General features: G+C 40.8%; 5 protein-coding genes across 5 annotated transcripts; 4 read left to right on the top strand and 1 right to left on the bottom strand.

Annotated features, from left to right (window-relative positions):
* Positions 1 to 13,137: 13,137 nt before the first annotated feature.
* LOC308094416 (cAMP-dependent protein kinase catalytic subunit beta) lies at positions 13,138 to 23,861 on the top strand. Its single transcript, XM_080441061.1, has 10 exons — positions 13,138 to 13,482; positions 18,376 to 18,437; positions 18,538 to 18,666; positions 18,854 to 18,952; positions 19,054 to 19,136; positions 19,429 to 19,555; positions 19,645 to 19,740; positions 20,256 to 20,378; positions 20,584 to 20,748; positions 22,162 to 23,861. The coding sequence occupies exons 1-10, from the start codon at positions 13,437 to 13,439 to the stop codon at positions 22,285 to 22,287; spliced, it is 1,056 nt and encodes a 351-aa protein (XP_080297187.1). The 5' UTR covers positions 13,138 to 13,436; the 3' UTR covers positions 22,288 to 23,861.
* Positions 23,862 to 24,386: 525 nt separating this feature from the next.
* LOC308094420 (exosome complex component RRP41-like) lies at positions 24,387 to 26,917 on the top strand. The gene is made up of 3 exons (XM_080441065.1): positions 24,387 to 24,588; positions 25,645 to 25,851; positions 26,412 to 26,917. The coding sequence occupies exons 1-3, from the start codon at positions 24,418 to 24,420 to the stop codon at positions 26,763 to 26,765; spliced, it is 732 nt and encodes a 243-aa protein (XP_080297191.1). The 5' UTR covers positions 24,387 to 24,417; the 3' UTR covers positions 26,766 to 26,917.
* Positions 26,918 to 27,679: 762 nt separating this feature from the next.
* LOC308094410 (glycosylphosphatidylinositol anchor attachment 1 protein-like) lies at positions 27,680 to 38,010 on the top strand. Its single transcript, XM_080441055.1, has 13 exons — positions 27,680 to 27,779; positions 28,304 to 28,412; positions 28,964 to 29,143; positions 29,701 to 29,812; positions 30,373 to 30,520; positions 30,816 to 30,917; positions 32,229 to 32,425; positions 32,607 to 32,803; positions 33,833 to 33,986; positions 34,291 to 34,359; positions 34,499 to 34,695; positions 35,158 to 35,328; positions 36,026 to 38,010. The coding sequence occupies exons 2-13, from the start codon at positions 28,339 to 28,341 to the stop codon at positions 36,267 to 36,269; spliced, it is 1,845 nt and encodes a 614-aa protein (XP_080297181.1). The 5' UTR covers positions 27,680 to 27,779; positions 28,304 to 28,338; the 3' UTR covers positions 36,270 to 38,010.
* Positions 38,011 to 44,410: 6,400 nt separating this feature from the next.
* Positions 44,411 to 49,237, bottom strand: sharpin (SHANK-associated RH domain interacting protein). The gene is made up of 9 exons (XM_080441059.1): positions 48,696 to 49,237; positions 47,653 to 47,827; positions 47,460 to 47,552; positions 47,234 to 47,375; positions 47,035 to 47,125; positions 46,654 to 46,939; positions 45,562 to 45,662; positions 45,352 to 45,462; positions 44,411 to 45,252 (listed from the first exon to the last, which is right to left on the bottom strand). Exons 1-9 carry the CDS (start codon positions 48,975 to 48,977, stop codon positions 45,202 to 45,204), a joined length of 1,332 nt encoding a protein of 443 aa, XP_080297185.1. The 5' UTR covers positions 48,978 to 49,237; the 3' UTR covers positions 44,411 to 45,201.
* A 1,465-nt stretch (positions 49,238 to 50,702) lies between these two features.
* Positions 50,703 to 60,671, top strand: LOC308093475 (alanine aminotransferase 1-like; the record flags this gene model as incomplete). Its single annotated transcript, XM_080439811.1, has 18 exons — positions 50,703 to 50,946; positions 51,174 to 51,263; positions 51,387 to 51,495; positions 51,748 to 51,881; positions 52,027 to 52,270; positions 52,361 to 52,440; positions 52,553 to 52,689; positions 53,013 to 53,187; positions 53,363 to 53,518; positions 53,635 to 53,747; positions 54,024 to 54,104; positions 55,256 to 55,343; positions 57,615 to 57,701; positions 59,154 to 59,629; positions 59,800 to 59,974; positions 60,083 to 60,238; positions 60,364 to 60,476; positions 60,665 to 60,671. The coding sequence occupies exons 1-18, from the start codon at positions 50,842 to 50,844 to the stop codon at positions 60,669 to 60,671; spliced, it is 2,526 nt and encodes an 841-aa protein (XP_080295937.1). The 5' UTR covers positions 50,703 to 50,841.
* Positions 60,672 to 60,948: the final 277 nt, after the last annotated feature.

Raw genomic sequence — 60,948 nt, forward strand, 5'->3', positions numbered from 1 at the left:
TCCAAAAATAGGAACGCCAGGGTTAATGTGGTTAACAAACATGTTTAATGAAATTGTTAAGAAAATGTCCCCTCATTTCTCTCTCTCTCTCTCTTTTTTTTTTTTACACAAATAGAACCCTGCATATATTTGTCTATTAGAGACTGTTGGCTCACACAGTTTTCAAATGCTTCCACCTAAACATGTACAGTATGTAGCATTCAGAGATTGTGGAGTAGTTGTCTGGCTTGAGAGACTATGCATAAGTCCTTGCGCCACATAGGTCAAACAGTCCTACAGCATATTCTGCAACACGTCCCATCTATATGTTTATGGGATTTTGGTTGTTGAGTTATGATACAAGAAGAAAACAATAAGAATCAGGTTAGTATAGTAGTTTGCCCTTTTCTTGTGGCAGAATAGAAATAACTATGTAGTAGCCTATAGAAATGAATACATGGTCCCTTTGTTTCTAATACCGAGCTTACATCACAGGCATGTATTATGCAGTAAGCCTATATAGCTATATATTCATAGCCCACATTGCGTAGTTTATTAGCATAATCAAACATTGTTGTCTGAAATGCAGCCGTCACATTGGTGTATTTCTTGTACCTGCCATGTGTTGATGTTATCACTTCTGTTGAGACAGAGTTATTGCCACACAATTCACTGGGGGACATCAACGCCACTGTTCTCTATGCAAAACAGGGGAAAGCTCACTGCTGCTTCATATCTGTAACTCAGTCAATTGCCACTTCAGAGTGGATATGGGATTTCTACGGCAACAAAATGTAGGCCGATGTCATATTGTCAAATGTATCAGTTGATATCCATATACTGCAATGCTGTGCATACTTGAATTTAACATAATGTGATTAGGGTTCAATGAAGAAAAGTCATGTTGTAAGGAGAGATGCTGATATCCAACCTGTCATCTTAATTTAATCATGTTTCCTGCATGCACAATGGAAATGCAAACAGACACACAATGTGAAAGGGGATCTTATTTTTCCAACGAGAAATGAAAATATTAATCTTTTGATTGCAGTTACAGTAACTATTTCATAATAAAATGTTCATGTCAATCAAGCGCTGTTTTCAAAGGCGTATATCAAGGAAAAAGGCGCAGGCCTTGAATGCGTCCAGCAGAATACTAAATAATTTCATTTTAAGAAACATTCTCTTATCTTTAAAGTGAGTGAATCATTAAAGAAAGAACCAAATCCATTTATGTTGGGTGCAGGAAAACTAGAGTGCTTTTACTCAATGTTATTGACTTGCCCACATAAACATCAAGGAAATGAACAACAATTCTGCACATGACTGTGGCCTCTCCAATGTAAGATTAAAATCAAATAAATGGTGCTATTTTGTTTTGCTTGCCGTGAAATCAGTTTATGTTTAACAGTTAAGAGTGTGTGTGTGTGTGTGTGTGTGTGTGTGTGTGTGTGTGTGTGTGTGTGTGTGTGTGTGTGTGTGTGTGTGTGTGTGTGTGCGTGCGTGCGTGCGTGCGTGCGTGCGTGCGTGCGTGCGTGCGTGCGTGCGTGCGTGTGTCTGTCTGTGTGACTTGTGTGTCAGAGAGGGATAGATAGTGAGTGTTTGGGGGGGAGAGATAAATTTGGGTAAAAGGGGTGGAATTGATTTCTTGCCAAAAAGTTCAAATAGAAGACTATTTTTACATTGTTCACAGTGACTGAATGCTCCGTGTGAGGCATTAGTTATGCTGACTGCAGGGTCATAAATAATATTTTACTGCAGCGATGAGATGTGTGTGTCCGTTAGCCTGACATCTGGGTTTTAATTCTCAGAGAGAAAAAAATCCCATATCTGCATGATCCTACTAACACAAGCCATCTGAAGAGAATACAGATGAGAGATCGTCTCTCTTTCCTTGCTAAACCTCCTCAAACATCCCTGCAAGGCAACACACAGTAACCTTGGTTGATTAAACATTCCTTTCTGGTCGGCACTCAGAAAGCCTCGCTTTGAGCATGTGCCTATAGCACATACGGTATGCACTGTGCAGCACCTTAAAAAGTGCTGGACTGTGAAAAGAGATTTGAAATTAAATATTTTAATAGTAGAGTAGATTCTATGTGTGTCAGTGGCTGGTGTGGTCCATGTATGTGGATTGATACGTATGCATATGATGGTGATGTATGTGCATCTGCAAATCAATATGACTTCATTGCACGATCATGGGCTCTGTGGGACTTATTATCATCACTCATTTTAATGAGGTAGCAAGTGATAGGGCAACAAGATCACTAAGAGAGTAATGTTCCACTGGGAGAGTGCAAACAGCGCCACCAGATGGTCTTGGCTGAGGATGAGCGGAATACCAAACAGCCACGGCTCACACGTCGAGGCACTGAAAGAACAGTAGCATGTTAATGCCTGATTTATACTTTGTCATACGACTGTGTCTCGTTTTCCACTTGAAGATCAGTTATTTGTGGTAGGCCTAAGCGGCACCATCGCAAGTAGAAACTAGGCTTAAACATGTGTCTCAAAATAGAGCTGAGAGGTTCACTGAAGACCAAAAAAAAAAAAAGAAAGAAAGAAAGAAAAGAAATTCAAAGTATTTCAAAATGGAACTAGAACTATGAAACACACATCACACTTTATGTTTCCATGAACGTTATGTGCGTGCTATAGAAAGCTTATTTATTTTGGGGCCACTGGTTGCTCAACGGAAAGAGTAAAGTGTGCAGGGATATATGGAGTCAGGGGCCAGGGGCCAGGGCGTGGCTGTTCCAGCTTGAATAAACTTCATTAGTGCTGACAGCATTTCATACTGTGGACCCTACAGTACCGGGGATAGAACACAAAGGTCAGGCATAGCTATAGTTTTACATAACAGCCATAACACATGGAGATGGTGGAATCTGTACAATAAATGTTTCTATTGTCAATAGATCAACCATTCCCTCAGTGCCTCAAGCCTTGGCCGAAATTGGCCGTGAACAAAGACAATATCAGTTTTCTGATTAGAGTTTTTGAATTATTTCTCTTAACCACGACGGTAACAAGGAGAGCTAGGCAGTGACTTCTTTTTTTAATTAAATAAAAATCCTGGACATATAGGAAGCAAAGGTGCCCTTGAAATAGAAACAAAAATAGATGAACTCAGAATAACCACAATGAAGACAGACATCATGCAGAACACAAAGGTACTGAAGAGGAGGTAAGCACTCCTGGAATCTGCTGTATGAAGTAATAGGTATTAGGTAATGAAGCTCCTTTTCCTCATCACTGCTCTTATTCTGTTTAATAGCCTTTTCCCTGCCCCACACTGCTGCACAACGCCAGCATCTCGCTTCCTCATGCCAAAGGCAAGAGCATGATTTAAAATTATATAAACGATTTACCTCTGATATTCTGTATGGTATTCAGATCCACACATAGTCACGTCTTATTTCAGCAGACGAAAGGCAGCAACTGTCAGATTGCAGTGGAACAGAGGCAGTGGTAGTTTTATTTGCCTGGAACTTCACCGCCAGACTCCGCCATCCCGGCGCCTATGAATGGTTCCTCCGCTATGCAGAAAATCAGAATATTCACAGCAAAATGTTGGTTGAATTCTGTGTGGATTTAAGAGCAAGGAGCAGATATGGTTTAATGGAACAATGCAACAGTCACACTTTTGGCTCCATGATCATGGACTAGATAGTTACTGATGGACAAATACTGGAAAGATCACTATAGGCCAAGCCCTAGAGTCTAGACCTTTATCAGGACTAAATTAAAAGAGCAGGTGGTTGACTAAGCAACTGATTACACACCACTGAAAATAAATGCATAGGATTAACTCTAGATTAACCTGATAGGATAGCCTAGCATTATCTTGGCAGTCATTTTCAATTTACGACTACTTCTGGAACTTTCACACAATCCAGCCAACAAACCACTTAACTTCTATCCAAATCTAATTGAATTGTACATTTTAGATCCCATAGAGTCTCTGTTAGTAGCACTTACTTATCCACACGGATAAGTACTGCACAAGTACACTTAGGACTGGATAATATCGCTAGTATGAGTCATCTGATTCGGAAGCTTTTTTTTCTAACCAAGCAAGAGCCTAGCTAAAAAGAAAGGATGGATGGTAGAGGTGGGGTGGTTCGGGGTGCGGTGTGGGGGGGGGGGGGGGCTGGGGGGGGGTTGTAGATGGAAGACTTCAAACAGATTGATGAAATGTATCATCATCAAAGTGAATGTTCTCCCCTAGGGGGCTCATCCTTGCTTTCTGCAGACATTATAAGTGCTCTGAAAGCTGCTGTCTGTGAAAGTGACAAGAGATGCCCAGGTCATGCGGTTTGATCTGAGATATTATCATCACAAAGCTCCTATGATGTCCCCTACTGCTGCTGCTGGTCAGAGCGTAAACTGTGATTTATACTTAGATGCACGCTGGTGACGCACACCAAAACATAGCCAATGTACAAGGTCACAGCGCGTCGCAACCGGGCATACTTGTGAGCTTGTAGATCAGCTATTTTTGGTGCTTAAAGGGATATTTCACTTTAAAAAAAACTTTGGGTCATTTTATCGTCCACTCAGGCTTTTGTGAGCCCCCCAGACAGTTTTTAAGTTGCTTGATTCAGTATTTAGATATTTGATATTCATTTTATCAGACACGCCCCCTTCCTATACAACCCCATTATAACTTCAAACTCAATTTTTAACATGTTAGATTCATCAAAAACACCCGTCCCTGGTTCTACAGACTCATGCTGCCCTCCTAATACGCGAGGGGGCTGTTTTTTCGATTACTTTTTTCATTTATTTTATACATTTTTTTATTGTATTAATTTCTTTTCATTTTCGGAAAGAAATATTAAAAATAAATGAAAAAAGTTATCGAAAAAACACGGGGGCTCAAAAAAGCCTGAGTAGACGATAAAATGACCCTTTTATGTAGAGGGAGCTGCTGCTCCTACACTGTACCTGCTCTGTCATCCTGGTGATCGTATCTCAGTCAATGAGGTAAAAAATCAAAGCGTCAACCAGGACAGCAATGTGAAACACAAAGTACGTCTGCTCTCTGATCTGATCTCACTGACCTGTGTGTCCTTCCCAAACACCTACAGAGCCAACCAATGGTTAAGCAACCCTTTGCATATCACACACATAGGCTATATACACACACATGTGTGCACACATACAATGAGGACAACTCTCCTACCCGGATACTACCGTCAGGAGAAGGCGTGCTCTACTCAAGGGGATCTTGAGGAGTAGTCTCTTGGGATTAACTGGGTGCAGATTCTTGATAATACATATAATAAAGGAACATCCGCACTCTCTTCAGTTATATTCTTGATTTATTTTTTAAGGGTGAACAGCCGCAGCAAACAGGTCTATCTAGAGAAACGGACGCGTTTCGGCACACATACACACACATCATTTAACTAACTACTATCAGCTAATATTTACCCCAGTGACAAATGAAGAAGTGCATTAGCAATGGTAAGAGGCTTGAACTCTGAGAAGGGAGATAAGGACTCATAACAGGCAAAACATAGTCTAGACTATGTGGTTCTGTTGTGAGCAACTGAATCAAACCTTCAGCTGAACTATCTGACTGCAGTATATGAGCTCACTGGTGGTGGTGAGACTCTTTTATCTAAAACCATGCATGAGTCATGACAAGTCACTTGTCATTGCAGCATTATACGGCCCGGGCCAAGTATCATAAACGAATATGACCAGTGTCATGTCATATATCTAGGCTGGCATTACATGGGATTTATAAACACGACAGTTCAGGTTTAATATTAACGCAGGTCGTTTACCATGGTGTTTGCATTGGTTTGAAGGATTTATGTCGAGACTACTCCCTGTCCACTGCCCAGTGTTCGTGCAAATGGGGCTTATGTCGCGCCCAGAAGTGGAAAGATGGGGTATGGAAACACTTGAGAGGAGTGATGTAACACTCCGTAGAGATGGGGTGAGGGAGGCCGATATTTAAAGGAGCTTATTGAGGCTGTAGCTTTCACTCTGGCTTTGATTGTCTTTCCTTTGATCTGGTTGGGGCTGCCATGTTGTGCAGTGTTATCCTACCATAATCTGCCTCTGTCTCCAAAAATGCTGCAGTAGGGAAGACAGACTGTGTGTCGGTGCCTAGATTTGTGAAGTATTTTCACATCTCACATTAAGTATGTGTGACCTTCGATGTGCGAAAGGGACCATTTATTTAATTAAAAAACATCTTTCAGTCCGTACCATAAAAGATAAATAATGTATGTTTTGAAGTGCAATGAATGAACACAACTCTTGCAAGGGCAAACCTGAATGCAATTAGCTGTATTTTGTCAGTCAGACTCTAACCAAGGAGTATAGGCCTATTGAAAATGGAGAGGTCACACATAACACGTTCTAGGCACTGAGAGGCCAATTGGAGCCAGAAGTTAGATGGGAATGCATTTAAGTCAATATGAGCCGAGCATATGTATAAACACTTTCTTTGAATTATGGGTACCGTTGACTTTTGTCGGTCCAGGAAAATAAAATAATACATAGGCTATCACATGTTTCTGAGTTCTTGTTTTTCACTGTGTGCACTATGTAATTTCATTGAGGTGTCTAAAGTGCACAGTTGACTGTCACTTTTCAGTTAGCTCCATGTAGCGGACCAAAGCTATCATGGGAAGAAAGCTATGACTTTTTTATATCAGGAGATGGTGCTAGAGTCAAAGTAATGATAATCCCTGATTATAGCGTGTTACAGGTGTTCACAGGCTGTCACTAATTGACAGTCTCACGCTGAAAGCCTATGAATGGTAAATGGTGCACTTATAACAGCACTTTTATGCAAAACACTTTACAGTGTGCATTACATTCACACATTTCACACACACCGTCTGGCAGATGAAACCATGCAAAGCAACCTACTCATAAAGGGAAGTTAGAGGTTAGTGGTGCCGAGGCGCGGAGGTTGAGGGTTCGAATTCACTGTGGTGCATCTGGCTTTATCGAGCATCTAAAACCAACACAATTGGCTCGTGTTTGGGGGATGGAAGCCGGGCGGGGAGGTTGATATTTGTCACTGCACGTATTCTTACAAGCTGGGGTGGCACCTGTCAGCGGGGAGTGTTGCGCGGGAGGAGTAGGTGGAAGGCTCTATGTCCTCCCGGTGGAGGCTCCCCTCACTGGCAGGTGAGTCAGTAGGATTCAACAGCGGTGACAACACACAAAATGTGTGTGGGGAGGAATCAATTGGCATAACGACTAAATTGGGGAGAAAAGGGTGTAAAAAAAGAAAGAAAAAATAGGTAAATATGAACTACTATAGTGGTGAACTTCAAAGCAACACCATGCATCTATCCCAAATTAGCTGCTTGTGCAACTGTCACTTTGAGACCATCCTCTGTTGGCAAAAATACATTATCTTGTGGTTGTGAAATTACAGGCATTTATGTTGTAGTGCTGCACTCAGCCTGCCAAAGGACAAAACAGCTGGGAGTTTGCCCACATCAAGCCACAATGGAGACCTGGCTCTGTTGAAGAGACCGAATAGACACAAACCCTTATGGTTTTCAGATCAACATTCCCAGACACACATACGTATACACTATATGATACCTCTGGATGCCCATAGAGCACCAGTCTGAAGCTCCCTCAGAGGAGGAGGGCACCGAGCTGCAAATCCCTGGATCAACTGCCTGGAACTCACAAGGGGTATATTACAAAAATGGGGCTGAGTGAAGCTTTAAGGAACTTGGATCATAACAGATCCAAAGGCGAGCTCTGCAGTGCATACCGATACCTCATTGTTCCCAGATTGCACAAGATCATATTTTTCTTTTGCTGTCTCACAGACCTAAAATGTCTTAATTCAATTAATTGGGTGTTGACCTTACTGTTTTTTCTTTCTCCTGTGTACATCGATGGTTGAAATACTATAGTTAATTTACAAAATTACCAAAATGTGACACAACCAGACAGTACTATAGGCTTATGTAACAGGTCATCTGATCCTCTTGACTAGGGGCCAAAGAATATAGTCACTGGAACTATGGGTGAGCTGTCATCCGTGTTGACACACACTTGGAAAACCTTTTGCAGCATACTCATGATTTGTATCACCTGCATGTCATTAGACCACAAGGTAGCGTTTGCTAGCTTTAGCAGTGTGAGCGATAACATAGCCAAGAATCACATCACACACATCTGATCAGTCCATAGCTGAAGAGGGGAGTAGAGCAAAAGATCACTGACTGCGTTTTTTGATCTTAATTACATAAACAAATGCGTGATTAAGAGTTGCTGTTGTATCAGGGCTCCGCGCCAGCTGTTTGAGGCAGGGAGACACAGCTGTATACATGTGTCTTTGCGCAAGAAATCAAATGTCCCATTGTGCTCATCTGGAGTGAATTAGGCTGAAGGAGGGAAGGAGGGGGGCCTACAGGCTTTGATATACAGAGGAGGAAATGGGTAATGTCCTGGAACCGCATGCAACATCCTAATAGGAGCTGGTGATTGATAATGAAGACATTGCCAGATCATCGCTCTGCTGCAACCATCCACTTCTTCTCTCTCTTTAATCACCTCACAACCTTGGATTAGTGCGAGCATTGGGGTTTGATTGAAATGTGCATCCTTCATCAGCAACACTATGGCCACCAAGACACTTTGCCATAGACCACAAACTGCTGTGCAAAGCCTTCCCTTGCTTTCTAAATAAAAACAACACAAAAGGGATTTGTGGACAATATGATGAGGGCCCAGCGGTAGTGGCCTCAAGAGAAGCAAGCGTGCACAGGAGTTGCCAGGTTGAATCCTCGGACCGATAAAGAGGTCTGTGTGGATGCGAGATGAAGAAGATTGGAAGCTTGAGAGTTACTGGTGTCATGATCCACCCAATCCCGCCCCCTATAAATTCAGCTGATATCCCTTGAGGAAAGCACTTAACCCCCAACTGCTCCAGAGGGGTTGGTCAGCAGCCAACAGAAGAAATGTGCGGTTATACTAGCCACCCCGTGTGAATGTGTAGAAGCTTCTTTCTAGATTCCATACACCCCCCCCCCCACCCCAACAGGAATAACTAGTACATGTTTAAACTATATTAGCCATTGCTTAGCATTATTATTATTATTTGTATATAGATGTAGATGAATGAATGCATTGTAAATGATGCAGCATGTGGCATGGTTACAGTAGCCTACTTCCTACACAGGCTTACGTCTTAACAGACTAAAATGAAAGCGAGAAAGTATGCAGGTTTTCATTCATTCATTTCAGGGCATCAATCATTCCCTTTGAAGCGTAGCCGACCTTGCTGCAAAGAACATACGAAAGTCAATATGGACAGCAGCTGGTCATTTGGGATGAACATGACATAGTATGTCAGACATGCTGTAGTGTTTACTGGAGAAAAGGGAAGAATGAGGCAAAATGACTGAAAACAGATTAAGTTCACATTCAGAATCCCAAATGTCTCTCCCACACATTTGAATGAAAAAGAAAATATATAGACCTTTTCACACTTAACAGCATAAACATTCTAAATGGGTCCAAGTTTATTTCCTGTCTATGACATTCCCAAACACAAGGCTACAGTAAATAAACTTGGATCCAAGCTGTTCCCTAGCAACTCAATTCCACATGGTCTACTGCATGTGCCATATTTTTCTTCTCTGAACAATTATGAAAATTAGTTTACATTTTTTATAACCCTACCACATTGTTAGACAATATTTGCACTATTTGTCTCTTTGGTGGATATCACCTGCAATTGCCATTTGAATTTCCAGCAATCACCACATGGACTCGGATTTCTAATTGAAACAACGCAAAACGGAAAGCAACTTACCAGGATAATGAATCTCTGACCAACCGATATTCAATGGACTGAATTACCACGGAAACGGAAACAAAAAAACAATCACAGAACGTCACGGGTTCTGGGAAGTTTCATATGATGGAAGGTTCTGGGTTGAGGTGGTCGCTGGTCAGAGAAGTCAGGTCTATGCAAAGTTTTTGCCACATACACTCCTACACAGCGCATTGCTGCCCCCTAGTGTGAATGCAGTGATATAGCACACTGATCATCTTTGACTGATCTGGCCAGGTTGAGGAGGTTTCTATCAGTGGTGGTAAAAGTACTCACATTTCTTACTTAAGTAAAAGTATCAATACCACAGTGTAGAATTACTCCGTTACAAGTACAAGTCTGGTAATCAGAATGTACTTTAGTAAAAGTACAAAAGTATTGGCATTAAAATATACTTAAAGTACCAAAAGTAAAAGTACTCATTATGAAGAATTATTCAAGTTTTCAAAATGTATAAACATCTTTAGTTTTGAAAATACTCCAGTAAAGTAAGAATACCTCAAAATTGTACTTGTACTTAAATACTTTCCACCACTGTCTATATCCCTGAATGTGCAAACTGTATATTTCTTGGTAATATTTTATGTTATTTTATTGTTACACTGTTGATGAAGCTTTAAGTAGGCCTACAAGAATTTTACTACCTATAATTATGCTATACTGTCTTGTAGCTATGTATAAAAAATACAAATAAACCTCCAACCCTTGAAATCCCTTTTGTCCCATTGTCCCTTTTATGCCCCTACATGGAGATTTTTGTATGTCTGAACTTGCCCCTTATATGTCCATTTATGGAGTTCTGTGTCAGGCATGCCCAAATATGGAGTCTAGGCCAGTCTATGACGTCATATTGATGACATCAGTATACTCCATATATGGGGATTTGCGGTTCTTTCGATATTTTTGGGAGATCTGCTGATCCGACCAACTTCCCACTTGGCACATCACACCCTTGGGCCCTATACGCACGCCGAGGGGTGGTCCCCCCATATACTGTATATAGGCTTACGACTGATTTATTATGAATTTTCACAACATTTCTAAACTTTAGATGGTTGCTGCATAGTGCCACCATCAGGATTATTAGTTCAAAATCCAGTTGAGCAGGTTTGGCGTAGGACCATCCCACAGTAGGCCTTATGTTCAAGTTTTTTTTTTTCATGCATGGGAGATGCGCTTTTCATGAGTCATTAGTAAGTGTACCCAATAATCAATGAACAAATCAACACCTCCCACAGTGAACCAATGTTATCATAGCTATGCCACTGTGAAGATGATACTTACACTAGAGCCTAGACTGGGTTCATTCATTCACTCAATACAGTGTTGATAATTTATCATTAATACAAGACCACAATGGAAACAAGCCCTTAGGGATTTTTGTGCAATCCTTTTAGCATCAGTGTATAATCGTACCACTGTACTGTTTGCAAACTGCTAATAAAGCATTCTATCAATCAATCAAAACATTATTTAAAAACATTGGGTCACACTTCACAATAGCCAGTAAATGCATACACCTAATTAACGCTTGACATGAATTCATCATTAATTCCTAATTCCTGTTAATGAATGGTGAAGTCACTGTCTTAACCTTAGTTAAGTTAATATAGCATTAGTTAAGAGCACTTGGTGGGCTTGTAGATCTGCTTTTTTCGGTGGCTTCTATGCTCATCATATGCGGGTAGGAGTAGCGATGGAGAGTCGGTCTCTGGTGGTGTTGTGTTCCAAAACATCCATGTGGTGCATGGCTGCAAGGGTCATCAATATGTCCATACACAGACAAATGTGTCTGTGGCAAGACTTGTCCTTCTGTGGCAAATTTTAGATAATATTGCAATGTTCTTATTTTGATCATAAGACCCAATTACTAAATGTCAGTCTCCAGGTTTTCTTGAGAATAGGTATGACACAAGTACCTTTTATTTTGAAGGACCCAAATAACTTTGAGTGTGTACAAATGGAACCAAATGAACCCGTAGGGTCCCTTTGGTTCCATTTGTACACACTCAGAGTTACAGACCTGTAATGGTCCAAATACATTTCAACCCACTTTGAGGACCACAGCACTAGTACTAGTATACATTTAGTTTCTTGTATGTCCATGGCAAAAATAGAATTATGACAAAAATGTCCACCACAAGCCGGCATGGCGATGACTGACGAGGGTCACCCAAGTTGAACTGGCTCACTGGATAGGCCTGGTTGGTTCCAGTGGGACCATCATCATTAGTGAATCATTACTTAAGCCTCAATTAATTATTATAATTAATTGATAATGACTTAACATTATATGTTTTAGTTAATAATTAATTGAACACTGCATGACACAATGCTGCTCTGTGTTACAGTTGAGTTACCTATGTTGCCTTCCCATTCCAACCATATGAATTTGACAGTTCATAAATAATAATAAAAAGGGAATAATGATTATGATAATAATAATAACAATAATAATAATAATAATAATAATAATAATAATAATAATAATAATAATAATAATAATAATAATAATAATAATAACAACAATAATAATAATAATTACCTATAGGCTACTGACAGGTAGGCCTACAATTTGTTTTTGTCATTTGATTATATCAACTCGATTACATGTAGTCAGTTTACCCAACCCTGTACAAGTTACCAAAACCACCATTTCAAGCTTTAAAAGAATGTTGTGGGAGTGAAAAGCTCATATCAGACCGTGTGGGTTCAATCTCACAACAACACGGAAGCTGCTCAAGTTTGTTTTGAAGGCAGACAGACAGACAGACAGACAGGCTGGGGCCAATCCAAATACTAAAGGGCCAATCCAAATAATACTAAAGGGCCAATCCAAATAATACTATAGGGCCAATCCAAATAGTTAGGGACAATCCACATACTATAGTGTGTAGCAGGGCCAATTCAAATACTTTACAGCCAACCCAGAGACTGTGGGATCCATCCGCAGACTGCAGTGTAGTGCAGTGGGTCTCAACCTTTTCAGGCCGCGACCCCCCAAAATAATCATTATTGAACTGGGGACCCCCCAAAATAATCATATTTGAACTGCAATTTCTTCCTCTTTCTTATTCTATTTGAAAATGTGTCCAATGCTTGACCAGTTTTTATAGTATAGTTTGTTGACTTTTGATGCATTAATGGTCTGTATGTTTAGATATTAAAAAGGTCTTAAAAGTCCTTAAAATATCCCTTTACTGTCATCTGCCCCCCCTGAGGGGTCCCGAACCACAGGTTGAGTACCACTGGTGTAGCGTCAATCCATAGATAGCGGCCGCGGATGCACAAGTCACCGCTAGCTGAGCTCAGCTCCATGCCAACCAGATAGACAGGAATTAGTAAAGTACTAGGATAGAGAGAGAGAAGAGACCGGAGATCATTGTGAACGAGAGAGAGGGGGCGGCTGGAGAAGGGATTTAAAATTCATCTTTCACATTTTGGGCCCGCCTTGTTGTTTCATTTGACCCGATTTCCAGCCAGAAGAAACGAAGTGGGGTTAAAAAAAAGAAAGAAAAGAAAGCTTGGGAACAGAACACACACACCAACATCAGCTAGTAGTTTGTAGCTTATACCGCGCCATCTCTCGCATCAGCCTGCGCCGTGTCTTCATACCATGGGAAACGCTGCCACCGCCAAGAAAGGCAACGAGATAGAGAGCGGTGAGTTGGGACGTTGGTGATAATACTGCCTTTTATTCAACCGTTTGGCCTTTTTTACACACATAAAAGAGCTATGGTTGCTGTAGCTAGCTACTTGCTACTGGGCTGTTAAAGCCCCCCCCCCCGTGCCCAGTCCCCCTCCCCCTGGTTAGACTCATTTATCTATATACTTCGTAGTCGCTCGACAAAAATGACCAGCTGGGAAGAAAAGTGTCGCCGTTACGGCGACACTTTTCTTCCCAGCTGGTCATTTTTGTCGAGCGACGAACTAACGATTTAAAAGGCAGCCCCCCCCACACACACACACAGTCATTGCACAAGTTTTGTAAACATTGCCCGTTTGGGTGCTATTATAAGTGCCCGCAGGCGTCTAAAAAAGCGATTTAATCAATTAAATATCCCGGGGTAGCAAATACAGTAGTGTGTTTTGGACGGAAACAGATGGAAACATGTAAAGGCCTAGTTGTTAACGTTAGCTGCACTGTTATAGATCTAAGATAACGGTCATATCATATGAAACATTGTCAAGAAGTGTGCATTATTGCCACAGTGTGTGTGGGGAGCATTGGCCGCTATAAGGAGATGCAAACTGGACAAGCAAGATGCTGACACATTCACACTCTGCACTGGCTGTTGTATAATATGGAGAAGGACGGTTGAATTGCAAATGGCATCAAGTTTGTTGACCAGTTAGCATGCTAGTGTTAGCCATGGGGGGATTAGCCCACATCAGGGCCCTGTCAGTCCCGTTGCCTCCCAGATGATAGCAGCGTTCCTGGCCTGTACACACACGCACACAGTGTTAGCCGAGGCGTGTGCTTTATCCCTGTAGAAAGGCTAAACATCTCTAGGTTAATATGGGCGAGCCTGCAAGACAGTAATCTGCTGTCATTTGGTGGCTGAGCAAATAAGAGCACTGTGGTCCCAAGTCTCAGTTAAAAAATGTGATGTGGTGGCATGTTACGACTGAAGCTTATTTATTGAGCACTGCTATCAGAACACAGACTTAGCAACGATACAGATTGCCCTGATATACAACTAAACCATACGTTTCTAATATGGTGGTATGTGCTTCTGCTCCAGACATCATCAGCATGTTATTCTCGGCTAGATAAACAAAGCTTTCCCTCAGTGCAGCATAGTGCCCAAATATGGTGAAGAAATGACAAATGCCCTTTTTCCATTCATAAAACCAGGCCCTACCACACACACACACACACACACACACACACACACACACACACACACACACACACACACACACACACACACACACACACACACACACACACACACACACACACACGTTCAAGGTTGCTTTATTGTTACATCTTGGGTACATAAGAGTAAAACTTATTTTTGTTCTGCTTCCTTCAGACAATGCAGCAGCATATAGGTAATAACAATAATAATACAATTGTAAAGATAAAAAAAAGTAAGAGTGCAAAAAATAGATCATCAGCGCATGTACACGTGCATATGATCTTGGTATATTATATACACCAACAGCATTTTTTCAGTAGCTGCCACATTACTTTCTATTCAATCTTGCTGTATATGAAGATCCGTAAAGGCACACTCTTGCTCATTGTGTGTCATTGACTGGAGCAGCTTGTCGTCAGACCTTCGTCAGAGGATAAGGGGCATTACAAGCTTTGAAAGGATTGACGTAACTAGCCCTAGGCCAGAGTCAATCTGCGATGGGACACTTTGACATGCAGCTGATAGTCAATGAACAACCAATGTAATAAATCAGAAATATTTTCATACACCTAGATAATGGCTAAACAAAAGTGGACAAACGGCTTACTGAATTAACTGAACTGATCTCTGTATATGTACAAAATAAATGAAGAATTCCAACCAATTTAGATGGTTGCATTTTCTGTCTGCGGTGGAACATTTCCTGGCACAAATAATAAAGCAGACAACTGTCTGTGGCCAGCAGTGCACCCAAGTTGTTTAAAGCAGTTGTCATTTTATGATGCTGTGAATACGTCCCTCTAAGATTTATTGAGTTATTGAGAGGGAGACCAGGCACACTGCACATTGCCAGCCAGAGACGCTCCGGGAGGCTGGGAAGATCAGATCAGCAATGGCTATCAACTTCTGAGTGTGTTAAAACCATTTAAGCTGACACCATGCCCTGAGCAGGAGATTTGTCTGGAGCAGCTCTCGCAAGACAACCTGGTTACCTATATAGCTCTGTTCCTGTGTCTGCTATCAGCAACCCTAACCTCCTCTCCAATGTCCCGTGGTACTAGCACACTATATTTGTCAACAAGAATGACAATGGTTGTTTGCTGGCTCTCAAAATGTTGTTTGTGTTTGCTACGGTCCACAATTTGGCAACACTTTTTCTGTTCTATAACAAGTTATTGAGGAAAAACAATGTACGTGACTTCAATATTGGTATCAAATTATCAATTTAGTTAGTAGATGTGAAAATCATTCTCCTGCCTTGATCACAATGTAATTTCAGTAGAGCAAAGTCACGTCCACTTATTTAGATTTTCAAGTCAGCAGTCTGGCATTTCTGTCCAGGGTTCTCACTGGCATTATATTAAACTGCTTCATTTGTCCTTTCAGGAACAATGGTCTGGGCAAACCATACTAGCAGTTATTTTTAACATCTGTGACAGCGTGCATGCCTGCATGGCATTGTTTTCACCTTGTGAGTCTGTGTGTGTTTCATCATGGCAAAATATTGACCTGAAGTGAAGACGCCTATTGTAGGACTTTCAGTACTTTGTCAGGTTTTGTCTGTCTCTCTGTGGAAACAACTTGTCAGATGATGTGATTCAATCAGGGGGGGGGGGGGGGGGCAGAAGTAGGGGCTAAACAGATACCGGCTAGCTGATAACATAATTTACATTAGCATTGCGACAACATGCTAACAAGCTTCCCTGGACATTTGTCAGTGAACATAGCGCCAGAAAAAATGGGGAGTATCTACTATTTGAGCAGTACCTCGTCACAATTTTTTTGACCCATGGTGGGTTTCATGGCTGAACCCACCCCACACATGATGGTTCACCCATGAGAACTATCACCGATTTGTATGCCACAGGGTTAGCAAAGAGAGCTATGACATGCATGTACTAGGTCCCCATCAGGGAATTGAACCATGGACATTGCAGATATGTGTTCAGCATTCTTACAAGAAGAGCCACGAAAGCACTCTGAAAGTTTTAAGACTGAATAGCCTAATAATGCATAACCCTTCAGGATGGGTTTCACACACATTTGAGACAGATAGGCTAGAGGACTTGGCATGAGACAGTACAGTGTTTTTTTCCACCCCTGAGTCCTCAGTATCTCCTCAATCTGAACTGAACTGAATTTGTGTCACATGGTTCGAGCCGTGGCATTTTCACATATCTGTTCTGTCAATCTTTTTGCTGATACTGCTCTCACATAGGGCTGTCACAATCATGAAAGTTTAGTTGATGATTAATTACCATACAAATAATTGTGATTAACAATTTAATTGTCTCTTTCAGTTCATTTCATGCCACTATTACCCCAATGAAGAAGAGCCATTTAATTAGCGTTTAACATTGGAACATAGTCAACATACTGTATACATTTGCACAAGGTAGATTTAACATACTGTAAATAACTTAAATATACAAAGTCTATTACTGACATATACATACAGTACAAATAAATGACTGACAATGACAGGCAAAGATAGTTAACTTAAACGATGTATTTCTCTATGGTCAAAACAAGCCATGACCTTGTCATCCACAATCGCAGCCAATCATGCTTCTCAGTGGCTAGGAACATTAACATGACTGACTAACCCTCAAGTCAAACCTCAACCGGTGGAAAACGCAGTTTTAGAAAAACACTTTTTATACAGATGAATGGAAAGGATTCTAATGATGATTAGGCAATTATGTAATAATTATGACAGGCCTACTCTCACCACAGCGGTACGTCAACGCTACTTGTGTCTTTTATTTCTTGTGAGCTTTCTTCACTACATATGCTTCATGTCTGTTGATCTGATGTCACTTGTTGAGTACATAAAATCTCTCTCTGTCTCTCTCTCCGTTTTTTCATCCCATCCATGTGGGTGAATGTTCCTGCAAATCCGTGGTGAACTATAGAGACTTTTGGTATGCTTATCTTTCCAAACGATGACCAAAATGACAGAACCGAAGTGTTCTCATTGTGATAACTTGTTAGATAAGCTTGCTGTGTTTTGTGCTTTGCTACGTAATAATGCACCCATGTTTTTGTCGTCCACATTCTGTCATTCTGGATATCTGCTGTCTGCTGTGTTTTCCATGTAATGTTGGTTTGTCCTTGATCATCATCATTTAAATACTCTTGAGTTCCATAGCCTTCCCTAAATTGGTATTACAGTACAGAAAGTGATGCACAAGAACTTGGAGAGACTTCTCCTGTGCAAGCTCCCTTTTATAAGAAAAAAGGGAAAATATGCTGTCTCTTTGCATCATTTCTTACTAGTCTGCCTGTCTTGGTTGTTGTTGTTTTGAGTTATTTTGTGTTGTGTCTAAGCATTAGAAACAAAATATGTAATATTTTAACATCCAGTTTGGTGTTGTATACATATGGGATTTAGACCCCCCCCCCCAACTCCCTTTATAGTATTCCTATATATTTATATACAGTATCTATTCCCATATTGGTCTTTTGTGCCCAGTTCCATTTTTTTTTACAATCTAGGTACAATCGTGTCATTTGCCAAAAATAACTTGAGTTCCAAGTGAAAACATTTTTTTCCAGTTATTTTCGGCAAGCGACATAGTTGTGCAACAAAGTATAAGTTAGCCTTGGATGCCAGTATCTGTATGCTAATTGTCTCTCTCTCTCTCTCTCTCTCTCTCTCTCTCTCTCTCTGTCTGTCCACCCTTTCAGTGAAAGAGTTTCTAGCCAAAGCCAAAGAAGACTTCTTACGGAAATGGGAATGTCCACAACAGGTGAGTGTGACAGAGGACCTTGTAGTTAGAAGTTCACCTTTTGGTGCAGTTGTCCTTGAAGTAGGCCAACTTCCTGTGTTCTTGCCTCAACTTTCCACAGAGCACAACGTGCCTAGATGACTTTGAGAGATTAAAGACACTGGGCACTGGCTCCTTTGGAAGAGTCATGCTGGTGAAACACAAAGCCACAGAGCAGTACTTTGCCATGAAAATACTGGACAAGCAAAAGGTCAGTGATGATGGGACGTGTGTGTGTGAATCAGTGTCTGTACGTTTGGACTATATAAACATGAGGTGAATTGGCATTGGCTAAAATGAAAAACGGTTAATCCAAAAAGAAAACACCTGTGCTGTTTGCCAGTATGATTGACGTTTTCCCAAGAATGCAATTAGCTGATTAATCCTCTCTGTCTTAGGTGGTGAAACTCAAACAAATAGAACACACACTAAACGAGAAAAGAATATTGTCGGCAGTGAGCTTCCCCTTTCTCGTCAGACTTGATTATTCGTTCAAGGTAGGGGAACCATTACATTCTTCATTGGTATAGAAAACATCCTTTACTAAGTTATCAGCTAAATTTTGGTTTCCTGTTTACTTTTTTTGTTGATTTTATAGGACAATTCCAATTTGTACATGGTAATGGAGTATGTTCCAGGAGGAGAGATGTTCTCACATTTAAGAAGAATTGGAAGGTTCAGGTCGGTTCAATCGCGGCATCTTTCTTATTATACATCAAAAGGTTTATTCACCTTATGCTTTTGCGTTTATATTAGCAACCTGTCTTGTTGTTTAAACGCATGAAGCACAGTCTACATACACAAGCAATATAAATGGATAAAAACTGGCATTTTCTTTAGGGCCGATGTTGCTCAGTTAATTTGTCCTTTACTGGTACTTTATTCTATGCCAGTGTACTTAGTGGTTGGTTGTTTAAGATGTCTTTGTTCAGTTTTTTTCACCAAATGTGAACACAACATTTCTCCTCTCCAGTGAACCACACGCACGTTTTTATGCTGCCCAGATAGTGCTGACTTTTGAGTACCTCCATTCGCTAGACCTAATCTACAGAGATCTGAAGCCAGAGAACCTCCTCATCGATAACCATGGCTACATTCAGGTGTGCTATGAATCAATGAAAGAATTATTTTACTGCAGCTGGGCTTTCAACTCTTTGCCTATACAGTCTGTTTTCTCCTTGGGCCCTAGGTGACAGACTTTGGATTTGCCAAGAGGGTAAAAGGCAGGACCTGGACACTGTGTGGAACACCAGAGTACCTGGCTCCAGAAATCATTCTCAGCAAAGTATGTACAATGTCTACTCTCACCTGTAGTCAAATGATGTTGATCAGACAGATCATGTGAAATTCCATTTATGCTTCAAGTTAATTCTGTAACTCAATAACCAATATACTCTGATGGGGTTATATAACTTCTAACCTGAAAAAACTGGGGCTGCAGCTTGTAACTGGAGCAGTGGAGCGTGGATCTGTAATGTTACCAGAGCTTGGAACGTCTGGGTTTCTCCCACAAACACGGGGGTCAGAAACTGAGATGTCGTTGAGAAAATATTAGCTCCATTGTCGGCTGTCCGTTAGAATGTGGAGCTCCCATTGCTAGCGTATTGCTGTAAACAAGCAATCCATACGGGTTGTCAAAATAACTCGCCTACCCAGGGCTTTGTCAGCTGTACAGTAGGGTGCAGTGGTCAGGACATGAGGAAGCTACGGGGGGAAATGGAGTATAATATTTAGATTTCTATTTAATGTGCAGTGCTTTGTGATGTCATGCTGATCGGATTATGTTATTTATTTTTGTAGGGCTATAATAAAGCTGTGGACTGGTGGGCTCTGGGAGTCCTTATTTATGAGATGGCAGCTGGCTACCCTCCATTCTTTGCAGATCAACCCATTCAGATCTACGAGAAGATTGTGTCTGGAAAGGTAAGTAATACAACCTTTTTTTTATATTGCCACACTATCATCTGATTGGAGAGAGGCTTTTTCATAACGTTGTTTACAAAAAAAAATTGACATGTAATTGTCATTGAACTATGAAACATGCTGTCTGATGTACAAAATGTTCCCTGGTCAGAAATGGCATTTAAATGCAACATTTTAAATTAAATAATCCTTTGGCCCTCGCCAGGTACGATTCCCCTCGCACTTCAGCTCAGACTTGAAAGACCTGTTGAGAAACCTACTGCAGGTGGACCTGACCAAACGCTATGGTAACTTGAAGAATGGCGTTAACGACATCAAGGGCCACAAGTGGTTTGCCACAACAGACTGGATCGCTATCTACGAGAGGAAGGCAAGACGATACACTATATACTGTACACCAACATATTTCTGCTATCACAGTCTAACCACTATGAAACTAAAGTAATTAGAGCCCCGCTTGAAATGTGGGAGCCATGGTAATTGCTGTACACTCTGTCCATGTCCGTCCATCCTCAAATTTGTGACCACTCGAAGAACTCAATCAGTGTAGAGAATTAAATATTCGGTTGACCGAAATATTAATGAATATATAGGAAAATTGTTCCTAAATCAATTCAAGTCATCCATTTAAAATCCACTGCAAACACATGAATATCAATACTGTACATTTGTTCAACATTATCACTTTTTAACTGTAACTGTAGCGATATTTTTGTTGTTAAAATAATTGTTAAATATATATATATATATATTCCCATAGTAATCATTGCTATAGATAGTGTTTGTTCAGTAACAGGGATCTCCCTATGTCTCCAGCTTTTTAGTAAACAGAGAATTCAGGTCAGGATACCAATTTCATTTAATCAATAGAGAGAACTCGTACAAGATGCAGAATAAACTAGCAAAATTGGAAGTAATTAAACAAAACATTAGCTGAAACATTTTTAATTGGAACACTACAAAATTTAAGCTGATGAATGGGTTCTCGCTCCTGATTGGATGACATTGGTGAACCACCTGAACATGTATTTTCTTTGTGCTGGAGAGTTTTGACTTTTTAACAAATCAAAAAATATCACTTACTTTACTTACTTTAACGTATTCTTTGCAGTTAAAAAGAACGGAGCCATTAATGTTTTAAGCCTTGTAACAAAGAAACGTTTATTGAATGTTCACATTTCTCACATTGTGAATCCCTTGCGTTCGTGTTAATTTTGTATCACACACCAACTGGTTTATTTCTTTTATTTCTTGTGAAAACGTGTATATGCTTTAACAGCATATTGTGAAAACAGGTCCTCTGGGTGTTAGACTGTTATCTGAGGCAGTTGATCAGGCTTGCTTTATACTTTGCATGCTTGTATTTTTTTTGCATACTGTACGGATCAGTCATGCACAGCTGACCAGTTAGACTTGTTTTTCTTTTTGACCTGGAAATCACCCAGCAGCCTCTGTAGCGCACACTCACCGTGATGAGTATGATTTAATTGTGGTATCGATTACTGAAAATGGGTATTTATTTATCTTTGATGGGTTGATCTTTTAGAAAGATAGGATTGGCCAGGTGCCTTTTGGCTGTTTTCGGAGTATGACACTGGTGCTAAGTACTAAGTATAACTCTGGCATTAGCATGCACAGTTTTTATTGTGAAAGCGAAAAATGGGATCTTAAATGCCTATGTTGTTTGAATCCCACTAAGACTTTTCACTGTAATGATTACATTTGTCAAGCACGTTCCTTTCAGTGCCTTATTTTTCTTGTCTCTTTTGGGGATTTTTTGCAGGTGGAAGCACCATTCATACCAAAGTGCAGAGGTCAAGGGGACACCAGCAACTTTGATGACTACGAAGAGGAGGAGGTCCGTGTTTCCGTAACGGAAAAATGTGCGAAGGAGTTTGCAGAGTTTTAGGACATGAGAATGTGGATGTATCAGGGCTAAAACACACAAAATAAGGGGATCTTTGCACTCTTCTAAAGACTTGGGATGGAGCAGAGACCGTCATCGTTCTAATCTACCACGTAGTTCCTTCATTCCACAAGGCTGAATGAGGTCGCCATGATCCTTGGGTGCCGATAACCCCCCTCACTCACCTGCATATTAAAGCAGACACATCACTTTGTTTTCTTTTGGTTGTTTTTTTATCCACTTTTTCTTTCCTTTTCTTTTTTTTTCTTTTTTACTTTGAAGCAGTTCTAGTCTTGGATGTTGTACTCCCTTTTACAATGTGATATTTTTTCAATTTATGAGGAAAAACTTGAGACAATGGCCAATATTAATCCACACGTAACAGATTTGTCCGTGGCAGTATGACACACAATTGTGTGGGTTATAGGGTATTGCCTCTAGTTGTCAACAATGTATATTTATGGTCTGTTACAAATCCAAGATGGGAGAAAACCTTACTCTCATCTCTGGATCTCGTGAAGTTTGGCCAGCTTTCAGAAGTAGTATTTGTCATATGTGCATAGCTGTTACTTTTGTAAGACATTTGAACATGGTGAGTGTTCAAAGCATGACCAAATAGAAAACATTCGGTGACAGAAGACGAGAGGTCCTGTTTCTCTTCTTTGCTTTTGCCTTAGAGAGGCATGTCCTCAAACCCCACAAAGCATCAATTCATGCTCTTCTTGGTATTCTGACCCAGTCACAGCAAGCCATTTCAGAAAATGGAAAACCTTGTTACTGATGGTAAAATGCAAATCTAGTTGTTCGATCCGTTTGGATCTCTTTAGTTAAATGTACATTTGTCATTTAATATCTCACCATTATTTGCTGTCTAACATTATATTCACTTTATCCCTAGATTACAGGTCTGCTTATAAAGACCATTTGATAAAAGTTGGTGGAGCAATCGCCTCCAGGATATGGGAAAGAGTGAAGTAAAGCCTGATTTATACTTAGTTGCGCAAGCAGATCTACAAACTCACAACGTATTAAGTGTCACAGTGCGACGTGAGCTTGTAGATCAGCTATTTTAGGTGTGCAATACCTGCGTTTAACTGTATAACTCAAATGTAAAATCCTTGAGGATTTTTCTAGGGTGTAATGTAAAAATGATCAGTTAAATGTGTATAGTGTTGTGGCTTGTGCCTCAACGTTGTTTGTGAAACCTTAAAGAAGTACAAACTTTATAATATGCATTAATGCAAAAGGTGTTTTTAAATCTCCTGAAACAGGATGACAAAACAGCAATTTTTCAAATTTTTCCCTATTGGCATTCCTAAACTATTTAAACTACCATGTTTGTTTCATTCTTATGAAAGAATGTAGAGTTGCAACTGATGGGTATGCAGATTTGAACGGCTTGATTTCCAAGGTACATATTTTTCCTCACAATACACTGGCTAAAACCAAGACTGCTCGTTTGTATCACATGTAACCCAGTCATTGTCCAGCTCATTACATTATACGTATATGCATTGTTTCATATGTGTTTTTATTTATACACATTAGAGATGCTAATAAATTTTATTTTTAAAAGTGTCAAAGTTGTCATTTTCCTTCAGGTGGAATTAATTGGACCTTTAGCACATGGGTAGAGCTCGATGCCTTGTCAGGGCATGCATGCCATGAAGTCAACCAGCCAGATTAGGAATTAGCCTACTTTCAACAGTAGTACAGTTTACCACAGACATCCGCAAATCACAATTTTGTGTAATAATTTATTGAATGCATGGTGGAAAAACAGTATACTAGGTGTTTAATGTTGAATATATTTAAAATATATGATCTAAACTCTACCACATATTTTTACTATTAAGACAAAATGAGATGAGCTGCTACTTTTTAGCCTGGTAAACCCTCCCTCCGGAAATCTCATTTCCATTTGATTTCAGGAGTCAAATGGAAATGAGATTTCCGGAGGGAGGGTTTACCAGGCTAGCTAATTTTATCACTTCTTGGACAATGGCCTTGACTTTGGTCACCACTAGATGGCCACACAGATTCTTTTCCCCCCTCTTGACTCAGTGGGTGGGCTTATGGGTAATGTAGTTTAACAACACACGTGTGCTGCTACTCGCCCTGATATCCACAAATATGGCAGGCCTTGAATTGCTGTCCGATCAGGGATACCGTCTAGATGGAAGAAAAGCCACTGAACTTAGAAAAGTACAAGCTCGTATGGGTGTATTTGCCCAGGCTGACGGCTCTGCGTACATAGAGCAGGGCAACACCAAAGTCCTTGCTGTTGTGTATGGTCCCCATGAAGTAAGTGGTCTTAATGCTAATAGCTAGCTAGCTAAAAGCTGAAAGATGCGTTAAAATGAATGAAGCCTAATTATAGCTAATTACAGTTGCAACAGTGATATATTTTACAATAGATATTAGTTATCGTTTGTCAATTGTTGCGTATGCATTGTCCAGGTCTATGTGGTAAATACAAACTTCACTTACGAACAAGACCTGTGAGAGTCCCAAGTTGACTCCCAGTAAAGATAACCAACTTAAGCTTCAAGACATATCTTATGCTGTCAAGTTTTGCTTGGTTATATAAGTAGTAAGTACATTTGGTACTGAAAGATGTGCTTGCTAACACACCAACTAATATAGTCTTATTACTTTGAACCATTAATAAATACAAAATAATACATATAGCCATGTTCCCTCTGTACATGAAGAGTCTGTAGCATTTCTACTTCATTATCCCTTTCTCTCCTAGAGAAACAAACATTTTCAAATTAAGTATTTTTCTAGTCATAGGGTTCAAGTCCAAGTCAGACTAGTGTTGATGTCTTGTATATTATTGTATGTCTTTAAATGTCTCGAGGAATTGCATGCACAGGACCACAATGAAAACAAGCCCTTATAGGGCCTTTGTGTTATCTTTTTTAGCACCACTGTATAATGTACCACTGTATTGATTGATTGATTGAATACTTTATTAGCAGTTTGCAAACAAAATCACAGGAAAGACAGTACAGTTCAATACAAGGTCTGCTAAGAGGATTTTAAACCCAAGAAAGCCTAGGCCCTATGGCTTGTTTCTATTGGGGTCCTTTGTATTCAATTTATCGAAAAAAGCAGAACCAACTGAGCTAAACGGCCTCAGCTGTGTAGTTTGCAAACTGTTAATAAAGTATTTATTCATTCATTCAATCAATCAATCAAAAAACTCAAGTAGCAATTCATTTAATTTTGGCTAATCTAATGCTACTACAAAGATGAAGGGGGAGAAATTGTATACAAAACTGTAATTAATCCTGTATAGATTTATTGATACTGCACAATGTACATAGATATTCTCGTTTTCTGTCACCCCTATAGATGCGAGGTTCACGCAGCCGGACACTTTATGACAGAGCTGTTATCAACTGTCAATACAGCATGGCCACATTCAGTACAGCCGAGAGGAAGAGGAGACCTCATGGGGACCGCAAGTCCACAGAGATGAGTCTTCACCTAAAGCAGACGTTTGAGGCGGCTGTGATGACCCAGCTCTATCCCCGTTCTCAAATAGACATCTATGTTAAGGTTAATTACTAACACTAATGGAACGCTAAATACACCCATTTTCGTGGGTTGTGAGTGAATATCCCTTAACTTTTTGTTTCCTAAATGTTGTCATTAATTATTATTATTATTTTTATTTATTTTTTAAAGATTACAAATTCAAATATCTTTCAAAAAGAATTTCATGAATTAAATAAAAACAATCAAAGAAATTCCCTAAATTAGAAGACCTATGTTTAAGAAGAAGAACATATGAAAATAGCAGATCTACAAGCTCACAACGCGTCACTTCACGCCGGGTTGTGAGCTTGCAGATCTGCTATCTTCACTAGTTTGGGTCCCGGGCAAACGTCATAATTCTCTTTTGGGTCTTGAGCTAAAAAGTTTGGAAACCACTGCTCTATACTGTATTTTTTTCCTTCTACAGCAAATATCTTTACTGAAAAAAGCCGATTTACAATCTCATGTGTCCCAAAAACACGACACATATGTTCGGACGTTTGCCCCAGAATAGGAATGCTAGGGTTCCATGTGGTTAAAGATGTTTTATTTTCGCAATGAAATGCCTTCTCTCAAAACAGATTTTGCAGTCGGATGGTGGGAACTACAGTGCGTGCGTGAATGCCGCCACACTGGCAGTGATCGACGCTGGCATTCCAATGCGAGACTACGTGTGTGCCTGCACAGTGGGGTTTGTGGACGAGACGCCCCTGGCAGACCTGTCCCATGTAGAGGAGAGTGGAGGAAGCTCATTGGCTATGGCACTCCTGCCACGTGGGGGGCAGATCGCTTTGCTGCAGATGGACGCTAGACTACATCAGGACCACCTAGAGACTCTGATGGAGGCCGCCATGACGGCTTGTAAAGGTGTAAGCAAAGTATTGGATGAGGTAGTGCGGCAACACCTACAAGTGAATGTGCTCACTGGAGAGTGATGGGGTGATGGAGAGGGAATGTTAGAACTCACCCCATCACTCTCCGGAGTTGGAATTTGAATGGTGTGGGATGAATGAAAAATTGGGTAAATTCTTTTTGAGATATGTAATGACCAGTCTTAGATATTTTTTTGTAATTAAACTGTGGCTTTAAAAAAATAAAGTATATTAAAAAAAGTGAAAACTGGATTTATCTGTCTGTTTTTGTGAAAATAAAAAAATAAAGCTTATATAATTGAATGACTTAATTTGCTGTAAAACGCTTGGTGACATGAAAGTGTTTATATTGTGTATCAATTTGCATATTTCATGCAATATGCTTCCATAAGTTACAATCATATGTGTGTGTGTGTGTGTGTGTATATATATATATATATATATATATATATATAGGCAGTGGTGGAAAGTAACTAATTACATTTACATTTTGAGGCGCTTTTACTTTACTTGGAGTATTTCCAATTTTCAATACTTTTACGATTACATCTAACTAATTCCACTACATTTCAGAGGCAAATATAGTACTTTTACTCCACTACAATTATTTGAAAACTGTTACTAGTTATTTTGTAAATTTGAATTATTATTACAAAACCTACAGCATTAACCACTTCAGCCCTATTTAAACTTTGACTATTTGAAATTTGCCAATCTACAAAAAGCTTGTAGATATGCTATTTTCAAAAGATTGTTTTAAATACCTTTTATATGATACCTTGTGAAACATTCTGCATAATGAGTACTTTTACTTTTGGTATATTTTGATTACCGGACTTTTACTTGTAACAGTGTTTCTACATTGCAGTATTGATACTTAATAAAGAAATGTAGTACTTTTTCCACCACTGTAAATAGGTTACAATGTGGAAATGTCAGTAATTATTTTTTTTCTCTGCCGGAAGTTGGTCCGTCGCATTAAATGTTCCTGGGAACAAGGAAATAAATAAACACTTCATCAGCGGCTGCAAAAAGCTGCACCATCCTGGTTGTCTGTGTTGTGTTGTGCACTGAGAGGTATTTATAACAATAATATAACTACGGAATAGCTGCGTGATAAAAATAAGACCACCTTTTCTCCCTTCCCCGTTGATCAATTGTATATAACCGGTTACTTTGCTAAGGTAGCTAACGTTAGCTAGCAGGCAGCAAACATGCACCTGTCTATAGATTCATTATGACAATGGGAGACTAAATGTACGGTCTTGGTGTAGAATAATATAGTATCCCATGACATAAAACATTTCTTCATTTGATGGCACATACCATACCTTTAACAAAAATGCTGTAGCTCTAGCTGAGTCACCTAAACAGTGTCGTCAAAGTGACGTCCAGGACCCCCTGAGGTCTTCCAGGGGGTCCCCAGCAAATGAGGAAAAGTTTATATTCCCTAGTGTTTCACCAGATAAATCAGCCCAATGAGAGGATGTATAAGAAACGCTTTTCAGATCATAGTTTTCACTCTCTCCACTGTTCTCTCCATCCTTTTAAGTGTGCTATTAGTATTGTAATGATTTTGCCTGCTGTGTTTCGTGGTCTAGTGCTTTGGCCAGCCTAGGGGCACAGGACAGCATTCATGGGACTACTGTCGGACCCAAACAGAAGGCGTGCTTTGATAAGCATGCTAACCCGCCTGAATGCCCCGATCTGGTAAGCCATTTGAAGTGAGATACAGATCATGCAAAGTAGTGGTCAATGGTTCTCAACCTGTGGGTCGGGAGCCCCAGGGGGGTCCCCACGTGATTTTGGGGGGTCCCCAGATGACAGTAAAGTGACAATTTAAGGACTTTTAATACCTTTTTAATGTCTAAACAATGTTGGCCAAATTGTCAAATAAAATAGAGGCAAAAATCTAGATCTACAAGCTCACAACGCCTCGCAACGTGAGGCGTTGTGAGCTTGTAGCTCTGCGATTTTCACAATATTTATCTGTGGGAACTGAGTCCAACACAATGTAATGCCTCAACTCCTACAATTCCAAGTGCTTGTCAGTGTGGGGAGAGTTCAATTATGATTATTTTGGGGGGTCGTGGCCTGAAAAGGTTGAGAACCACTGAAGTAGGTGTATCAGACTCTTGATCATAAATCCATGTCTGTATGGTATATTTATGTCATGAATGAATATGTTATTCATAATTATAATCTACAGTGTATTTGTGCACATTTCTTACAATTTTCTCTCTTTTGTATATTACTCTCAGTGTTATATGTTACATGGCGGGCGTGGCTTGGTTCATGGGCCTTGCCTTTGACCCATTCACTCTGCGTACATACATGTCAGAGAATGCCATGGGCTCCACTATGGTGGAGGAGCGTTTCCCAGCAGGAGAGAGGGCTATGGCCACTGGCAGGGAGTTTGCAGCTCATAAAAAGAAGGCAGAGTAAGTTAAATACTGTTGAGACAATGAAGCTTCCTTCAGTCACCCCAGCAGCTTCAGCTAACAGCTGACCAATTAAGACCAGGAACGCATACTGTGTCATTTTCGATTTTTAGCTATAACCATTATTTTATACTTTTGGGCTATTCAAAAATAGCAGATATACAAGCTCGTAGCGAGTGCCGCACTACGAGCTTGTAGATCTGCTGTTTTTGAAAAATGTTGAACATTTTGTGCAAATCTTTGAATACATATATTTTTTTGAAACAACATTTTTAACTAAAATCTTTGCTTCTGGAGGTCCATGGAACAAAATATTTGACAAATGTTCGCTTTTATAAATATATATTCAAAGATTTGCACACATTTTCACGATTTTTCAAAAATAGCAGATCTACAAGCTCATAGCGCGGCACCGAGTGGCGTGCTATGAGCTTGTAGATCTGCTATTTTTTAATAACCAAAGAAATCTAAAATGACACAGATACTTTCCCGGTCTAAATGGGTTAAACAACCTACCGGTATCTTGACTCCAATCTAACCAGTTGTGTTCTGTGCAGTGGGATGCCAGTGGATTGGCTGGTGAAAACCATGCAGTCCAGAGGGCTGGAGGTGTTTACCCAAACCTTCACCCGCACGCTTCCCTTCCCTGATGAAAACAAAGAGCGATATGTGAGTTTTAAATGAGAGATGATGAATAGCTATGTGTGAACAGTTCTAGTGCAGTAAAGAAATATGCCAAATGTATAGAGTACAGAAGCCCTGAAGTCACACTCGTTCATCCCCTGGGGCGCGGAAGTAATTTCTCTATGGAGAATAACATTGGGTCATCTTAGAATTGTCTCATATAAGAATTGGGGTCCAAAAATAAACAAACTGTCTCTGCGATATTGTCAGGGAGGTGGCTCTGTATCGTTTATGATAGTCAGTCACTCATATTTGATACAGTCTGTTTCTGGCGAAAATGTAACTAATTCGGCGGAAGTAACATTAGCATTTTCTCACCGTCAGTTAATGCTTCATATCCATAAGAGTCAAACCGTCGGGATCATTTGTTTATTTTTGGAACACAATTCTTATTTGACGCGATATTAAACACGTCTATGGGAATTCAGAATGGGAATGGGAATGCGACCCAGGTAGGATGTGTAAATTACGTCAGACTTCAGTGCTCTATTCTCCTACCTGTGCTTCCTTTCATTGATCTCCCTCTGATCCCCCCTTCTCTCCAGATGGTGAAAGGTACTAATGTATATGGGATCCTGCGGGCTCCCAGGGCCCCTCGCACAGAAGCCCTGGTGCTGAGTGCCCCCTGCACCCCAGGGAATAACAACAACCAGGCGGTGGGCCTACTGCTTGGCTTAGCACAGTACTTTCGGAGTGAGTACCCTGCCTCTTTTCAACTTGGCACAGTACTTTCAGAGTGAGTACCCTGCCCCTTTTCATAGATTGTTGCGTATAGAACAAGGCAAGCTAGAGCCTTACACCTCACTCTGCATGAATACTGTTGAGATTTCTTTTTGGTATTCAATCAATTCATGCAATTCAATTGCTGTTGTTAGCATTTTGTCTCTGTCATACTCCTGCCACAAATTAGCATAGCTCCAGAGAATAAGTTGTGTAGAGAGATAGTTATGGTATTTCTTGAAATGATGGCTGTTGTGCTGTTGTATAGGTCAGGTTTACTGGGCCAAGGATATAATCTTCCTGGTGAATGAACATGATCTGATTGGTATGCAGGCCTGGCTGGAGGGCTACCACCACACCAACACTACAGGTGAGCGCTATATTTTACCATTGATTTATTGACATTTTTGACAAGAATGCATATATATGAACCTATATTTGTTCATAAGACAGAAAACCTCCCACTGCTTCTCTCAGGAAGGGACCGCACACTCCAATGACGATGGACAGGACTCACTTAATGCACCTGACGAAGCCAACACAGCGAAACGGGTCTTGTAGAAAAAGGGGGGGAAATGAAGCATTAAGTGAGTCGTGTCCATCGTCATTGGAGTGTGCGGTTCCTTCCTGAGAGAAGCAGTGGGCAGTTTTCTGTCTTATGTACATTATCTTGCCTGCCAGCACCTCCACCCGGAAAACTAAACAAACCACCCTGGCGATTTTGTCAGGTATGTGATTCTGTGTCATTTATGATATTGAGTTACATTTGAACGTCTGTGTTTGGAGATAAATTTGTCCCTTTTCACCTTCAGTTGATGCTTCATATCCATATGAGTAAAATCGTCGGGGTGGTTTGTTTATTTTTGGAACACAGTTATTATATGACGTGATCTAAGATTCCCCTATGAATTCCAATACAAAAAAATAACGCTGTGACCCAGGGGACTCTAGCGGCAGTGATGTCAGACTTCGGTGCTCTATTGTGGTCCTTTTTAGTGCAAATGTGCGTAAACTGTGCCACATGTTTTCACTTTTGTTGGACACACACACACACACATATAAATACAGATACCTCATTGACCACTGCGGTTCATTGGAGCGATACAACTTTTAATTCCGCCGCATGGCTGTGATCTATGGCTGATTGGCTGTGTATAGTATGTAATACATGTAATGTCATGTAATACTATAGCCAGTCTAGGGCTAGGGGTGTAGCTGAAACATACAGAAAAAAAAAATCAATAATAAATACATACGATGTCCAACATACTACACAACTAAAAAAGCAAAGAAAAAATTGAGTACTGTAAATGGAACCTACAACTCTGCTCAACTAATCGATGGTTATAATTAGGTCCAGTTGCTATTTAGCCAGCTCTTAATAGAGCTAATACGACTTAAGGCTTGCAGGTAACCCATTCCCTCATAACTGCTGCAAGGTATAAAGAAAAACGTTCCCATTTTACTTAATCTCTCCTATTAATTTCAATCTCACACTTGCATTATTCTTATGCTTCAAACATAAACGTGAATAATACAACCAAGCTTTCACATCTCTTTCAATCAGTCCATTGAAGGAATGATCTTTAACTTCACAAATTAGGCTACAGTTCTTCTCTCTTAAGCTGTTTTTTCTAGAGCAAACATAAACTTATCACCCGCCTCTTTGTCTGTTTGTCAGGTATGGACTACTCTCCACTCCAAGGTCGTGGTGGCTCCATCCAGGCAGCACTGTCCTTGGAGCTCAGCAGTGATGTCGTCACCAGCTTAGACCTGGTTCTGGAGGGGCTTAATGGTCAGCTGCCCAACCTGGACCTGGCCAACCTCTTCTATGCCTTCTGCCAGAAGATAGGGGTCCTCTGCACCATCCAGGGCAAGGTATGAGCTTGAAGACCACCTGCAGCCATAGAAGATGATCACATTTACTCCATTTACTTTGTAATAATTTAGCAAATCATTTTCACAGTGGGCTATTGTTCATGCATTACGAGTCAAGATGGGAGGGATTGTGTAATTTTGTGACAATTTGTGGCATTTTCTCTGCTGTCATCTTTTACAGCTTCAGAGGAATGACTGGGACACTGCGTCGGGTTACAGCCATGCCGTTCAAACCATGATGCTGATGGTACTGAAGCAGGCCAGTGGACGTCCCTGGGGTGACCACGGACTGTTCTTGCGCTACCACATAGAAGCTGCCTCCATCAAGGGGGTCAACAGTTTCCGCCAGTACAAGACTGATGCCACCACCATCGGCAGGTCAGTGCCAGTTCACTCACATGATGGAGCAGTTCTCTTTCTACAATCCAGTTCAGTTGTTTCTATGTTCAGTTTGTCATTATGAGTTTTTTGGGGGGGGTGACCTGGGGTCCTCCGGGGGTCTATCCTTAGTTGGCCGACTCCTTTTTTCTCTACACCAAATCTCTTTGCTGAAAATATGCTTTGCCGAATAAATCTGCAAGCTTGTAGATCTGCAATTTTATTTTTCTTTGTTATTGCCTTGTTTCGTTATGTGTGTTCTGAACATGACATTGTGATGTTGTAGATAGGGTGACTTTGTACTTAATACTTTTTATCATTGTAATTTTACTGATGTCCCTATCTGACAGATCAGGATCAAGGTATATTTTAATTGATGTTAAATCGAGTCAATTTCCGATCCTTTCTATACAGTATTTGACTGCATTGCTATCTGTCTATGTCAGCCATACAAATGACATTGTCCATAACTTGGGTCAGCGTGACAGAAAAGTGTTTTTTGTTTTATCAGTAGCTTAAATGTCGACCTGGACCTCTTTTTCATCTTTTCTGGGATGATCTCGGACCGAATTCGAATCAAATGTTTGTCAGAATGCCAATGATCTTTTACTCTGTATGCAAAATAAGGGGGTAAAAGCAAGTATACAGTGGCAAAGTAGCTGCAAAGCTTGCACCAAAACTAACCAAAAAAATAGCAATGTTTTTATTTTAATTACATAGAGAACAGGAATGGCTCGCAACTCACTTTGAACACTCCAAACTTTATTAAACAACAGCTGCAACTAAATAAATTAAATTTATTGCAGACATGTAGCGTTGCAGAACAAGCAAGTCAGTTTGAAAATAACATGTTCTGGGTGATTTTAGTCCAACAGCCACTTTTGAATTGGTCAAATTGGAATGTTTTTACTAACTTTAATGTACTTGAAGTCTGCACTGTTTAGGTGTATTATTTAGAAAAATATGAAAAAATATTAATTGTATTGATGATTGATCAGGGATGGACTGGACTGCGTTTTGTTTTCCCAGACTCTTGGAAGGAATGTTCCGGAAGCTCAATAATCTCTTGGAACGCCTCCACCAGTCCTACTTCTTCTATCTTATGCCTTCGCTCTCTCGCTTCGTCTCCATCGGTTACTACATGCCAGCCTTCGGCCTGCTTGCTCTCATACTGTTGCTTCGTGTATCCTTTTTGTAAATGTTAAATGTATGTATTGCTCAAGGACACGTTGAGACTAAGCCAGACGAACAACCCAGGAACATTCCCAAGCATCTTTTGGTGATGTTTTACATCGATTGGATGGAAACCTGAAATGGATGAAAGCAGATGTATCTTAGCCTGTTATAGACTTGTTGCACACATTCAGTATAAGCTTGAAGACTTTGATGACATTTGTGTTAACATTTGATTTGTTAGGTCAAATTAAACAATAATAATCATAATCATTTGTCAATTGTGAATGTTGGCGCCCTTAACCATGATACAGGCCTTAGATTTATGGGTTCAACTTGTATCTCCACTAAGAGAAGAAGATGGCGTCACTGACATCGAGCAGGTTAGACGGACTCCTTTCTTTATATCTCTGTCTTCAAAAGAAGATAATGAATAACCTTTGCAAGTGTGTAAGTGACAACCATATTCCAGGGGGGAAAAAAACTGTACCCAACTTCTTTTTCTTTCCACTTGTCTCACAGCCATCCAGTCCGGGGGTGCTGTCTGTGTTGACTCCTCTGGTGATCAGCCACCTTACAGGTGCAGCTCTGTACATTCTGCCGATCCATTCTCAGGAGATGGCTGTGGAGCACTTCCCTGTGTCCGAGACGGAGGCTGTGGTCCTGACGGTCATTGCGATCTACACAGCAGGCCTTGCTCTTCCTCACAACACAAACAGGTAGTCGCTGATTCTATACAGCCCCTAGCATTAAGGTCTTTGAATGCCCTTCATTCTCGTTCACCTAGGATAAGGATAATTCCTTTTAACAGGACGTTCATGAAAGTCCTTGCGGGCTTGTTTCCAATGAGGGCCTGTGAGCAATTAGGGGTTAAGAGTCTTGCTCAGGGACAAATTTCATTTCATCGACACATATGCTGGCGTGGCCTGGAATCGTACCTGGGGCAACCAGGGCCTCTGGCTCCCTAGGCGGGCTCACTAACCACTCAGCTATGGCTGCCCCTCTAAGCTAGGGAGATGTATTTCATTGTATTTTTTTTCAGTTGTACACTGAAAATAGGAATTCTCCAGCTTTGCATCCGCGATGTGTTACGAGCTTGTAGAACAGCTATTTTAGGCACGTGAGTGTAAAAGGTTAAGATGTCGATCAATGACTTTTTTTTGTGCTGCTGTAACCCCCAGGCTCCTGACAGGACACGGTACAGAGCAGGGTTGGAAAGTTCTGAAGCTGGTGGCTGTCTTGTACTTGGCTGTGCTGCTGGGTTGCACCGCCCTCATCAATTTCTCCCTGGGCTTCATCTTGGCTCTCACCTTGGTGCCCGTGGCAGCCTTCATCACACCCCACGTACCGAAGTAATACACTCACTCATCATTTGCCCTGGTCTTTCACCAGCTTAGTGATGGATAATACAGTACTTGAAATTAAGTAGTTGGTTCCTTCTCTGAAATTATCGTCTCCAATTTGCCATTTCAAATACTAATAATGAAACCATTTGAAAGCTACAAAGTGTTCCTTTGGAACCTAAATGATTGGGATTTTACAAGTGGTCATGAATCATACAGTGTACACTCAGTCATAAGGTCAGTGCTGTAGAACAGTGGTTCTCAACCTGTGGGTCGGGGTCCCCACGTGACTTTTGGGGGGTCCCCAGATGACAGTAAAGTGACAATTTAAGACCATTAATGCATCAAAGGTCAACAAACTATATTATAAAAACTGGTCAGACATTGGCCAAATTGTCAAATAAAATAAGAAAGAGGCTAAAATTGTGAAAATAGCCGATCTACAAGCTCACAACGCCTCGTGTTGCGAGGCGTTGTAAGCTTGTAGATCTGCTATTTTCACAATATTTATCTGTGGGAACTGGGTCAAACAAAATGTAATGCCTCAACTCCTACAATTCTAAGTGCTTGTTAGGGTGGGGGAGGTCCCCAGTTCAAATATGATTATTTTGGGGGGTCACAGCCTGAAAAGGTTGAAAACCACCGCCGTAGAAGTAAAGCCTCTAATATGCTTCTCCCCTCCCCCCCACCCCCCGCCCGCCCACAGGGCTCTGTCAGCCTTCGTCATGATCGTCCTCAGCCCCGCCTGCACGCTACTCTTCTGCGTGTTCTTCTTCCAGGAGCTGTCAGAAATGCCCGTCAGCTTCATGGAGGGTTGGATGCTCTTCCTGTCTGTCATCTCGCAGGGCATCCTGGACAACTGCCTGTACGGCTCTCTGGTCTACCCGCTCGTGTCCTTGATGGTCTACCCCTGCTGGCTGCTGTTCTGGAATATTCTTTTCTGGAAGTAGATTCTACTCACAAACATGGGATGATGGGACACGCAGGCCCTGACAACGGGTGGGTCCATGTGTGTGTGGGGGGGGGGGGGGGGGGGGTGGGTGGGTCTGAATGTCAGTGGACACTATGATTTGTACTCAGGTTTGCCTTCCAAAGGAGAGAGCATGAAGAACGACTGAATTATGTCCATTAGTAAGATTGCCATTACACTTGTCTTGGAAAGTATACACTCCCTGTTTGTTTTTGTGACTTCAAGCACTTCATTATTAATATTTATTATTTATTAAAGTGGAAAATAATCTAGTTAATGAAAAAAAGTAAAATTTACTTTCAGTTCAAGGATAATTACAGATTTGGTGTATTGTTAGATTAAAAGGCAAGGATCATTTTGTTTCCATATTGACAGAATGGAGTGCTTTGTATTTTCAAAATCAATTACAATTAAATGCTTTTTAAAAAATATGTATGCAAATAGAGGGGGACTTTCTAAATAAACTGTAATGATTGGTTTTGCTTGCAGGTGGTCTTTAACAGCTGGTGATTTTGGTTAAAGCTACACTTTGTAACTTGTCCTAAAAATGTCCTACTAGGGATTCGAACCTGGTTTCCCTGTGCAGGTGCAGACATTTTGTGCCTGCTTGCTCAGGGGAGAAAATAATGTTTTGACCTTCAGGCAGCACCACTTGTCAAGCAGTAGTGGTCCTACCAGACCACAGGATCTAAATGTTTCAGTAGAAGAGCAGGGAGACCTAACACAACCACTGCAGTTGTGTTAGTTATATTGTATTAACATACTTAAAGGTAGGGTAAGTGATATTTTTTGGTTAAAACAAAAAGTATTTTTTTTAAAGGTTAAAATACTATATTCTGATAGTAATCATTGCTATAGAGTGTTTTTTCAGTAACAGATGTCTCCCTGAGTCTCCAGCTCTTTAATAAACAGAAAATACATTTTTCGGTAGGTGTCAAAATCTCAGCCAATCAGGAGAAAGTACCCATTTTTAAGCTTAATTTGTATAGTGTTTCAGTTCCAATTTTGTCAGCTCATTTCTTAGTGTCATCACTTCCAATTTCACTTGTTTAATCTGTATCCTGATTGAGCTCTCTATCCTGATTGGATAAAATTGGAAATGAAACTGAAACTGAAACGAAAATGCATTTTCTGTTTAATAAAGAGGTGGAGAGACAAGGAGACTTCTAATACTGAACAAACACTCTATAGCAATGAGTACTATCAGAATATAGAGCTATTTAACAATTATTTTAACCAACGCAAATCACTTACCCTACCTTTAACCATATAGATACAATTCACCAAAAAAAGGTTACATAGTGTAGCTTTAAGTACTTTGCTGTGAATGTTTTAAGGGGTACTCTCTGGTACACGAGGAAAACTACTGCACTGGTTTTTAATGATTGTTTTCAGGGCACCTGTCAGTATGTGGATGAGGGAAGAAAAGGGGATTAGCCACTTTCAGCCTGAATGACTTGTTCCAAAATAGAGAAAATAGATCTACGATCTCACAACACCTATGTATGCTATTAGATTGGCTATTTATGCTATTCATGGTACAATTAAATGTAAAGGGCTTAAGTGGTTATGACAGTTCAAGAGAAGCTGTGCCATATCTGAAGGTCTGCAGGTGCTGCACAAACTGTCACTATTTGTGTTTTTATACTTGTTTGTTAACTGAACCATGTGTACTCTTTTTAATTTATAAATGCCAAAATAAAACACACGGACAGATGTGATTGATGACTGTGATTTGAAAATGGTACTGTATATATTCTCATCTTATTCCATGCTGTGGTGGAAAGTAAGTACATGTACTATACACTAAAGGGACGGGTAAGTGATATTTTTTGGTTAAAACAAAAAGTATTTTGTTAAAGGTTAAAGCACTATATTCTGATAGTAATCATTGCTATAGAGTGTTTGTTCAGTAACAGGAGTCTCCCCGTCTCTCCCGCTCTTTAATAAACAGAAAATACATTTTCCGGTAGGTGTCAAAATCTCAACCAATCAGGAGAAAGTACCCATTTTAAGCTTCATTTTTATAGTGTTCCAGTTCCAATTTTGCCTGCTCATTTCTTAGTGTCATCACTTCCAATTTCACTTGTTTAATCTATATCCTGATTGAGTTCTCTATCCTAATTGGATAAAATTGGAAATGAAACTGAAACAAAAATGCATTTTCTGTTTTATAAAGAGCTGGAGAGACAAGGAGACTTCTTTTACTGAACAAACACTCTAGCAATGAGTACTATCAGAATATAGAGCTATTTAACACTTATTTTAACCAAAGAAAATCACTTACCCTACCTTTAAGTACAATGTTGAGGTATTTCCAATACTGGTATGTGTACCCCATTAGGGCGCGCTCCCACCAAGAGTTGGCTGGCCGCTGTTTGCAGAATCTGCCAATGCATTGTCAATGCAAATGCGTTGATTCACGCAAGAGCAGATTTTTCCGCTAGTCGCGCAGACCTTGCGTTTATCTGCTCTCCGCGACTAAGCATAAAACTGCTGGAGGCAGGCGCTGATTTTCTCCCTCTGTCCAATCGGGTGAGTCGAAGGCGGACCGTCTCAAGACTCAGGAAGCAACATGGTGCTCAAAGCAGCAGGCACAGGCGGTGCGGGCTACGGGGAGGCTCCTGAAAGTGAGTGACAGGCGCGACACTCCCGTTTTTTAGAATCCGCTGGCTGCAAAAAACTGTGGCCGCGCACAACCTGCGTTTAACAGCGGCCAGCCAACTCTTGGTGGGAGCGCTAGAGGCAAATATTGTACTTATACTCCACACTACAATTATTTGTATTTTAGTTGATAATCACAAAACATAAATTAACCGCTTCAGCACTATATACTTGGGCTATTTGCTCGTGTTGTGAGTTGGTAGATCTGCTTTTTTTCAAAGATTTTTATACATTTTGAAAACTATACATATATACACTCAGTCACACACACAGGTGCATCTAAACAATTAGATTGTGGAAACATTATAAACTTTCATATATTCTCGATTGTGTGAAAGTGAAATATCTCAAAACGTTTTTGTTTTAATCTTGAATACAGTATCTCAAAATATGTATTACATAAGACCACTCACAAGAAAAGGATTCATAATACAGAAATGTCACCCAAAGTGATTATTTATGCTACTCAATATTTGGTTTTGGTCTGGGCTACTTTTACCCAATTGCCAAAACTACTAGTAACTGGTGTACTGACCATGGTATTACTGTGCTTGACTTACCAGCCAACTGGCCTGATCACCATAGAGAATATCTGTTGTATTGTCAAGAGGAGGATGAGAGACACCAGACCCAACAATACAGATGAGCTGAAGGCCGCTATCAAAGCAAACCGGGGGCCTATTTCACGAAAGCAGAATTAGAGGTTAAGCCTGGATTTAACACCTATAGGAGGTTTGGGTAGGGACCAGGCTAACAGCCAATCTTACTTAATCCAGTGCCTTGTTCTTCCACAGTTAATTCAACACATGTGTTTGTATATGGACTCATTTTAATGACCATGCATTCAAATAAAATGAAATAAATACAATAAGATTTAAGATACAATTTAATCATATTACTGAAATAGAGTGTGACCATGAATCATAATTATTTCACAATGACTCATGTGATATGTCATTGTCACTCTGTTAACACTATAGTTCATATTGTTGTTAGATGTTTGATAATATATTACAGATTTTTTTGCATATTTTAAATGATCAATTTCTAGTCAATGGAGAAATTATTTTTGATTTATTTTCCACCTTTGGAGTTACATCATGATGGCAAGCTCTTATACCAAAGTGATCTTGCCCTTTAAGCAGTAAATCTGATCACAAACCAATGAGTTTCCCCACACTTATTCAATTCTTATGCGAAAATCAAAGATCTACAAGCCCGGGGCTTGACCACGCTGGGGGTCCCCCAGGAATTTTTGAACAGAGTAGATGTAATTTCCAGTATTCTGGTGGATTTTGGGAGTTTGACACTTTTATCAGGCTTTACTTATGCTGTATATTTCCATATGGTTGCTTCACAGGTAGCCTACAGACAGGGGAGCGTATTCAAAGAGGTGGCTGTTGGCCCTGAGTGGGGGTTACAAGCAGCATTGCCTTTTGTTCTACCTGAGGAGACAGAGGGCATGTCCCCCCCATTTCCCCCTTCCTGCCCTTTACAGTTGCAAATGGGGGGCCGGGAGGTGGGGGGCTCACCTTTGAAGGCTGACACACCCATACATGTTACCTCCTCTTATTCAAAATGTGACCACTGCTATAAAGAACCATACTGAAATGCATCTTAGTGTGTGTGTGTGCCACTCCAGGCCGTTGGGCTGTGGAGATGGTTGGCTGTTCTATACTGTCTGTACTGTCTGAATAAACTGGAAGCAACGAAACCTCACTAACTAGTGATGACTCCTTCATTCTACAACCATTCATTCTCATCTCTGGGACAACAAACTTATCTGCAATATGGCGTTGTTGTCAACTACAAAAGCAATAGAAACCTTTAAGTCTGTGGTTTCAAGATACCACATTATGGCGTTGTTTGGCAACTACAAAAGTGCAATAGAACCTTTAAGTCTGTGGTCAGATACCACATTATGGCGTCAAGTCGGCAGTCGCGTTGGTGTGTTTTTTTGGGGACGCAAGTCTCCAGGGATACTGAGCCAGGCGTCGAAAGAACGTGCGGCGGGACATCGGGACGACATGACGACGATTTTTCGAGAATCTACAAGGAGAGGACTTCATGACCAGGTCTAGGACGGCTGGACGACTCATCTGGCTGCGCAACGTATCTTCTGCGATCGCTAGAAGGGCGCGCTGCGGTGCAGACGGCAGAGCGGAGAAATTGGTGTGTCGAATTTCTTCGTGGCGGGTATGTTGTGGGGAGAGGACAGCGGGTGCCGGCAGAGCGGAGGACTTGCGATGATGGGGTTCTTCGTGGAGAGTGTGGTAACACATCTTCAGCGATCGCTAGTGGAGCGCTCTGTTGTAAACATGCAGCTATCTGTTGGAAAATCTGGGTACGGCGCTGGAGCACGGCTGGGTGAGAAGATGACATTGAGGGAGACTGCAAGAGAGACATTATCGAACGGGACACTGCGCATATGGGACCTGGGGTTATGTTTTTGTGATGAGCGTGGGTTAAACTGTGGGGCTATAGCTGCCATGGGAAGTGTTGCAAGGGTATTTTTTTACTTTCTGGTCTCCTGTGTTTAATGTGAGTTTACTTTGTGGATTATTGTTTCATTGGGGGGTACGCTGCCTTCTTTTTTCCGTGTGGGCACTTTCGTGGTAGTTGTCATATATGCTTGATGGTACGGTGTAAAACTTAGGGATAAGAATTAGGCTATCTTTGAGTATATTTTGGTGACTGGGCGAGGGGGACATTGATCTTGGGGGGTGGTGCTATCGCTTGGTGGGCGTGATTCGACTGTGTGCTGTCAGCTTCCACTGGGTGGGGGCTGTGTAATGTTTTATCCTGGAGTTTAAAAGGCTAACAGAGGGATCCTGCACGCTAATTAGTTTTGGGGGTGTCTATTTGATGTAATTCACCGTGTCGCTGTACTATGTAATCTTGTTTTTTGTATGTGCATTGTTCTGTGTGATGTTGTTTGCTGTTTTGGTCTTCCTGAATGTTTTATTTTTTTCCTGGTTGGTGTTCCGGTCGCTTTTCATGGGGGGCGGATTCTTTGTGGTTCTTTTGAAATATACGTGTTTGTGGAAGACGTTTGAAGTCTCCCATGGGGGGTCTGCTGTATATTTCCATATGGTTGCTTCACAGGTAGCCTACAGACAGGGGAGCGTATTCAAAGAGGTGGCTGTTGGCCCTGAGTGGGGGTTACAAGCAGCATTGCCTTTTGTTCTACCTGAGGAGACAGAGGGCATGTCCCCCCCATTTCCCCCTTCCTGCCCTTTACAGTTGCAAATGGGGGGCCGGGAGGTGGGGGGCTCACCTTTGAAGGCTGACACACCCATACATGTTACCTCCTCTTATTCAAAATGTGACCACTGCTATAAAGAACCATACTGAAATGCATCTTAGTGTGTGTGTGTGCCACTCCAGGCCGTTGGGCTGTGGAGATGGTTGGCTGTTCTATACTGTCTGTACTGTCTGAATAAACTGGAAGCAACGAAACCTCACTAACTAGTGATGACTCCTTCATTCTACAACCATTCATTCTCATCTCTGGGACAACAAACTTATCTGCAATATGGCGTTGTTGTCAACTACAAAAGCAATAGAAACCTTTAAGTCTGTGGTTTCAAGATACCACACTTACATAGGATCCATTAAAAAGTTAAAAGTAGCAATAAAAGAGCCATATTTAATAACATTTTGCTGGGGACCCCCTGGAACCCCCCCAAGGACCCCTGGGGGTCCCTGGACGGCCAAAATACAAAAGAGCAAGTCAAAATCACTAGAAGACACTTGCTGAGAGACAGTGAGAGATGGTGTAATGGGAGAGTGATCAGACTCTCAGCACAGAGGTTCTATGTTCAAATCCCAGATGTCTCATTCTTTAATATTGTAGTAGGCTTTCTTGAGTCTTGGGACTCAAGACCCAAAAGAGAAATTTGATGTCTCCCCGGGAGCCGGGACCTCAAGCCTCTTGAGCTAAAAGGTTTGTGAACCGCTGCCATTTAGAACAGTGGTTTTCAACCTTTTTCATGCCAAGGACCCCTAAATTGATATACATTTGGCCGTGGACCCCCATCTGAAAATGTTTTGTGCCAGGGGACCCCAGAAGCAAAGATTTTAGTTAAAAATGTTCGCTTTAAAAATGTATATATATTTCAAAGATATGCACCCATTTTCAAGATAAAAACAATATAGCAGATCTACAAGCTCATAGCCACAGATCTACAGCACTCGGTGCCGCGCTATGAGCTTGTAGATCTGCTATTTTTGAATAGCCAAAGCTAAGTGGTTAAAAATCATTGTGACGCTATCAGTGGTGTACCCACCGTAGAGGCAGGAACTAAAATCTCACCTCCCCTAGAAAATGAAGTAAAAGATCCAAACAGAATAGTGGCCGTCAGACCATTAGCCCGCCTCCTCGTCCATTCACGCGGGCAGGCAGCTAATCACCACCGTATCCATTCAGCAGAGCGACCCTCGCCTATATAGTGATACAAATGTATACATTTGTCTTCATGGGGTACCAGGAGTGCCAGGGGTGGGGGTCTGGGCCATCACCTGTACTCACCTGGCATAAAAAGGGCTCTGAGAGCAGCTTGGGCCATTCATTACTAAACTACAACATGAAGAGACCACTGCTGAAGAATTGATTGATTGATTATAGAACGCCGCTCTGGTTTTGGGCTCCATGATTGGTCAAGTTCAAGGATTCAACTTTCATGGTCTTTTATAGGAATACATGAAGCCTGGCTTTACCATCCTGGCTCGACAAGGTCTAGCTCGACAAAGTCGCTCCTTTTCAGCCTGGCTTGGCGTTCATGGAACGGAATAAACCAGGCTGTACGGACCAGACTTTGTCAAACCTGGATTTGACTTATTAATTAGTAATTAGTTCAAAAGTAGCCCAGACCAAATATTGAGTAGCATAGATTAACATACTGTGACATTTCTGTGATATAAATCCTTTTGAGTGGTCTTATGTACATGAAATACTAGAGTATAATTTAACTTTATGCACAATGCATCTAGAATATATGAAAGTTTCACTTTTCAAATTATATTACGGGGGAAAACAAACTTTTCTACTATACTCTCATTTATTTAGATGCACCTGTATATATATAGATAGATAACTTGCTTGTCATTAGGACTCAGCACAGGCTGAAAAAGAAAGGAAATAGAAAATACACATTTTAAAGTTTTATATTTTCAAGCGATTGCAAAAAAAACTAACATTTGTCTGTTTAGGGAGCATTCCAGAAATGCAATCCAGAGTTACAAAATGATTAGGGGCTGGAGGTCAAATTATGGCACCACATTTGATCATTTCAGTGGTATTACAGTTTGGAATGAATAAATGTTCTATTGATCTAATGATTATGAAACATGTAATATGATTTAGCCAGCTAAAGTTACTTCAGGAACCAAAGGTCTGTTTGTTCTCCCTGGTCTGGGGGCTAATTGTAAAAGTGTGATAGTCATTCATACATTCACTTATGTATCTTAGACATTTTGTTATGTTTATTCAGCTGATACCAATTTACAGTATTACAGTATGTACTGATAAAACAAATAATTTCCCTATCACAGCTCATAGTGAATTGTGAAGAGTGACAATGACAAAAATTGTTCAATGAAACATTGTTAAAAATAATACACTTAATACAATGTTATAAAAAATAAAAGCACTTTAAAACCCTGTAAATGCAGCAGATTTTCTTTCAACAAACGTGGCTTTTTTTTCTTTTTTTTTAAAATGATTTGGCACCAACCAGTGACAGAAAGATATTGTACAACCCACGTACTGACCTCTCCTTTCACAGTTGGCCAATTCTGACATTCTCTTATCTTCTCTTGTGATAAAATAGGGGGAACTTATCACCCCCTTCTTAAATAAATATTGGATGAGTCTGCACAGTTTGCACCACATATCCACCCCCCGTAGCAACCTTTAAAATAAATAATGGCGAGGTCTGCCTCTGCTCTGCCCAGATGCAAAGGTTTGTAACCATGTCATCATGTCCATAAAGACTGTCAAAAGCAGATGCTCTTTGCATGTAATTTCTCATCTGATCCCCTACCCAACCCTGTGTCGTGTTACAGCGCTACTAAAGCTCCAGTCTTTCCCAGCCAGCCAGCCAGCTAGTCACCAGGACCTGCAGTGCACCTGACATCTGGATGTGTGAGTATATATTGTCAGTAATTAGTAAAACCAAACCAACCGAGTTAGCAATCTCACTGGCTGTGTGTGTGTGTTTGAGCGAGCAGACTGGATTGCTGGGCAGTCAACTACTAGTTAAAGCAGTCTCTCCTCTGTCTTCTCTTCGTCCTTTTTCCTTCATGAGAGAAAGACAGAAACGTTATTTGACGGGACAATTCTAATCAATAGTACAGTGTGAAAAGGGTAGTGTATATTTTGAGACAGCTTGCCATACCTGTTGGATTCGACTGTGCTTGTTTGTGTCTGGTCTGTCCGCAGTACAGATCTCACAGCCGGGACGCGAAGGCTTGTTAATGAAAGTGCATGACGGACAAGCCCACTCTGTCTGCAGAGACAATAAGAGTGGACAAAAAGAATATATGTTTACTTCCAATGTGTGACAGCAACTTTGTGATACGTAGCGTACACAGTACTTGAAATGTACCTGTGATTTACTGGATTTGCTGGGCTTTTCTTTTATCTGCAAAGTCTCTAGGTTGAGGTCATCTTTAATCTCACCACCTGTTGGTCTATCCCCAGCTCCACCTGCAAGCCAATGAAAATGAACAAAACAAAAACAGAAAAAGGGTGTCAATGAGTGAGCCGTTATATTCTGAAACCATTAACCCATTAAGACCTGGGGCCGATTCTACAAATGCCTTCTAAAATCAGTAGTTCTCACACTTTTTACATTTTTCAAAAATGTAAAAGATTTCAGTGTGAGCTGACAAAGTATCGTATCGTATCGTATCATTTCCCGGTTTTAGTGGGTTAAGAGGGCATAATAGACAAGTTTAATTCTGTAGACATTAGACAACAACACCACTATCTAACCTTGGCGAACTTCCTGTTGGTAAAACGTTGACCTGGGAAACATCATAAGCTATAAATGAAGCAGCTCTTGCCTACAAAAAAGATGACTATTTTTAGCCCTGTTTTAAACTTGCTAGTGGTGTAAACAGCTGAGAGGATGTTGACAGGGGTTTCACGTGTCTCCTAGCAAACACAGCATGTTGAAGGCATCTATAGCTAGGGCTGTCACGATCATGACATTTTACTCCAAGATTAATTGTCATACAAATAATTAATTGACGATTGACAATTAAATTGTGATTTTGGTATTGAACATTGGAAGATATAAATACTTTGCCTATTATGGTTTGTAAACAACTTGCACAGGGCAGATATGACAAATAACTTTGCAAAGAAATTACTGACAGTGACAATGGATTGTAATGATTGACTTGCAATGGGTTTTTTTAATAGTGGAAATGGCTGATCTACTAGCTCACAATGCGTCGCAGAGTGAGCTTGTAGATCTGCTATTTCCACTATTTTTGAAAATGTATAGTGTACCATGTACATTTTCAACAGAAGAACCTATACAGATGAATGGAAACGATTCTGAGGCTCACGCAAAGATAACAGCGTTTATCTCAAATAATTGCGATCAGGCGATTACATAATGACTGTGACAGGCCTATCTATAGCCACTGTATGTGATTGTGCACACGCAGATTGTGTGCATGAATCACACCTGGAGTGCTGTAGTTGAGCCGAGACGGAAGGGTACTGTATCCTCTCCAGTCTTGAGAGGTTGAACCGTTGCTTGGGGGCGGAGGTGGGGCTAGCAGGGCATTCTCCTGGTCTTGCTGGAACAGCTGGCGGGTAATGTGGGCTTGGCGGGCAGACACCAGGTAGAGGTACGCAGTGTCCCCGTCTTTCTGGACACCATAGGAGGCCAGGGACCGTGGCTCCGTGCACAAGCACTGCCCAATGACCCAGCGCTGCACTCGTGGATGAAAGCCATATTCCAGAAACACCTGATAAAAAGGAGCGTGTTTTGAGTTTACAAATGCCATGTTTACTTTTTATTGTGTGAAGATAGTCCACTGATATACCAATTTAGTTTTCCAACCTGCTGCTTCAGTGCTGCCACAGTCATGTGGGGAAAGACTTTCACTGTCACACAACAGGATGAAGAAACGTCTTCCACTGCCACAGATAAACTACAAGACAGAAGGGGCATTCTATGAGCTCAGATTCATCAGAACGTAATTTCTCATCTCAAGAATCATTCAGTCACAGTAAAACACCCCAATTTTCGCAGTCCCCACCTAATCTCTCCATCCGCGTAGCTCTTTTCGGAGAGCTGAATTGTCAACGCTGCTTTTTGCCGAGCCAGAGATGATGCATGCTGGGAAGCAGCCTGTGTGTCGCCTGCTTCGATCGCCCTCGCCAGCTCAAGGCAAAGCTCCTCTATAACAAATTGATGACAGGTAATGATATTTTAGTGCATTGTTGAGAGAGAGACCATTGTAAGAAAAAAGTCAAGACACGTACCAGTGAGTGGTAATGAAGCAGAGCTCCATTGTTCTATAGCTGCCGCTGTGTGAAGTCTTCTGTCATCTGAATCATGAGCTGTAATATTTGCAACTGACAGCAGAAACAAACAATCAGCTTTCAGTGGAAAAGCACTTCTCAAAACTTTGAGGGGAAGGAAGGAGCAAAGGAAGCAATACTATCACTCTCTGACCTCTGTGTGCCTCTCTTAGTGATGACATCACTACCGTGGCCCATTCCTCTGCCTCCCGGTCACAGCGGAAGTTGAATCGGATGCAGTCGTGGGGCGGCGTGGCCAGACGCATCTCATGACACCGTGGGGATTTGACTTCATACTGTACCGAGCGCAAGTCAAACTCAGCGATGAACTGTGGGACGGAAGACAATGGCAGTAACGCCAGTAATTCAATGTTTATGATATGATTCATTTCTACCTATATGCACTGGTCTGGATAAGGCCCATCACTTGAGCAGACAGAAATACTGCTTTTATAGTTATAATCAGAGTAAATCATTTTAAATGTAGCTACAGGTCACTTGAATCAGAGAAATGAAACCCAGCATTACCTATTATTTTAACCTGCGTTAGCCAAATGTGGTGGATGATGTACCATCCTTCACACACACACAGGACAATCCTGTGTTCATGTATATTTGTGACTCTGAGTGTACAAACAATAATATAATACTGTGCATAAACCTCTGACGTTTAATAGTTGGCAGTGATGGAAAGTAACTAAGTACATTTACCCAAGTAATGTACTTGAGGTATTTTTTACTTTACTGGAGTATTTCCAGTTTTCAGTAGTTTTACTTCTACACTACATCTCAGAGGTAAATATTGTACTTTTACTCCAACACTTTAGTTACTAGTTACTTTGCAGATGTAAAATTATTATATTATAAAACATACATTAACCCCTTATGCCCTATTTGATACATACCGGTAGGCTATTTGAAAATAGCAGATCTACAAGCTCACAACGCGTCGCTGCTATTTTCAAACATTTTAGTACATTTTGGTACTTTAAGTATATTGTGATGCCAATACTTTTGTACTTTTACTCAAGTAACATTTTGAACACAGGCCTTTTACTTGTAAACAGAGTATTTTGATCGTGGTATTGCTACTTTTACTTTAAGTTCTTCCACCACTGGTAGCTGGCGTTCGACAGATCACAGGTGATCGGTGTGGTGTTCTGTTCAATCAATTCAACCCAATCCATCCATCCTCACCACACTGCGGCTTCCGCTCGTGTCTCGCAGCGCCAGGCGGAACTCTCCCTGGCGGCCGGGGTCCATGCTGAGCTGCAGCCGCAGAGCCTCGTTGCCCGCCCCGGGGAGGCAGAGCGGGCGGATGCCCGAGTGACACACCGACACCCGCACCGACATCAGCACGGTGTTGCAGCTGGCCAGCAGCGTGGGCCCGCCGCCGCCGCCGCCGTGCAGCAGAGCCTGGGACGGAGGAGCAGCACTGACCGCCGGGGCTGGAGTCCAGCCGCCCGAGCTCAGTGCCATCTTCTCCCTGCTGCTGACAACCGCCTCGAACGCGGACGTGGTGTCGGCTGTCTCTGGAGCGCGGAGGTTACGTGGAATTGTCGCGTTTTTTTGTTGTTGTTGTTGTAAACCCTCGTGAGGTCTACCTTGATGTGAGGAGACTGTGTTTCATCATGTTGGACGTTCGATGGTAGTCTCTCCTGCCGCAGAGTAAAGCATAGGTGGCAACCTGTGTCTTACTGTCTGGGAGTACAGCGAGATGAGAAAATCAAAACAGGAAGTGGGGAAGTAGTAGTACGTTCTTTATTTAGGTCCGATGAGAAACATTTACCGCGAAGCGTTGGCCGTATACTATGGTCTATCTATGGAGCGGAGGGAGAGGTTCTGATTGGAGCTAATAATAACAAGGGGTTAAGAAGATAATGGAAATACTTATTAAATTACATTTATAATTCATAATTTAAAATTTGTTGGCCAATTTGTAATTGATACCCGAATAATACGAAACAATGAGAGAGGACTGATCCTTGTTTTTTTTCACTAGACAACCCTTTCAAGTATTGGAAAAGAGGGTTGGAGTTGGTCTTGTTGTCGGTCACAGTTGGATCTATGTTGCTCTTCTTCAGCAGGAGTGTGATAAAAAAAAACTGCCACAATATTATTTAGTAAGGAACCATTAACACTATTCAATATATCATAGACACACATAAACAATATTGTGGGAATAGGGTCCAGAGAACAAGTGGAAGGCTCACTTTTCTGTAGGCCTAACTTACCGATTTGAGCAAGTGTGGAATATTTGTACCATATCTCCCCTATTAAGTATTGTGTTTTGGATCACTGATTTTAGTATAAAGTTACCAAGTTTGTTTTGCGAAGACATTCAAATGCTATTCTCCCATATTTTTCTGTAGATCTGTTGGCCTTTCATTCTTTGCCACCTTAGAAACCTTTTGATCCATTGTTTGGAAGGGCACCCTGGGCCTTCTTCACCTATTATTCAAAGTTGAGTGTTTACAGTAGAACAGTAAACATATATAGGGGGTTGAAAGAACCCTTTTGGTTAGATCATTGTTATCTCTGAGATCATTATCATATCAATTATCCTAGTTCCTTTCTTGAGAAGTTGCCAGTCTGTCTACTGCTCACACACAAAGCGACAATTTAATGTCTTCAATGAAGTTCATCGAACCAAAGTCTACAATCACTAACGTATACAGGTTCTTGGATTCATTCAAAAGCTAACAACATGTTGAGTAAGATGGTTTACAAAGTTTCATGTGGAAATATGGTTTAATGTTTATCCCTGTTAATGTAATTCTCTGTAAATGCAAATTGGTTCAACCACTGACTGGGAGTGCTGAGTTTTGGGTTGTCCAGCCTCCAGCTTGGTTGAATGTGACTGGTCAAATGAGAACTAGGGGAGGAGTTGGAAAGTTAGGGATGATCTCTTGACTGAAAGGTATACATACATTGTATTGATTGATGTGATTTTGTGTGCTCTGTGTCATTCGATCCAAGGACAGACACCTCGCTGTAATCCCTGTCTTGAAAATAAAGACTTAAGACTCAAGACTCTCTTCCAAGGCAGGCCTGCGACCTTATCACTGATAATATACAACACAAGTGAATGAAAAATCTTTCCTAAAATATTATGCTGACAAAGCCAGAGCATTTTGTTTGACTACCGGTATGTGTTCTCACTTGCCTCTAGACTATGTGGTCTGGGCAAATGAGCCAGGGAAATTTAAACTCTGCTAATGAATACTCTATTGGAGCCACATGTTAACTAATTTATTATGTGTGTATCTATGCCTAGAAACCCTCCGACCCTTTGGAAGTTCAGAACAGGTGCTGACCAGCACACACTTAAAGAGATCTAGACATGTCTCTCTTGAGACAGATCAGTCCAAAGGTGAGGAACATCAGGCAGTCAGAGCTGGAAGCCCTGGGGAGACGAGCCAGTCAAATCGAAGAAGAGCTTAAACAGGTATAAATCTATACAGGATGTTGACATGTACAGTACATGTGCTACAGGGGCTACTCTGGTAGATGACCGGATAGTGTGTCAGCTCTTCCTCTGCCCTCAGTTTCCTGCCTCTCTATTTCTATCCTATCTAGATAGTAAAAGAAGGAATAAGAAACTTTTATAAAAAAAAACATTTGTTTTGTTTGCCACGTATGGTTAGCAATTGAACTGAATCCCCTCATCTATAGGGAGCAAGAAAACCATACAAGCAAGTGATAGATGTCTCCTGGGGTGACCCACACAGGTTAGGAGTAAAACCCCTGTCATTTGTCCGACAGGTAATGTTGCCTTTTAACCATACCTTACCATGAACACCTGTGTGTATCAACTGAGTACATTTTAATGTACAGAATATTAATCTTTACCCTGGCCACCTGTCTGTTTGTCCAAATAATGGATAGGTTCTTGCAGCCTGCCTTTACCCCCAGCTTGCCAACAGTGACAAACTGCCAGTGGATGTCAGAGAGCGGGCCCATAGGCTGCTTGAAGCATGTGAAGGAGGGAGTGTGGGTGAGTACTGTCCACTTAACAAATCAAATTATTTTATCTGATAGATAGTGAGTGTAATGTCTGCAAAGTGTGTTGTTATTGTATTTTAGATGTTAAAATGTATTGAAGTGGTTGTTTGAGATTATATTGACTTGAGGTCATAACATGCAATTTATAATCTGGAGAAAGTCATCTGGACATGTGTCTCCAAATAGACACGTGTAACCATGTGCCATTGTGAATGTTCATAAGAAAACTTTTGCCTTTTTGTAGGTTCATATACTCCAACCGGTGGTTTATTTCATGTTCAGCAAAATGTCTCCAAGTTCATATCTAAAAGAGATGGTGGGATTCGATCGCACCCTGATAATATATTCATTACCTCTGGCTCTCAGAGATCCATTATGGTAAGAATCGTTAATATTATCTTCTTAATCTATGTTTATCTGATCTATTCTTTTGTTCCTCCACCTTTACAGTATCTGTCAACATCACTGTCAACATAATCAAGTAGATTCCATTATGACATTTTGTTTTACTTTGTTCCTTTAGCATATTCTAAACCTATTGGTGAACAGTGAGAGCTCACCCTCCACTGGAGTGTTAATTCCAACACCATCCTGCTCATCTGTAAGTATGACCTTGGAGGGGCTAGGAGCTACCATTGTACCATACTACCTGAATGAAGAACAGGGCTGGGGGCTCCAGGTAGATGAACTCCATAGAGCACTGCAGTCTGCAAAGGAAATCTGTAACCCTGCAGTGCTGTATGTCAACAACCCTGGAAATCCTACAGGTAATTGTAAATGTTGCATAATAGATTTATGTGTCCGTCTGTTCCCAGTGATCTTGCCTTGCAACATCATCCATACCTTGTTGCCACTAGGTCATGTTCAAAGCAGGAAATCGATGGAAGAAGTCGTCCAGTTTGCTTCAGAGGAGAAGCTCTTTCTCATGGCTGATGAGGTAAATGTCTTCAACTGTAGTATTTATCATCAATCCAGGAACAATGGGAAAGTAACCAAACTATACTTTTCTAATGTCATTATTGTACTTTTCTCCTCACTTCTATCTGCAGGTATACCAGGACAGTGTTATTGAAGAGGGAATGGAGTTTGTCTCATATAAGAGGGTTTTGGCTGAGATGGGGCCTCCTCTCTCAGATACAGTGGAGCTGGCTTCCTTCCACTCAGCATCCAAAGGCTTCATGGGAGAGTGAGTTATCTGTTCTGATTTGTTTTGCTAAATGTGTTAATTATCTGATGTGTTTTTGGCTGATGATGACAAGTGAAGCATTTGAAAACAGTAAGCTACTAAGCTCCAATTTTAACAAGAGCTCACAATTAAGAGCATGATTTAAGTTTGAGTGAGTTATCTGTTCTTATGGGTGTGTTACTTATTTACCTTGTCTGCTTTGGCCAATGAGAGCAGCTTAACTTAATGGTCAATGGTAGCACTAGCAACACAAGCCTGAGCTTATATGTTCCAAATCTCAGTGACATAAAAACATGGTTTGTTTGTATTGTCCTCCACTACAGGTGTGGCCTGCGGGGTGGCTATGTTGAGCTTGTTAACCTGGATCCCGTTATCATGAACTATGCCCACACTATGTTCTCCACAGACCCCTGCTCAGCTGTGATTGGTCAGATGGCTGTGGATCTCATGGTGAACCCTCCGCAACCAGGGGACCCCTCATACCCCGTCTATAATGAGGTGACACCATACATTTTAATTTTGATTCATATATGTTTCACAGCACCTGTCCTTTAGTACGGCAGAATATTTACTATTGTGTCTCGTGCAGTTATGTGCTTGTTCTGAAACATGATGGGACGTGACTACTTACCCCCCCCCCCCCCCCCCGCCATATGTCTCTTTCCTCATACAGGAGATACAGAACATCCGTGCCATGGTAGTCCATAACGCTAAGAGGGTCCTTGAGGTTCTAAACAGCCTGCCAGGCTTCAGTTGTCAGCCAGTGAAAGGAGGGTCCTTTGTATTCCCCAGACTGCATCTCCCACCTGGAGCAGTTAAAAAGGCCATGGTTAGAAGAATACTATCTTGTAAAGCTAAGCATTAACCTCAGCCAAAGCAGAAACAAACCCAAGTGTACTTCTAAGATGCAATATATTTTACACATGGCTGTACCTTAAATTCCAGGAGCTTGGAATGCCACCAGATGTCTTCTACAGTGCCAGGCTGCTGGAACAAGCTGGGTTGTGTGTTGGCCCTGGTTGTGAGCATGGGCAGAGCGAGGGAACACACCATATCAGGTTAGGCTACATTCCTAGAATTTCCTTATCAGCAGAACATATACCACCATTATTCTCAATGCAGCTTTAACAAATGACAGTTGTTACAGTTTTTGTGCGAACTGTAAATGATGTATGACAGGTTTCCACAAAATAAAATGCTATCCTGAGAATGCAGCTGCTAAATTTAGCATTTGTCTACTCTGACAGACATTAGCAAATAATTGCAACTGCTTGCTGTGTATTGACATTTGAGGCATGACAAATATTTATCACTGACCCTCATTTCTCTTGCAGATTTTGTGTTATGACATCGCTGGATACGATGGAGGAAATATTGAGCCGTTTGATAAGCTTCCACCTACAGTTTATGAAGGAGTTCCCTTGAATAGAACATTTGTGAAGGCTAAATGTCACAGTACTGCGGTTTCTATTTATTCATTTGAAAAGAGACAATAGACACATCCTCATGAATCTATTTCTGTTCATTAGTTTGTGTTACAGTGTGTTTTGTTTTGCAATTTCATGGCTCTGTAATTGTTGAATGCATTGTTGTACATAAATCATGACATTTGTTTGTCTCTCATAAAAATATTTTGATCTTAATGACAGTTTGGAGTATTATTCATTGAGTATGATTGTACATAGCAAAAATCCATTTGCTTGTCTCATACTGAAATACTCTGATCTGATACCTCCATGGGACAGATTGTGGTTGTGCTGTAAGCAGCCTCTTATCAAAGTGAGTAGCATTCAATTAGTAAATTTTTTTTTCAATTTCTTTTTTCTTTTTAGAAATAAGGATACAAAGTGTCGTAATTGTTTTAACGACTTGCCAAACATTCTCTCACAACTCAACTCTTTGTGTGTGCATCTTCCAACAATTTGGTTACATTTCTTATGATGAGTACGAAAGAGTAAAATTCTTTGGTTTGGGTTCCTCAGCATTGTAGCAACAATCACAACAATAACAAAATAAATAACTAAGAATAAAAATAAAGAGTACGGTTAAAGAAATAGCTAAGGAAGTATGGACAGTTCATTAGTCATAGAAGGTTCTGTGTGCAATGGTCCTACTTATAAATATTATGTACATAATATATGTACATACTATATGTACATATGATTATGTATGTACACTGTGTGTGTGTGTGTGTGTGTGTGTGTGTGTGTGTGTGTGTGTGTGTGTGTGTGTGTGTGTGTGTGTGTGTGTGTGTGTGTGTGTGTGTGTGTGTGTGTGAGAGAGAGTGTGTGTGTGGTGGGGAGACAGGCCTATAGTGTTAATAGTTCATAAACCTGATTGCCTGGGGGAAGTAGCTGTTTCGGAGCCTACTGCCCTTGGTCTTGTGGATGCAGAACTGCTTGCCACGCGGTAGCATCGGAAGCAGCTTGTGGCTGGGGTCTTTGATCATCCTGGATTCCTGGAATCCAGGATTATATCACTGCGATGCCGTAGATATACTGTAGATGGGGTGAGCTCTGCCTCCCGTAGCCCACAATCAGCTCCATGGTCTTATCAATGTTGACAGACAGGTTGTTCTCCTGGCACTGTGTCAGGTTCTCAGCAGGAGGGAGGGCCTGTCACTGTCTCGCGTCGTCAGCAAACGTAATGACCAGGTTGGAGCTTTGTGTGGCCATACAGTCATGGGTGTAGGGTACAGGGAGTACACCCATATACGTTCAGCACTGTTAATGAATACCCATATAGGCGACATTGTCACGGGCTGGCATGACCACCCATTGCCAGTTTGCCAGACAGTAAAAACCACCATTGCTTTTACGTCTTAATGCTAATTAGAATAAATACAAGCATAGAACAAGTAACTGTTAAATAATAACAAAGAGATGAAATAATTTAATATGAATAATAAAGTTCTGACAATCTGACTTTCTGGGAAGAAACATTTTATGCACAACAACGATAATGGTTAATCGTTGTTTTTGATCAACTTGATTTATCAGTAGCCTGAACACCTGGTAGATCAAAAAGTGGTGGTTGCCCACACCTGTATTAACTAATTCAGTGATGGACAGTAACAAAGTACATTTACTTGAGTACTTAAGTACATTTTTCAAGTATCTGTACTTTCTTAAGTATTTTCTTTTGTAACATATATGACTTTTACTCCACTACGTTTCAATGGCAGATATTTTACTTTTGAAGCCACTAAATATTTATTATGAAGATTGTTGTCATTGATGACCTATTCTTTAAGACTCCAAAAAGAGTTGGGTGAAAAAAGATGGGGGAAATGGTTAACTATTTAGGTAACGGACCAGATCTCTTGTGATTATTGGTTACATCCTTTTTACTGTATCTCAAATCTTGTAAACATATGTTTCTGTTATTGATATAATGTCCCATGACCTCTTTTTTTTAAAATATATTGATTGTTCTTTGTTTCAGTTTTCAGTTCTTCAAAGTAAAGAGTTTACAGGATTGTCATTACTCATTACTTTTAAGCAGAGCTTTGAAGTCAGTGTTGATTTTATTTTATTTTCTAAAATGCAGTTGGCCACATAATTCTCAGCATTAGAAACCTGGGTAACACTAAGGGGGCAAATTCATACACGTAACTAGAAAAAGTGCTCCTCGGAGCACAGGTCTCCGCCAGGTCAGGTAGTATATTGTGGCCGCCTGGTGGTGCTATAACAGGCCCATGTGAAAAGTTTGGGGCAGAGGTTCTGAATTGGCATCCACGGAGTGTGTGTGCACAGTTTCGCAGCGACCGGGCCAACGGTGCCGGAGATTAGCTGCTCGCAGACAGATGGACACACGGACACACGGACGTACGGACGGACAGGGGGTAAAACATACTCTCTCGCCAGGCCGAAAGACAATAACACTTAATTAATGATTAATTAATGATGAACTCATACATTAATTCATCATGAATTTATTATGAACTCATCATTAATTCCTGATCCTGGCCATTAACTAATGGTGAAGTCACCATGAATTAACCAACTACTGTAATATATCATAAGCTAAGGATGTTATTAAACAGTTCCACTTCTATGCCCAGGATGAGTGCTCATAGGTGGGTAGGAGTAGCAAGGAGGGTTGATCTCTGAACGACCACCAGAGAATGAGTAAAGTGTTACCGAAATGTGTTACACCTCATTTGAGACAGTAGTCATTAAATAAACATTTTAAATTACACTGTCGAGTGAATTGCATTTTTATCGATCGCATTCAATAGGTGGTTTTAAAGAGTTACAAGGTTCTGTAAATGCATTGTGAAAACAATACAGCAAAGTATTTATATTACAAAGAAAATATACTTGATATACTATGACCGGTGTATTTCCTGTAGGAGACTCAAAGAGTCTCCTTTGAGTCTCCTACCGGATACATTAGCATATTTCCGGCAGTAATCAAATCATTTGCTTAGGAATGCGACAAAAACTAAAAAATCTCCATGAATTCAATGCTTCATGGGGTGCGTAATTGATAGAAAATAAGTAATTTTTTGGGTGACCTACTCCTTCAAGTATTTTTTTACAGCAGTACACCAGTGCTTTAACTGAATGAATAACTTTAACTTGTAGTGGAGTAATATCTAACCAAGAGTATGTTCTTTTCTCAAGTACAACAATTTAAAGTATGTACAGTATGTATCAATATGTACTTTTTGTATTCCTGACCCTCCCTGTATTCACTGAAGGGATCTTTAAAAAACTGAAAAAAAGAAAACGTCATATGAAGCAAGGCCAATGAACAAAGCTCATTGACCTCTTAGAAAAGACAGAATAGAGATAGGCTACTGTACTGTGTAGCCGTGCACACATACTGTACCGTGCACACGTTGATGACATTTCAGATTTCAGAGGACATACAGTATAGGATCAAGAAGAAGAGTGTGAGAAATGTCTCCCTTGAGACAGATCAGTCCAAAGGTGAGGAACATCAGACCGTCAGAGCTGGAAGTTCTGGGGAAACTAGCCAAACAGATCAAAGAAGAACTTAGTCAGGTAAGTATTGAAGATATTGGATGTTCTGATGGGTAATACATTTCATAATCATATGTTAAGAAGGTGACCTGTATTATAATTTTTTATTTAGGGAGTACAGAAGCCATATAAGCAAGTGATAGATGTCTCCTGGGGTGACCCACACAGGGCAGGAGTAAAGCCTTTGACTTTCGTCCGGCAGGTAATATCATGTCTTCACCTCTTAGGCATTATGTTCTGTAAGAAAGTTGTTCTGAAAAAGGCATGAATGCCTTTATTTCCATTTTCATTATAAGACACTTGGGGCATAAAAGATCTCCGATTTGTAAAGAAATAATATACTTTTACTTTGTGCCTAAATAATGGACAGGTTCTTGCAGCCTGTCTTTACCCCCAGCTTGCCAATAATGACACACTGCCAGTGGATGTCAGAGAGAGGGCTCAGAGGCTGCTTGAAGCATGTGATGGAGGGAGTGTAGGTGAGTACTGGTGGAGTTGACAAGTCCAGTGAGTTGTATGACCAGTGGTGGAAAGTAACTAAGTACATTTACTCAAGTACTGTATTTAAGTACACTTTTGAGGAATATTTTCCTTTTCAATTTTCAATACTTTTACTTCTACTCCACTCATCTCAGAGGCAAATATTGTACTTTTACTCCACTACAATTATTTGAAAACTTAACTTACTTGTTACTTTGTAGATTTTAATTATTATTACAAAACATACATTAACCACTTCAGCCCTATATACATGTCGGCCATTTGAAAATAGCCGATCTACAAGCTCACGATGCGTCGCAGCTATTTTCAAAAGATTTGTATACATTTTATACATTTGAAAACTTGTGAAATGGGACATTCTGCATAATGAGTACTTTCTAGTTTTGGTACTTTAAGTACATTTTGATACCAATACTTTTGTACTTTTACAAAAAAAAAAATAGTACTTTTTCCACCACTGTGTATGAAGTTCTGTGATTATTGTTCAGCAAAGTTTGTTGTATACTTCCTTTTATGTGCAATATATAAACCACAGAGCAGGTATACCCATCTGGCTGAGTGCCAGAGTGAATGTTCCTAAGAAAACTTTGGCCTTTTTGTAGGTTCATATAGTCCAACAGGGGGTCTACTCCATGTGCAGCAAAATGTTGCAAAGTTCATATCTCAAAGAGATGGTGGGATTCCATCGCACCCTGATAATATATTCATTACTTCTGGGTCTCAGAGGTCCATTATGGTAAGATTCATTCATATTATCATCCACGTTTGTTTGATCTATTCTATTGTTCCTCCACTTATACCTCTTCCTCATCATCACCATTAACATCATCACATACCAAGGAAAGGACTGACATAAGTTTTTTTTTTGTTCCTTAGAAAATTCTAAGCCTATTGGTGAACAGTCAGAGCTCACCCTCCACTGGAGTGTTAATTCCAATGCCATGCTCCTCATCTGTAAATATGACCTTGAAGGGGCTAGGAGCCACCATTGTACCATACTACCTGCATGAAGAACAGGGCTGGGAGCTCCAGATAGATGAACTCCATAGAGCACTGCAGTCTGCAAAGGAACTCTGTAACCCTGCAGTGCTGTATGTCAACAACCCTGGAAATCCTGGAAATGTTCAAAGCAGGAAATCAATTGAAGAAGTCATCCAGTTTGCTTCAGAGGAGAAGCTCTTTCTCATGGCTGATGAGGTCATGAGGTCTTTTACTGTAGAATCATCTATCCAGAAACAATGTGAAAACAAACCACACGTTTCTGATACCATTATTGTACTTTCCTCCCTCCTCCTTCCCTTCTGTATGCAAGTATACCAGGACAGTGTTATTGAAGAGGGAATGGAGTTTGTCTCATATAAGAGGGTTTTGGCTGAGATGGGGCCTCCTCTCTCAGATACAGTGGAGCTGGCTTCCTTCCACTCAGCATCCAAAGGCTTCATGGGAGAGTGAGTTATCTGTTCTGATTTGTTTTGCTAAATGTGTCAATTATCTGATGTATTTTTGGCTGATGATGACATTAAGTGAAGCATTGAATACAGTAAGCTACTAAGCTCCAATTGTAACGAGATCTCACCATTAAGAGCCTGGTTTAAGTTTGTGTTTGCTTCTCTTCCAGGTGTGGTCTACGTGGTGGATATGTTGAGGTGATAAACTTGGACCCCACTGTTGAGAAGTATGTCTACACCGTGTTCTCCACAGATACCTGTTCAGCTGTGACTGGTCAGATGGCCGTGGATCTCATGGTGAACCCTCCGCAACCAGGGGACCTCTCATACCCCGTCTATAATGAGGTGACAGTCGATATTTACATTCTGATTCATATCACAGTTGTCTGTTTGTGCTTTGTTCTGAGAGAAGTTGGTATACCTGAACAAAGACATTTATCTTTCCTCATACAGGAGGTACAACACATCCGTTCCATGCTGGTCCACAATGTTAAGAGGGTCCTTGAGGTTCTAAACAGCCTGCCAGGCTTCAGTTGTCAGCCAGTGAAAGGAGGGTCCTTTGTATTCCCCAGACTGCATCTCCCACCTGGAGCAGTTAAAAAGGCCATGGTTAGACTACTATCTTGTAAAGCTAAGCATTAACCCCTGCCAAAGCAGAAAAAAAACACAAAACAAGTGTACTTCTAAAAAAAGATGCAATATTTTACACATGGCTGTACCTTTGGATATTCCAGGAGCTCGGAATGCCACCAGATGTCTTCTACAGTGCCAGGCTGCTGGAACAAGCTGGGTTGTGTGTTGGCCCTGGTTGTGAGCATGGGCAGAGCGAGGGAACACACCATATCAGGTATAGTAGGCTACATTCCTAGAATTTCCTTTTCAGCAAAACATACACCACCATCATTCTCAATGCAGCTTTAACAAATGACAGTTTTTTCATGTGCCGACTGTAAACGGTATGGCGTTTTTCCACAAAATAAAATGCTATCCTGAGAATTCAGCTGCTAAATTCATAATTTGTCTACACTCTGATAGATGTTAGAAAATAATACCTGTAGCTCGCTGTGTATTTATTTGTGAACCATGACAAATATCACATTTTGCACTGATCCTCATTTCTCTTTGCAGATTTTGTGTTATGACATCTCTGGATACTATGGAGGAAATATTAAGCCGTTTGACAAGCTTCCACGTACAGTTTATGAAGGAGTTCTCTTGAATATAATTTGTGAAGCCTGCATTGGAAGTCCTGTGGTCTCTTAATTTATTCATTTGAAAAAAGACAATAGAGAAACATCTTTATAGCAAGACAAGGCAGC

The sequence above is a fragment of the Gymnoscopelus braueri genome (assembly GCF_963280865.1).
Source record: "Gymnoscopelus braueri genome assembly, chromosome: 10".
In the NCBI taxonomy this organism is placed as follows: Eukaryota; Metazoa; Chordata; class Actinopteri; order Myctophiformes; family Myctophidae; genus Gymnoscopelus; species Gymnoscopelus braueri.

Bases quoted from the DNA above. Each gene is read 5' to 3' on its own strand.
- LOC308094416 (XM_080441061.1), top strand. From the start codon at position 13,437: ATGGGAAACGCTGCCACCGCCAAGAAAGGCAACGAGATAGAGAGCG. The intron at 19,137-19,428 runs GTCGGTTCAATC...TCTCCTCTCCAG, and splicing joins AGAAGAATTGGAAGGTTCAG to TGAACCACACGCACGTTTTT. The intron at 20,749-22,161 runs GCAAGACGATAC...GATTTTTTGCAG, and splicing joins TCGCTATCTACGAGAGGAAG to GTGGAAGCACCATTCATACC.
- LOC308094420 (XM_080441065.1), top strand. From the start codon at position 24,418: ATGGCAGGCCTTGAATTGCTGTCCGATCAGGGATACCGTCTAGATGGA. The intron at 24,589-25,644 runs GTAAGTGGTCTT...TCACCCCTATAG, and splicing joins TTGTGTATGGTCCCCATGAA to ATGCGAGGTTCACGCAGCCG. The intron at 25,852-26,411 runs GTTAATTACTAA...CTCTCAAAACAG, and splicing joins AAATAGACATCTATGTTAAG to ATTTTGCAGTCGGATGGTGG.
- LOC308094410 (XM_080441055.1), top strand. From the start codon at position 28,339: ATGGGACTACTGTCGGACCCAAACAGAAGGCGTGCTTTGATAAGCATG. The intron at 29,813-30,372 runs GTGAGTTTTAAA...CCTTCTCTCCAG, and splicing joins ATGAAAACAAAGAGCGATAT to ATGGTGAAAGGTACTAATGT. The intron at 30,521-30,815 runs GTGAGTACCCTG...GCTGTTGTATAG, and splicing joins CTTAGCACAGTACTTTCGGA to GTCAGGTTTACTGGGCCAAG.
- sharpin (XM_080441059.1), bottom strand. From the start codon at position 48,977: ATGGCACTGAGCTCGGGCGGCTGGACTCCAGCCCCGGCGGTCAGTGCT. The intron at 47,126-47,233 runs GTGGGGACTGCG...TCTGTCTTGTAG, and splicing joins TACGCGGATGGAGAGATTAG to TTTATCTGTGGCAGTGGAAG. The intron at 46,940-47,034 runs GTTGGAAAACTA...CCTTTTTATCAG, and splicing joins TGGCAGCACTGAAGCAGCAG to GTGTTTCTGGAATATGGCTT.